The 72089-nt window shown below is 41.3% G+C and overlaps 2 protein-coding genes across 2 annotated transcripts; one reads left to right on the top strand and one right to left on the bottom strand.

Annotated features, from left to right (window-relative positions):
* Window positions 1-19502: 19502 nt before the first annotated feature.
* On the bottom strand, window positions 19503-22552 carry RPL7 (ribosomal protein L7). Its single transcript, XM_069465525.1, has 7 exons — window positions 22480-22552; window positions 21610-21718; window positions 21154-21320; window positions 20674-20811; window positions 20445-20554; window positions 19924-20133; window positions 19503-19583 (listed from the first exon to the last, which is right to left on the bottom strand). Exons 1-6 carry the CDS (start codon window positions 22524-22526, stop codon window positions 19925-19927), a joined length of 780 nt encoding a protein of 259 aa, XP_069321626.1. The 5' UTR covers window positions 22527-22552; the 3' UTR covers window positions 19503-19583; window position 19924.
* A 1316-nt stretch (window positions 22553-23868) lies between these two features.
* On the top strand, window positions 23869-51065 carry RDH10 (retinol dehydrogenase 10). The gene is made up of 6 exons (XM_069465524.1): window positions 23869-24475; window positions 26071-26306; window positions 45697-45795; window positions 47020-47165; window positions 48770-48901; window positions 49009-51065. The coding sequence occupies exons 1-6, from the start codon at window positions 24187-24189 to the stop codon at window positions 49130-49132; spliced, it is 1026 nt and encodes a 341-aa protein (XP_069321625.1). The 5' UTR covers window positions 23869-24186; the 3' UTR covers window positions 49133-51065.
* The last annotated feature ends 21024 nt before the right edge of the window (window positions 51066-72089 follow it).

Genomic DNA, 72089 nt, shown 5'->3' with positions numbered 1-72089 from the left:
TTTCCTAGCTCTGTCCACTGAAGAGGAGGGGCCCAGAATCAATGACCAAATCAGTAGCATTAAAAACCCCTAATAACCAGATTGTGATCTCATTCTTGACTAAACACACACACACACCCCAAAACGAGGGCCCCTTGAAGAAATAGCTGATGCCAGGTCTGTGGCAGGAAATACAAAGATGAACTTGGAATAGCTTGTCATTCTAGAAACCTAGGAATCTACCAAAGACAACTATAACTGTGGCAGTCATCAACTTGAAGAAGCTCCGACTGACCAAAGATGGGACTATAAACATTAATAAGAATATTAACTGTAATGTATTGAAATATATTAAGAATGTATATGGCTGGGCATGGTGGCTCACACCTGTAATCCTAGCACTCTGGGAGGCCAAGGCGGGAGGATTGCTTAAGCTCAGGAGTTTGAGATCAGCCTGAGAAAGAGCAAGACCTCGTCTCTACTAAAAGTAGGAAAAAAATTAGCCTGGCAATTAAAAATAGAAAAAAATTAGCCAGGCATGGTGGTGCGTGCCTGTAGTCCCAGCTACCTGGGAGGCTGAGGCAAGAGGTTCACTTCAGCCCAGGAACTGAAGGTTGCTGTGAGCTAGGCTGACGCCACGGCACTCTAGCCCAGGCAACAGAGAAAAACTCCGTCTCAAAAAAAAAAAAAGAATGTACAATACATAAAAATATAATGATACGGTAATCCTCCCTCATCTGAGGGGAATATGTTCCAAGATCCCCAGTGGATGCCTGAAACTGTGACTAGTACTAAACCCTATCTATATGCCCTATGTTTTTTTCTATATATATGTACCTATAATAAACTTTAATTTATAAATTAGGCACAGGAAGAAATTAATAACAATAACTAATAATAAAATAGAACAATTTCAACAATATACTGTAATAAAAGTTATGTGAATACAGTCTTTCTCTCTCTCAAAATACCTTACATTATGTAATATTTTCTGACCTTGGTTGACAACAGGTAACTGAAATGACAAGTAATTGAAACCACAAAAGTGAAACCAAGAATAGGGGGTACTACTGAACAGTACTTAAAAAAAAAAAAAAAAAAAAAAAAAAAACCTCACTGATCATCTCTGGAAGATACTAAAGAATCGACTTAATTTGAAACCCAATCCATTAAGGAAATAATCAAGCATTTATCCAAATAAATGATGATAGGAAGTTTCTCTTTTTAGAGTATTTCAGCTAATAAATTAAGGAACAATAGTATTAAAATATCACCATTTTGCAAACTTTAAATAATGGACGGAGCTTGGCAATTGTGCTGATCAATTTTTTGTGTCAACCTGGTTAGGCTATAGTACACAGTTATTCAATTAAACACAAATCTAGATGTTACTGGGAAGGTACTTTGCAGATATGGCTATTATCTATGATCAGCTAACTGTACATAAAGGAGATTATCCTCAATAATCTGGGTGGGGCTTGTCTAATTAGTTGAAAAGCATTAAAAACAAAGCTGATGTTTCCCAGAAGTCTCCTTGGCTGCAGTATCAACTTCACATCAATGATGTGTTTCCTGACGGAACACCACCACCTATGACGACGTATTCTTGCCAAACAAAGTCAACCCTGATTCTGATCAAGCCTTTTTTTTTTTTTTTTAAGAGATGGGGGTCTTGCTATGTTGCCCAGGCTGTTGTCAAGCACCTGGTCCTAAGTGATCGTCCTGCCTCGGCCTCCTAAAGTAAGCCACCATGCCTGGCCCTGCTCAAGCCTTTCGATCTAACTCCTGATTTAGAGGAAATACAGAGAACAAAGCAATATATTAAATGGCACCATGGAGATGCAATCCGCAAAGTCAGACTGGGGAACTTTGATCTGGGACAAATAACCAGCTTCTTTCCACAAATATGTTACAATTAATCAATCAATGAGTCAGGCGGGGAGGGGTAATCTATGGATTAAAAGAGATTTAAGAAATATAGCAAACAATTGCAATGTATGAATTTTGGATAAATTATTTTTAAAACGATGCTTTATGAGACAATTGGGGAAATTTAAGCACTGACTAGATATTTAATAACATTAAGGAATTATGATTAATGTTTCCGAGATGTCATAGTGGTTTGTGTTTTTAAAAGAACTCTTATCTTTAGAGATACATACTGAACTAATCATGGATAGAATGACATAACGTTTGGGATTGGCTGCAATATAATGGGTGTGCGAGGGAGAGGGTAGTGGTAAGAGTCTAGATGAAACGAAATCAGCTGTGAGTTGCTAATTGTTGCATCTGAGTGGTACAGTGGGCTTTAGCATACAGCTATTTCTACTTTGGAATACATTGGGCATTTTCCACAATTAAAAAACAAAGCAAAACTGAGCTCCAGCCTGCAGGAAGAAGGAAGGGAAGAGAGAGACATTCTCTTTCCCTTTAAGGTCACTTCCCAGAAGTCACACACAGTTCTTACATCCTACTGGTTAGAACTTAGCCACGTGGCCACACCAAGCTTCAAAAGAAGATGGAAAATGTAGTCTTTATTCTGGGCATCATATACGCATAAACATCGGGAGTCCTTTTAGTAAGAAAGAAGGGGGAACAGGTACTATGAGAAAACTTGAGTGATCCCTGCCACACTGGCAAGGGCAAAATATCTATTTAAAAATCAGTTGGAACATGTCGTTCCCTCTCTCCATGTCAATATAATGTAGGAAATACCTAATAATGGTCCTGTGGAATTTGAGCAAAAGGGATCATGAGTATGACAGATTTTGGGCTGTTATGCCACAATTCTCCCCAAAAACTGGCAATAAGTTTTGCTGTCCTAAAATGTAAGGCAAGATAAAAACCTCTCCATTAACTATAGACCAAATACCACTGTAATAAACCACATTGAAACAATAGTCTCTGTTATAATACAGAATTTTTCCAAGCTCAAGACAAGAGAAAAATTTGAACAATCATTACAGTCTGATCCGCACGGAGGATAAGCAGTGGCAGACACACAGCGTTCCCTTCCATTAATGTGGGCCACTAACCCTTACGTGGACCCTGGACTGTCACTGGATAAATTCATCCACCCAGAAAACCTTCAACACACTTATTATATGCAGGTAGATTTAAACAGTCATCTATTCAGCGCTCCTGCAGACTGTGCACTCAAGTATTGCTGTCTACCTCCTCCAACGATGCAACATCAACAACCCGACTCCTTAGGGGTTTACGTGACATGATCACTTGATACAATACCTGGAACAGAGGAAATGTCAAACACCTTTAGCTTTTACTGTTGCTATTTTAAAATCAGCACTACTCAGCACTTGAAGCATATTGCTTTAAAAGCAGAATTCTTTAAAATCTTTAATTTCTTAACGATACGGAACAGAATCATTCAATAAAATGAAAAACAACTTTTTTTTTAAATCTTCATTTTTAAAAACAACCCCAGACATTGAAATAAAAATTCACTCTATGAAAGATCCCCGGAATTAGAATTTTCCATATTCCCTCCTCCCCAAACCAAAATAAGTGAGTAAGTGGATAAGTGAAAGTCATTGAGAATTTAGTACAGTAGTAACTGGTTTTTCAAAGTCAAGTCTATATATCTGTATAAAAAGAATACCTTACTGCTGTCTGCACTGAGATTCTTACTTGAAAATTAAGGGAATGGGTTCAACAGAGATCACTAATTTATAGACCTGTAAGGGGTCTAATCCCTTAATTTTTGAATTAAACAAACTGAGGTTTGGGGAGGTTAAATGGTTTGCTTCAAATGTAATACAACGTAAACAAAAAAAAAACCTATTATTTTTATAAGATTCTCTTTTTTAGGGGGAGGAGAGATGGCCAAAGGAAAACAATAAAAGAAGAAATATTAAAATGAAGGTGTAACAAATTTAACAAAATAAGAACCATGCAAAACATTAGGAAAAGCAATTAAAAAAAAAACCATATGCAATGTGCTTATCTGGTCACAAGTATTTCCCACTTCCCCAAATCTGCAAGCAGTTAATTTGCCCATTTGTGTTCAAATATTTAACTCCCAGGAAAAGTTACATTCAAGCATTCCCTAAATAAACTCACAGCCTGTGAATTAAGAAGTGAAGAAATGAATGAATATAGACGCAATGACGAGTGATACATACACCTCCACCCATGTCACCTGAAAGTCCTTTGCCAATTCCCCATTCCTGGCACCATTCCTGGATGAAGCCACCATTTATTTTTATGTTACCCTGTCTTCCCTCAGACTCCCTATGTGGGAAACTCTCTGCCTTACAGAATTATTTGTGGCATTTAAAGGTAATTTAAGGAAAGCACCTGATATTGTTAGGATATGGTTTGTTTGTCCCCACCAAATCTCATGTTGAAATTTGATCCCTAATGTGCTGGAGGTGGGCCTAGTGGGAGGTGTTTGGGTCATGGGGGTGGATCCTTCATGAATGGCGTGGTGCTGTGGTAGGTTCTAGGGAGAATGGATTCGCTCCTGGGTTGTTATAAAGCCAGGACACCCTCAGGTTTGGTCCCTCTTCCTTTGTGCCCACTTCCCCTTTGACCTTCTCTGCCACATTTTGACACAACACAAAAGCCTTCACCAGAAACTGAGCAGATGCTGGCACCCTGCTTCTTGTACAACCTGCAGAACCATGAGCCAAATAAACCTTTTTTTTTTTTTTTTTAACAAATTACCCAGCCACAGGCATTCCTTTATAGTAACACTAAATGGACTAAGATAAACACTTAACTAAATGTCTAGTACACTGCTTTAATTCTCAAAGAAGAATCTTCAGTTCAGATCACAATAAGGTATCCTTCTTATGCACAGAAACAAATGATAGCTGCTGCTATTGTCATAATCATCCTGATTGTTATTATAGGCCAAGAGTCAACCAACGGCTGCAGAAGGGGAGGTGCAGCCTGACTCTATGCCTCTTCCTCTCCATTTTCCCTGCCTTGCAGGGTGAATGTGCAAACCCAGATCTCTGTCTTTTTCCTCTCTCTCTGCCCCTGGCAATTCGATTAATTCCCAATGAGAGAAGTATATTTTTCTTACAGGTTCAGAACACTTTCTAAGCTCCTTTTTTCTTTCCCCTCTATCCCACCTTTGACTAGTTAACTCAAGAAAATTGTCCGTCTCCATTTCCATTTGCGAAAGGACCTTAATCAGGGCTTAATTATGCTTATTATTATTTGCATGATACGATTAAAATGTTTAACATAGTGAGTGCTCACTACACCCAGCACTGTGTTAACTACTTCATGTACATTATGTCAACCCACTTAATTCTTATAAAGTGTTAACACTGAGCCTACCTTGGAGGATGGCACTGCTATTATTATCATCATCTCTACTTTACATCAAAGAACCTGGAGTTTGGACAATAAAATCCCATAGCTACAAATTGTTTGAGATGGAAATCTAACACAGGCCATCTTCCTGACTGCAAAGACCATGCTCTTAAACTTTCTCCTATATTGCCAAGGAAAAGGCAAGTAACATCAGACAAATTAGGAACCTCAAAAGTTTTCAGAATTTCCTTCAAAACTTCCACTTCTAAAAAAGTTTGTTGCTATGGGGAATACGACAATGGCTAACAGCTAAGTAACATAGGAACTAAAAGGGCTGTCTGGCTGCGCTGACGTTCCAGTTGAGATTAGATGGTCTAAACTGTAGTAAAATCAATGAATAATTATATGTTAAAAATACTCAATAGTTTCACAGTAGGAGTGGGAATTTATTCTGTATGTGGACTTTTTTTTTTTTTTCTTTAAGAGACAAGGTTTCACTCTGTCGTCCAGGCTAGAGCACAGTGGCCCAATTATAGCTCACTGCAGCCTCCAACTCCTGGGCTCAAGTGATCCTCCTGCCTCAGCCTCCTGAGTGTAGGAGACTACAGGCATACACCACCACATCTGGCTAATTTGCCTTATTTTTTGTAGACATTGGGCCTTATAAACTGGTCTCGAACTCCTGGCCTGAAACAATCCAACTGCCTCGGCCTCCCAAAGTGCTGGGATTACAGGCGTGAGCCACCGCACCCAGCTCTATTTCATCTTTTGGAGGTTATCTTTTCTTTTGTTATGTTTTAAAAATACAGAGGTACAGAGAATAATGTTAATACCTGTTTCCTGACCAGGCAGGATTAAAAAAGTTTAAGAATTTGCATATTAGCTTCACATTTTTTTTAATGAAAAGAAAGCAAATATTTTTCCATCCCCCTGTCATTCTCCTCCTTTCCCAGAGGCAATCACTCTTACATAGCGTGAATCCTTGAAAGTCTGCTTTTCTACTTTAACTACATTGGCTACAGGTATCCACTGAAAATATACTGAATTGTTCTGATCTTTTATTAGTTTCACATAAACAAGTTATACACACTTTCTGCAACTTCTTTTCATTCAAGGTTTAGTCACGTATATGTACATACATATCTAGTTTGTTCATTTTAACTGTTGTCTATATCATAATAAATTATATGAATATGTAATTATCCATTTTTCTATAGGTGATCGTGTGATTTATTTCCAATTTTCCAACATTACAAATAATGTGACAGTTAACATCTTTGTGGCCGGGCGTGGTGGCTCATGCCTGTAATCCTAGCACTTTGGGAGGCCAAGGCTGGAGGATCACTTGAGCTCAGGAGTTTGAGACCAGCCTGGGCAAGAGTGAGACTCCGTCTGTATTAAGAAAATAAAAAAAAAATTAAATAAAAATAAAAATAAAAAATCTTTGCAAATGACTGCTAGTATGCATGTGTATTTCTCCAAGGTAATATACCTAAAATTGGATTCCCTGGGTCTTACGGATGTGCAAATTTTTAACTTTACATGCTATTACTAGATTATTCTCCATGTGCTAATCTCAGTTTATACTAAGTGGTTATATCAACCAGTATTCCCATAATTTTTTTGTTTACCCACATTCTTACATACACTTGTAATGATTAAGACATTTTAATTTTTGCTAATCTTTGAATGTAAAATGGTGCCTCATTGTTATATTAATTTTTATTTGTCTGAAAACCAGTGCTTATTTGCCACTTAGGTTTCCTCCACCGTGAACTGACTATTTCCATGGTTTGCCCATTTTTGTGCAGGGCTTTGTCTTATTCTTATTGCTGTTTAGTAGTTCTTTACCTAGTCTGAGTACTATTAATAATTCTTTATATGTTGTGTATGTTGCAAATACCTTCTCCACTATTAGTTTATTTTTAACCTATTTATGATGTCTTTTATTTTATCAGAAACTTTTAATTTAGATATGGTGAAATTTGTCAATTTTTCTATGAATGACATATTGAAGAAATCCTTTTCCTACTCTAAGACATAACTACCCCTGAGCTAATATCATAGTGCCTTAATTTCTAAAAATTATATATGTATATGTGCATATAAGCTTTTTTGTTGAGGTTTTTTTTTTTTTTACTTCCTTGTTAGAAGCTTCCTAAGAAAGGGTACATAGTAGATAAAAAAATTATGAGAACATGTATGGCTGAAAATTGTCTACATCTCACCCCCATACTTAATGATAACTTGGGTGGGAATAGAATTTCAGATTAGAAATAATTTTTCCAAAAATTTTGAAAGGAGCATTCTATGGTCTACATGTTTCCAGTGTTATTGTTGAAAGAAGTTCAATACCATTCTGATTCCAACTCCCAAATTTTGTTGATATTGTCTCTTCTATTATTCTCTTATTCCTTATGAAGTTATGCCATTTAAATTTTTAAAATACCTTTTCTATCATTTCAATAGGATTTTAGGAGGGGGTGAGTTAATGAATATCTTCTATGACTATCTTTAACCAGAAATCATTTTAGCTATCCATAACTCCCCCTACTTTACTCTGTATGCTGAGAGTCTCAACCCAAGCACTAGTGGCATTTTAGGTGGGATAATTCTTTGTTGTGCCACACTGTCCCAGGATTTACAAGACATTATCACAAACCTTCTGTTCTTTTTCATACTGTTGTGTTCTTGCCTTATGGTTTTCATTCCTTCATCTTCTTGAATATTATAAATTTAATTTTTTTTCCATGCCATCGTATTAGTTTTGGGGTACAAATCTCCCATTTGCAGCATCTGCCAAGTCTCCTTCCTTGTGGTTAATTTCCTTACATAATTTATAATCTTTGTGAGCTCATCTACAGAGAGATTGCTATCTAACAAGAGTCAAGGGTTCCTTGAACTATGGAAACTTTGCTATATGGAGAGGTTTCTGCCTGGCCCTTGATTTCAGAGGTACCAGACTAGTTAATATGTCAGCTTCTTAGAGTGTGGTCCCTGACTATGTAGTAATGTAAATTCACACTTGACTTGAGCTGCTACAGACCATGAAGCTCTAGCCTGTAGCAGCTGACTCTTTTCTTACCATAGCCCAGGTAGATAGCAAGCTTCCTTGCAGCTGCCTCAGGCCAGCGGGGGTGGAGGTATTTTTATAGTTATCATCTTACGATCAACGTACTTATGGAAGATTGTATCTTTCAAAGATGGTATTTTTCACTAATGCGTATCCAATCCACATGCTCTTCCTCCAATGTGACATTGACACTCCTCCATCAAGAGGTGAGGTTCGTGTTCCTTTTCCCGAAACTAACTTCCTCAGCCAAAAAAATCCATCAGAAGTCACACTTTGTGCTTTCCAAAACTAGGTCAGAAAAAGTCATACTTGGCTCGACTCTCTCAGGACTCTCACCTTTGAAGCCCAGTTGCCATTTTGTGAGGAAGCCGGGTGATATGAAGAGGCCATATGTAAAGATGCCTGCTGATATCCAAAGCTAAGGTCTCAGTCAACAGCCAGCATCAACCACCAGACATGGGAGTAAATAAACCTTCAGGAGATTCCAGTCCTGAGCCTTCAAATCTTCTAGCTGAGGCTTCAGACATTGTGAGGCAGAGCCAAGCTGTCCTTGCTGTGCACTGTCTGAATTCCTGACCCAGAGAATCCATGAGCACAATAAATGGTTGTTTTGCACCACTAAGTTTTGGAGAAATTTGCTATGAAGTCATAGTAACTGGAACAGTACTCTTTTGTGACTCCCAGCTTTCGGCAGATGGCTAAACGGTGGCTTTCTGTGTGAACATTCCTTCATTTCAGGCACCTGGGGATTTCCTTCCCTTAGTTCCTAGCTCAGCCACTTATCCATAAATTATATTTGACTCAGCATTTGAAATATATTGAAGCAGAATGGGGATCCTTTCATCAGCTCAGTCTGCCACATTGCCCAGTAGTTCCCAGAATAACTTTTCAAACAAGGACATAAAGAAATGAAAAATTTATTTTATATATAAATATCTTAAAATCTTATATATATATATAAGAAATATATTATTTCTTAGATATAAGTATCTAAGAAAAATAATAGTGAGTGCATTTATTAAAGAACAGGTAACTCATTACAGAAAACATACAAATGGTCAATAAAAAGTTCACCCTCACTAGTACACTCAAGTAAAAACAAGATAGTATGATGAGCTACTCCTTTCACCAATCAAAATGGCAGAGATGTTTTCTGGAATGTTAATAATAGAATAAGATGGCTTTCAAGCAAATAGGCACTCTCGTGGTCTCAGTGGGAGTATATATTGCCGTACTATTTCCAGAGGGCAATCTAGCAATCTATGTCCTTATGATTTTATATTCTTTCAACCCAGCAATTCTACTTCCAGGAATTTATCCTAAAGGAATAACTATTGATATATACAAATATTTACCATCAAGGATATCAAATCCTGTATCTTTAATAATGGAAAAGAGGCTAAAAATAACCCAAACATCAAACAGCAGGAGACAGTAAGATCACCTTTATTTTTAGGTTTGTGGGAACCAAAATAATTATCAAGTGAACATAAAGAAAGACCAGTTATAGATTCATTGAGAAAGATATTTATTTATTCACAATGCCAAGCATTGTGTTAGGAACTGATATACAAAAATGATTGACATAAAAACATAGTCTATTGGGGGAATAAAGTAACAAACAATTACAGTTCATTATGACACAGCCATGCTCAAATTCTGCAGGACAACAGAGCCTTTGCTGACCTTACCTAGACGGGGGAGGTAGGATGTTTTGTTTTTGTTCTTTAAGCAAGTGATGTTCAAGCTAAGTCCCAGAGATTTTGATGAGTAGAAATTAACTGTGGCAGAGAATGTTGAATGTCTTCTGACATTCTTGTTCCTCCTCCAGAGAATACGGTTGTTCCTGGAAGTGGCTGCCTCCCTGGGATTGGAATGTGAGCAAATGTAATGTGCAACACTGTCTGCAAAAAGGTTAAGAAGCAGTTGGGTGGGCTTTCTCCATACTTTCTCTTCATCCTTCTGCTGACTAGATTTACACAAGAGTGAAATGCTAATCAACGGTAGAGCCTGGGTCCTTCTATGTTCCTGTTTCCCACGTGAAAAAAGCCACGTGGGGAACAGGAACACCTGCCTTGGAATTTTTATGTGAGCAAGAAAATAAACTTCTATATGTTAACTCACGAAAATGTTGGGATCTGTTTGTCACTACAGCTAGCAGTATGCTAATATGTGCAACTTTTTATTCCCAAGTAATATATCAGCTCACTTCCTCAAATATATTCACTAAGCATGTACTATATACAAATCAATGTGCCATGTGCATGAAAATACAAAGATAAACTAAATAGAGATTCAGCCTTCACAGAATTTCCAGTCCAGAAAACAGTAGCCACTCGTACAACTATAAAACAGTGTGTGTAAATCAAAGCCTTAGGAAATATATTAATATAAATAATTAGAGGAGTTAAAAAGAGGGAGATATTACTTTCACTTGGGGGCTCAAAAAGGACTTGGAAGAAATTAGAAAATGGCATTTAAACAGTATTTAGGCAAGAAGAAACATGGGCAGAGGCATTTCAGGACAAGACACAGATGGGAAAGACTTCATGGAGAAGGAATATAAGTATTCTAGCTTTCTTGGAGAGGGGGGGTTCAGACAGGCATCATGAGAAATAATGAAATGATAAATTGGAATGAGATTACAGACAAATTTGAATGCTGGGCAAAGTGGTTTATACTCTCTTCTTTGAGTAGTGGTGGACCACTGAAGGTTTTTGAACAGAGGTGTGGCATATGTTTACAGCAGTACTTTATGAAGACGAATATGGCAGAGACTAGAGCCAAGGTGAGAGGTTAAGAGGCTATCAAAACAGAGTACTTAAATTAGAGGAGTAGCAGTGAGAATGCAGGACTGACAATTGATCAAATTTGGGAGGTTCGACAAAGAAAAAGGAGTCCAAGATGACTGAGTCTGTGAACTGGGGTGACTAAGAATTAGGGAACCCCGCAAGTTAAATTCAAGGAGAACATGCTAGTCTGGGGGTGCAAGGCAACAAGGGGTTCAGTTTTAGATAAAATGAGTATAGGCCATCCATTGGGGATACATAACCTGGATCTAAGCAGTAGGAATGGAGGGCTATAGGTTTGGCTTAAGAGAAGAAAATGGTTAAGAGTTTTCTATTTACAGGTGAAAATTAAGGCCAGAGACTGCAATAAAGTTGGCAAAGGAGATTTGAGGGAGAGAAGCCAGAGATTTCCTTAAAATATGGGCCAGGCAGGAAGCTGAAGAAAAGGCAGAGAAGGAATGATCCAGGAGGCAGAGGGTCCAGAGGAACCAGCATCATGGGAAGCAATGAACCATATCCAATTCTACAGGAGTTACTGGAGAAAGGAAGTAACATTACTGTAACACAAAACACATGATCTCAGTTAATCCTCAAACCCAATGAAAAACGGTTCCCAGTCAATGACAGAACAGGGATTCAGACCCCGCAAAGAACACAAGCACTGGAGTAAAACGAACTTGGATTCTAATCTTGACTCTGCCCTTCAGTAGCTGCATAACCACTGGGTAAGGAAGAAAATAATAGTGCCTCTGACTCTCATAAGGTTTGTGAGGATTAAATTTTAAAATGCATGCTCAGCATAGTGCCTGACATGTTATAAACACTCAATAAGCAGAAGCTATTGTTTGAATTATTTTTAAATAATAATAACCATTTCTTTCTCACCACAGCCTGATAATGAAAAAGTAAATCAGTGCAAGACTTTCTGAAGGTAAAAGTCTATCAAAATTTTTAAATGTACATACATCTGACCTAGCAACTCTTCTTCAAGGAATTTATTCTATAGAACTATTCCCATGTGTAAGAATGTCCATTGTTGCATTGTTCATAATATTATGACCAAGCTCAATGAGGAATGTTTATATAAATTGATATATCTGTACTATGAAATACTCAGTTCAGACATAAGTAAACTAGTATGAAAGGTATTCTCTATAACTTAAATGAAAAAGGGAATTTCTCAAAAGAATCCATATATGATTCCACTTATGACCAAAAAAAGGAAAAAAGAATGGAAGGATGAACACCAAATTAACTTTAACAAGGGCTACAAAGTAAGGAAAGAAGAAGGTAGAAAGAGGGCATTCACCTCTAACTCTATATATTTCTGTACTGTTTCAATGAGAAGCATTAATGCATTATAGTGTAATCGGAAAAACGTAAGGAAAACTTAAAAAGGAAATGTTGGAAGTATTTTGGAAGAAACACCATTGTGGCGGGAGATTTTAACTCGCTATTAACCATGTACATAAAAAGTCAGTAAAGACGAAGAGCAGAGATTCTTGTGTTTCAGGGAGTATATTGCTTGCAAATGTTTGCATTTGTCTGGAGAAAGGCTTCGCAGCTAACCTGATGTCTATGAAAAGAGGGTTAGAACAATCTAATTAACAGGGTCTACCTTCCAAGTGCTGGTCCACATGGCTGGGAGCAAGTGTGGGAGAAAGGAGTTACAGTGGTGGGCAAAGGACAAAAGCAAAGGCCTGCCTCCCTCCTCTTCAGTTTAAACCCTGGAGGGTTGTGGGGATGAACCTGTAAGGGTGAGTCCACTTAAGGGATAGATGTGTGTTTGCTTGTACCAGATGTAAGGGGGGTGGAAACAAAATACAGGTCCAGCCGGCAGGCCCTCTTCCCCCAGTTTCATCCCGGACCCCCGCACGGTAGCCTTGGTCAGGTCCTCAAGCCCAGGCCTCTCCGCCAGCTCCCCTAAGAAAGTGCCTCAGGAGAATCCTTTGGAGTGATTCATGTGCCTCTCTAGGCCTCAGTTTCCCCTTCTTGGGAGGGAGGAGGACTAGATGACCTCTGTCTGGACCGGATCTCCCTTTTAGCCCTGACCGGGAAAGGTGCCGCTCCCCTCTCCCCTCGACCCTCTTCCCCCACCGAGACCCGCCCGCCTCCCGCCTCCTTCTGGGCCGAGGCCAGTCCAGAGACCCGCCCGCCCGCCGCCCGCACTCACCGTTCCCGCAGCTCCGCCGAGGAGGGGAGGGGCTTCTTCGCATGCGAGGAGGGGTGGGGCTTCTTCGCATGCCTGGCCGGTGGCACCCAGGTCGGAGGCTCCGGCACCGTGGACAGCGGGGGCAGCGGGCGGCGCGGGAGCCAGCGGCTGCCGGGCGCGAAGCCCGGCCCCCGGCCCAGCCGGGCCTCGGTGCGGGACTGGCCGCGGCGGCAGGGTGGGACGGGCGGCCGCGCGCTCGCCCGGGCGCCGCTCTTGGGGCGAGCATGCTCCGCGGCCGGCAGCCCGGCGACGCTCGCGACCGCGGCTGGCTCGGCCCGACTAGGCCAGCGGCTCAGGCGGCTGCAGCCCCGCCCGCCCGCCCGACTGACGCGCGCCCGTTGCTAGGCGCCTGGAGCCTGGGGCTGCCGCGCTGCTGCGGTCGAGGTCGTGGGCCGCAGTTCCGCAGGGGAAGGGGCCCTGTGTTAGGGTTCCGGGCCAGGGTGGGGGGAGGGGTGACTGCTGGGGTGGGGTGGGAGAAACGTGCTAAATCCAGGCTGGGTGAACGTCAGTCACGACGCAAGGCGAGGGGGACTGAAGTGCTATGCAGTACAGGGCAGGTAGTGGGCAGTCAGAAAAGGCTGGTGTTATTCAGTTTCACATCAGCTTGTATCAAAGACTTTTCATATTCAAAGTAACCAGGCTTTCCAGAGTACTGATGAATCTGGACCTTTCAAATCTTAGCCCAGCAACATTGGACTAGCCCAATCTTAGGTAAGCGACAAGGTTCCATCCAGTCTGCCCCAATTCTACATTCCGACTCCTTTGTTTAGGTTCCTCTGTGAAAGGTTAAGTGTGTGTCTCCTCCCTAGCTTGGACACCTAGCACTCTGACTTGCACAGTAGAATCTGTGTCTGTCTGGACTCTTAAGTCAAATCATCTTCTGCATCTTAGCCTTCATTTCCTGACCTCCGCTAGAGCTGCAAGCTTATCCCTTGTAATATGGTTTCAGATCCACAAATACCCCTGAAACAGCTGTCAACGCACTTTTCTCAGTTTTCATTAAGTTTGATACTAATTACTAACCTCTCCTAGCTCCTCTTGTTAAAAAAAAACCAACTCAAATTAGACCTGGGATAGAATACTGGCCCCACCACTTTTATGATCTTGGGCAACGGAAAGTTCCCCCCTTATCTGAAAAATAGGTATAGTAGTTGACTTACCTAATAGAAGGATTAGGCTGCACACTAAAAATCACATGGAATACTAAGGAAGAAAAAAGTCTGGGGTTCATCCCCAAACCAATTAAAAATTCAGTTATGGGGTTGCTATCAAAGTGGAGAATCACCAGCCTAGGATTATGCAGATTAAGTGATACACTGGCACTCAGTAAGTGATCAAATGTTTATCATCATCGTATGGGCTCCTTGAGTCTTGCCATTATATCCTCTTGGCTATCACACCCCTATTTGACACCCCTTCCAAATTTTATGCCTTTTTTCTAACTATTCTCTCACCAGGTATCCAAATTCTTCTTCCTTTGTGAAACTTTCCAATCTTCACAGTATGAACTGCCTCCAGTATTCCCATAACATATTGTTCTATTATTATATCCTATTATTCCTACACAATGAAACTCAATTTTCTGAGTTCTCCACAGTAAATTGTGTATGCATACACACACAAACCCACATTCCAGACCCCACTCCTCCTCTCACCATTCCCATCACCAAATACCAGGACTACCACATGCCAGTAACTGGAGACTCAAGATTTTAAACAGCTACTGTTCTGAAGAGGTTACATTCACTCAATCAAAAAAGTGCCTAAAATGCACCAGGTATTGTTCTAAGTGCTAGAATAGAGATGGCTAAGCCTCAAACCTTACATTGGGAAGTGGCTGGGAAAAGCAACAAGAGTTCCAGATAGTAAGAAAAGCTATTGAAAAAACAAAAACAGGCCGGGCACGGTGGCTCATGCCTGTAATCCTAGCACTCTGGGAGGCCGAGGTGGGCGGATCGTTTGAGCTCAGGAGTTCGAGACCAGCCTGGGCAAGAGCGAGACCCCATCTCTACTAAAAATAGAAAGAAATTATATGGACAGCTAAAAATATATATAGAAAAAATTAGCCGGGCATGGTGGCGCATGCCTGTAGTCCCAGCTACTCGGGAGGCTGAGACAGGAGGATCGCTTGAGTTCAGGAGTTTGAGGTTGCTGTGAGCTAGGCTGACGCCACGGCACTCACTCTAGCCTGGGCAACAGAGTGAGACTCTGTCTCAAAAAAAAAAAATAAATAAAAAATAATAATAATAAAAAAAATAATAGAAAAAACAAAAACAAAACAGGGTTATATGAAAGATGTGTCAGGGTAAGCTGTTTTCCAGAATGAAAAAGGCAAGTACACAGACCTGGGGGCTGAATGTTCTAGACTCAAGATTACAGGTGCCAAGACCCTACATTACAAGCTTGTCATTTTTGAGGAACAATATAGCTGGAAAGCCAGAAGTGAGGTATCAAATAATGGCCCTCCCAGAGATTTCCATGCCCTAATTCTGGAACCTGTGAATGTGTTACCTTATGTGGCAACAAAAGGGACTTTGTAGATGTGCTTAAATTAAAGATTTTGAGATGGAGAGATTATCCTGGAGTATTTAAGTAGCCCAATGTAATCACAAAGGTTCTTATAAGAGGGAGGCAGGAAGATCAAGGAAAGATGATGGAAGCAGAGATCCATGAGCCAAGAATTGCAAGGGGCTCCTAGAAACTGGAAAAGGCAGAGATGTATTTTTGAGAGCCATCAGAAGGAACATAGGCCTATTGACACCTTGATTTGGCTGAGTGAAACAGATTTTAGACTTCTAATTTCCAGAACTGTTAGGACAATAAAGTTTTATGTCACTTAAATTTGTGGTAATTTGTTACAGCAGCAATAGGAACCTAATTCATTCACTTAACTATGTCAGGTACTGAGGGAGAGAGGAGGGATTAAAAAAGGCCTGGCTTTAACAAACATATGAAAAAATGCTCAACATCTCTGATCATCAGGAAAATGCAAATCAAAACCACAATGAGATACCACTTAACTCCAGTGAGAATGGTCTTTATCAAAAAGTCCTGTAACAATAAATGTTGGCGTGGATGTGGAGAGACAGGAACACTCATACACTGCTGGAGGGACTGCAAACTAGTGCAACCTCTGTGGAAAGCAATATGGAGATATCTTAAACAGATACAAGTAGACCTACCATTTGATCCAGCAATCCCATTATTGGGTATCTACCCAAAAGAACAAAAGACATTCTATAAAAAAGACATCTGCACTTGAATGTTTATAGCAGCACAATTCACAATTGCAAAGATGTGGAAACAACCCAAGTGCCCATCAATACACAAGTGGATTAATAAAATGTGGTATGTGTAAACCCTGGAGTATTACTCAGCTATAAGAAATAATGGGGATATAGAATCTCTTATGTTCTCCTGGATAGAGTTGGAACCCATTCTACTAAGTGAAGCATCCCAAGAATGGAAAAATAAGCACCATATGTACTCACCATCAAATTGGTTTCACTGATCATCACCTAAGAGCACATTCAGGAATAACATCAACTGGGTATACAGCAGATGTGGGTGGGAGAGGGGATGGGTGTATACATCAGTGCGATGCGCAGTCTAGGGGATGGACACGTTTGAAGCTCTGACTAGGGGGGGTGGAGGTGGAGGGGCAAGGGCAATATACGTAACCTAAACTTTTGTACCCCCATGATATGCTGAAATAATAATAAAATAAATAAATATATTATCAAAGGGGGGGGGAAGGCCTGGCCTTAAAGTTTACTTTAAGAAGGCACATGTGTGAGTGCATGTTTTGGCTGTTTTTGACACCCAATCGGTAAGGGAAAACAGTGGGAGCAGGAAGTTGTCCATCTTCCTGTGGAGGTGGGCCCCCAGACACCCTAGGAGGCTGCATCACACCCCATACCTCCCTGTAGCACTTATTTCACTGTGTCTCTCCCAATGACACAGAAAAGCAGAGGCTATTTTCTGTTCACCATCGCATGAGCACACTAAGCACCCAAGTTACATCACATAGTAGCATTTTGAGCACTTCAAGCCAGGAACTGCTCTAAGCATTTTACATTACCTGAACCATTTAATATTTAATCTTCATTAAAATCCCATGAAAGTAGGAATTATTTTCCCCATTTTGCTGAGGAGAAAACTGAGACAGAGATTGATTTATTGGCTGATACAAGTAGAAACTGGGTATGAACCCAAGCAGTTTGGCCTTAAAGCCAGCACTCTTAATCCAGCCCACCACCAATGAACCTTCAAAGAAAATACTAGGTAACAACGGCTAAAGGCCAGTGACTGAGTGCAAGGCAACTTTACAAAGACTAGGATAGCCAGGGGAAGATCTGCTAGAGAAAGCTGGAAGTTTGAAGGGTACAAAAAGATTAAGTATATGTGGGGCAAATGGTTGTAGTAGAACCTACTGGGTGCCCAGACTTAAAGGGTGCCCAGACCTAGTGGAGGATCCCTTGGAAGCAATGACATTTAGGAAGGTATTAACCTGCATTTAGAATAGGTTCTGGTAGGTCACAAAACATTTTCATACAACTATTAGTCCTCACAATCCTGTTATGAAGGCAGATTTATCATCCCAGTTTACTCCCTAACAGTGATGCTGTAAGTTTTGTCTATTTATCCCACCTCTCTGGAACTGCCTAGGTTCCTTAATTCCCCTGCAAGAGTTTCAGTGTTCTCTATGGCAATCCTGGATCTCTGCAAGTCCTCCCACATTTCCCCATTCACTGGTCCTCTGGCCTCAGACCCCACTTAGAAAATGACTTAACACATTCTCTGCCACGTTAGAGAAAAAGATCTGGAATCCTCTGTGCTTCCTGCCCAATTTTGTTGTGAACCTAAAACTGCTCCAAAAAAATAAAGTTCACTGATTAAAACAAAATGTTTTGCTAAATACCACCCTGTATAGAGTGCCACTTCTTATATTAAGTCTATCCCAATGAGGACCTTCTACCTTTGATTCACCTACCCACCCCTAGGTAGTAAGCAATATGCCATCTGCACAACTTTATTCTATAACTAGATAGTCTTAATTCTGACAGTGAAAAGGCCACTGATTGCACTCACTAACCTGGAAGCCAAAAAGGCTCCATCTTCTGAGCCACGCCCACCTTTTAGAACACTGCAAGTGCAAAGACAGGGGTGGGGAGGGTGGTGGGGTGTAACCTGTATCTACCTAACCTATAAAATAAAATAAGGAATTTCAAAATAAACTCTTTGGCTCCACCTAGAGATTAATGATTTTGGTTTTTTACATTGACCCAACAGCTCACTAAGGTAATAATTTTCTGACAAAACATGGATACACTCATAAACATACATTTTTATAAACTAAGTTATCTTCTTTTCTCTCTAGAATTCACTGACCCTAAAGAAATTCACTAATCCAAAGAAATAGTTTCCAAGACGAGGAACAAAGAATTTAAAGAAGTTACGTACAGGTGTCTAGCAATTAATGACTATGTTCCAACAGTGCCAAAAGAATTAACAAGGGATCTGTTTCACAATGCATCAGACCCTTGCACAACCAATGAGGATCACAAAAATTCTTATTTTTATGTATATATTTCATATTACAGTCTACACTTAAATTTTTCAGTTCACTAGTCAAGATGTCACCTAAAATAGAGGAATTTTTTTTTTTTACTAAATGCCAGAATTTCGAAGTTTTTGGTCATTCAGATGCTACAAAATAACTTAAATCCATTTGCACAAATTTTGTTTCCTCCTCCTTAATATCCATAATATGTAATGGAATTGTTCATAACTCACCTGAGTGTGGCAAAAGATGCAAATCAAAAACATGGTAGTTTAACAGGCAAGCCAAAGTCTGAGAAATGGAATTTCAGCAACTATATTTTTGGTAAACCAAACTTTTATTACTTTACCTATAAATCACATTCAAATGTGTACGAAACAAGCTTTCTTAAACCCAATTTGACTCACTGAGCACAATTCAAAGGTCAAAAATTAGTATCTCCTTTTTTGTAGAGAAAAACCTTTAAGAACCCAAGAAATGTTTTTCATGATACAAACTAGACCCTGATTTTGCTTGTGTAATGAGCTGCTGATGTGGCTTAATTTTATCACAAGATGTGCCACAATAAAAAAAAGGCAGAGAGAGGAAGGCTAACAAGTAAAAAATAAACAACACATTTCAATTTGAAAGCAGTCACTGTTTATTAACTGACCAGATTACAAAAATAATCATGGTAGATACCTGAAAGGAAAAAAAAAAATAAACCCATTAAAGAAACAACGCTAACAGCCCACAATTAACATAAGTCACCGTTACAAGGAAGTTAACATTGAGTTTACGTTTTTAAGGACACCCAATTTCCATTTATAAATAGACCAGAAATGTATGTGTGTATGTAGGTTTTTCCAGAATGTCCTCAAAAGCAGTAACGAAACCAACTATAATCATATAAGAGTCAATTTTCCCCCCACTGAAAACACTGATTAAAATTCAACCACCCCCATCCATATTTAATAAGTATTCAGGATTACCACTTTTACTTTGGTATTAAGACAGTTTCTCTCGGGATGCAGTCTCTCACCTTAGTTCATTCTTCTAATAAGCCTGTTGATCTGGTCTTCCCTGTTGCCAGCATCTCCACCTTCTACAAAATGGGTTGTCTTTTTCTTCATTCCACCCCGTGGAGATGATAACTTGAAGGGCCACAGGAAATTATTTGCTTCTTTGAAGCGTTTCCCAACAGTATAGATCTCATGAATCAGATCTTCCATGCAGATGATGCCATATTTACCTAAAAATTTTAAGGTTATTCAAGATCATTAAAGTTGCAACAAGTTTTAAAATGCCTTAAAATTTTAAGGCATCCAACAATTACAGGCTGTGAGATAAAAGCAATTCAAGAGTAAACAGAGAGGAACATATGTGATTTTACTTACAAAGGCTCAAGCCAATAAAATCACCTTACGTTTTCCTGAGACTAAATCAAGGATTACAGGGAATATATAAAGCTTCATAATAGTAAAAAATGTAGGACCACAAGGTGAAAGAAAATCACCACCTTGGTTTAATATCAAACTTCCCCCCAAAACAGGCAGAACCTACCAAGAGATCGAGCAATCAAAGCGTTATCTGTCAACGCAATTCGTTTCTTATTGATTTTGCCATAACCACGCTTGTAGATTAGTTCATTTACTGACTTCAGGTTTGGGTACCTGAAAGATGAACAGAAATGATCAAAGAATAAATAAGATTATTATTGTTAAAAGAGCTAAGATTCACTGTGCTATGCAGCCAATTTGCCAACATAAATCAAAGGAAAAAACAGGCTTACCCCCATGCAATATATGGCTCTACAATCCTCAGCATGTTAATTGAAGCCTTGTTGAGCTTAACAAAGGTTCCATTGAAGATCTGACGAAGGCGAAGAAGCTGCAACACCTTTCGGACCTTTGGGCTCACACCATTGATACTGTAGTGGAAAGGGACCACAAAATTCATTTGGGTTTTACCAAAATTTTTATTAATGAAGGACAGCAAACTAATTGTTCTCATTTTGGACAACCCACAAGTCCTACCTAAACAGATAGGAATCCTCTCACGTTACATTACAAAGACTCAAAACCACTGGTAGACACTGAACTGTGTTCAACTAAGAATGGATAGGAGCTTTAGTCTCAGGGCTTTCAATTAAACCATTAAAATGATCACCACCACCCACAAACATTGTTATTACAGTGTTTCAGAATCAGGACTCCCAGAAAGAACGTGACATTTTGCTGGGGTTAACTTTTCTTTTAAAAACGGAACTTACCCTCGGATCCTGATAACGAACGCCAATTTGGGTTCTGCAGGTACATAAAAGTTGCCCGCTTTTCTGGCCATCCTAGCCATTCGAATCTCAGTTCTGTACATCTGCCTGTATTCCTTGTGATAATGCTTAGCTTTTTCATAGATAAGCTTCCTCCTTGCCTTTCGAAGCTGAAAACCAATTACAAGATTTTTAGCTACTAAGCACAATTAGCAATACTAGTCATTCAAAAAAATAAAACAAAACCTTCCTTTGAAACCTTTTTCTTGCCAGAGCACACAATAACATTCCAAAAGGTAGACAGTCCCTCTACTTGAGAATGCCATCTTAGGGAGCTAAGCAACTAGCTTGGTACAGTAGCGAGTGAAGTTATGGCTAGCCAAGAACATTCACCTCATTCTCAATCTCAATCACAACGCGTCTTCTGACATGGTAAATGCCTCAAAACAGTTTACTCACCATCTTTTGGGCAAACTTCTTTCTCAGGCGTTTGATCTTCAGCTCTGCGAAATTCCTTCGCTTTTTCTTAAGGGTTTCTGGCACAGCAGGAACCTTCTTTTTCTTCTCTCTAGCATTAGCAATCAGAGAACATCAACAGCTCCAAAAACTCACACCGCTGTATTAGTCCCAACAAAGTACTGAGCACTTTCGTGTCTAACAGAACGACGCCTGTCACTGGGTCTAACCACCTAGCTATCTTTTAGTTGCCATGCAATAACTTTAACTTTTAACACGGACTATTTTACTTAAAAGCCACCATAAATAGGACAAAACAATAAACTCACACCAATGCCATCATCAGTCCCGGCCTTCGACGACTAATAAAAATCCACAGCAAATAAAACCTACTAGACTAAAAGACTGCTGCTAGGCACCGATCCTCAGATTTTAAGGGAAAAAGAGGCTAGGATTCTCTTTTAAAAAGCCACCGCCACCCTGGATCAAGTCTCAAGCTCCACATGCTTAAATGAAAGCAAAGGCCAGACGGCAGGGACGCCTGGGCCTATTCACAGCCAAGCGCGAACTCAAATCAAGACATTCTGAGCCTCCCTCGAAAGACCCTCCACGGAAGACTGGACCTTCACCGAGCCGGCCGGTTCCGCACATACTCCGGCCTCACGTCTCATTCCCTGACTCTCCAAAACCTCTGCCCGAAGGCCGCCTGCCTCTCGAACTAGCTTGGGGTCCTCACTGGTGTCACGGAGCGTCATAAACACATAAGCAAGCGGGCAATGGTGCAAGCTACAGTCAGATGGGGAGAGAGAGAGACAAAACGTCTCCGGTTCCGACGATGGAGAAGGATTCTCGAGAAGACGAGAAACAACTTACTCGACACCCTCCATGGTTCCAGCCGGAAAAAGAGGAAGTTGGCGCATGCGCACTGTCCACTTAAAGACTTCGAGCGTGAAGCCCCACGACTCATAGGTGTCCTAGGATAAGCCAGAAAAGAATCGAGAACTGAAAACGCGCCCAGCAAACGCAAAATTAAGACTTGCCTAGTTTATCCTCTTCCAATAGCTTTCGGGTAAACTTCGTATAAGAAAAACATATGCATTTAATTAGACGTTTTAATCAATTCAAGAGCAAAGAGCGCTGACACCTTGACTACTCGGGGTCCTAATCCCCAGGCTGCGGTAACAGGATTAGGCTCGAGTTCCTCCCTATAATGCACTCAGGCGACACGCCTCATGGGTACGAACTACAAATCCCGGCATGCACCACTTCACCGCCCGCCCGGCGGGAGGGCAACGACTGACAGGGACTGTAGGCAGCCAGTGCGATGGTAGTTCCAGCCAGGAAAATGGGAGCCTTTTGGGCCACGTTCCAAACGGATAGCTGCAACTCGAAGTCACTTTTAGCCGCCTTCCCGGCTCTCTGCCAACCGTAGTCGCAGACTCCGGCACCCCTTTTGCCGCCCTGCCGAGGTCCTCCTCATTCCCCCAGCCTCCAGGGCTGTCTTCCGCAGCGCCTGATCGCAGGCAGCGCCGTCCGGAGTGCCTTGGCTTAACGAAAGTGGCGAGACAGGGACTAGCGAGGACCGGATGGCCGGAGGGGTACGGCCGGGGCTCTGTCGACCGCCGGGATCGGCAGGCGAAGGCGGGGACACCCCATGGCAGGAGGCGTGAGCCGCGAAGGGAGGTGCGACGAGGGCTGGAGGCTGTGGCCACGGCCATGTGAGAGGGGCTGCCCCGCGCGGCTCCGAGGACTGCTGGCGGGCGGGGGGCTGGGCCGGGGGCGGGGTGCGCCCGGGGGCGGGGAGGGCCGAGCGGAGGGAGGGCCGATGCCGATGCCGCCGCCGACTCTTCCCGGTCGCGGGTTATATAGCGCGGAGCGTGGAGCCCGCTCAGAGCCGGCCGGGAGCGCTCCGACTTGCAAGCGGCGCTGCACTGCAGAGCCGGGTACTCGAGTGACAGCCGCGGGGAGTGCAGGGCAGGGAGACACGAGACCGCGGAGGCAGCTGCAAGCCATTGGGCAGCGCTCGCCTGCGCTGAGCAAGTCGCCCCTTCCCGGCACTCCGCTGCCCCGCACCCCACTCTCCCACCCTTTCGCAACTTGGGTCAAGTTGTCAACTCCCGCGGCGGCCGGCCGGCCAGTGCAGTCTTCGCCGCGCACCCCTCCCCCGGGGTGAGAGGGAGCCGTCGCGCCGGCTCCGGGGACGCTCGGGCAGCGGCAGCTTGGCCATGAGGGCAGCGCGCGTTGCCTAACTCGCGGCTGTCACCGCCACTGCAGCGGGACCCGCCGGCCGGGCGCTGCGGGACGGGCGGGCGGCCGCCGGCAGGAGGCGCCGAGCCCGGCGGCTGCCGCTGCAGGCACAGCCCGGGGCCACCGCGCCGAGCCCGGGCGGGAGTGGCCCCGCGCAGGCAGGGAGCGGCGCCGCGCACTCCAGCCCGGCGGGCACCTCGGGGGCGGGCGCGGGGCGCTGCCTTCTCGTCCCGGCCGCTCTGACAAGCGCCCGGGGGGCCGGGGACAGGGCTGCCTGGCGCGGGGTGGGTGCAGACGCGGGCACTGGGCTCGCGAGAGGTCCCGGGCGTCGCGATGAACATCGTGGTGGAGTTCTTCGTGGTCACTTTCAAAGTGCTCTGGGCGTTCGTGCTGGCTGCGGCGCGCTGGCTGGTGCGGCCCAAGGAGAAGAGCGTGGCGGGCCAGGTGTGCCTCATCACGGGGGCCGGCAGCGGCCTGGGCCGTCTCTTCGCGCTCGAGTTCGCCCGGCGCCGGGCGCTGCTCGTGCTCTGGGACATCAACACGCAGAGCAACGAGGAGACGGCGGGCATGGTGCGCCACATCTACCGCGACCTGGAGGCGGCCGACGCCGCCGCGCTACAAGGTAACTCGGACCCGCGCCCGAGCATTGTTGGGTCAAGCCTGTCCCCACCCCGCGCCCCACCCCGGAAGGCCCCCAAACCCCACTGCCATGGTCAGCCCCGCTCTCGAGGAAAAGAACACCCCACCCGTCTTCTAGAAGGCAAGTGGAATTTGCTCTCTGATAAAGGAGCATGATCACCTCTCTGTGTGGAAGGGCAAAGTGTGCCAAAGCCAGTCCTAACGGAGGTCCTGTCTCTGGGGATGACTGTGGGGGTTCCTAAGCCCTCCAAGAGTAGGGAAGACAGAGAGAACTTGTTACCACAGGTTTGGATCCCAAAGAAATGTCTCACTCCCGACTTGCAAGCGGTGCGATGAGAAACTGAAGTGTCTTTGGGAAGTTGTTCTCAGACTCGACTGAAGCATGTGTCTGTGTTACCGTGGTCCGAACCGCTTAGGCTAGGGCAGTACTGATGATTTCAGGATAACTTTAGCCGGGGTAAATAATTACATTGTTTCGCCAGCTTTAGTTACATTCTCTGAGCTTGATGGAGACATGCCCGGCCTCTTAAGAGAAAGCACTTGAAGGATTTAAGCTTTATTGTAAACTTTTTCCATGTTTTTGGTCACCCCAGGAAATCTGTATTTCTGTATACTTATTAACTAACCTGAATCTGAGGCCAAAAAAAAAAAAAAAAAAACAATGCAGAGTCCATAACCAATAATAAGTATTGGCCCAGGAAATTTGATAATGGCTCTTGCTTTTTGACAAATTTTTCATTTCCAGTGAAAACACTGAACTATGGAGAATATTGACTTGGGTACCATTTCTCCCCTACACTGATCATTTGTCACCAAACTTACTGGCACCTGCCTTTTGGATTTAAGGTTGAAAATGTTCAATTTTCGGTGGTAGTATGGAGGGGTAGCAAATAACAGATTTTTGTGCTCTCTGCCCAAACCTAAAAGATAAGGGTATTCATTTTCCAGGGAAGAGATTTTGGTTTTTAAATCATTTGAGTCCATATGTGGTAAGATTGGATATTTACCTGTAAACTTGATTTGTGAGGGTACTTCTTAGGGGATTCAGCCACCCCTGTTAGAACAAGTGACCTTGTTCATGAGAAACTTTAGATTCATTTCTTGGCTTTGGATGAATTCAGATTATTAATTATAGTTTTGATTTGTGAGCCTTGAAGTGAGTTTCCATTTTGAGGGTGCTCTACTAAAGATTAAGAGCTGTTTCAGGCCACTGTTTCCCAAAAAAAAAGAGGACTGTGTAGTGTGTGTGTTATTCTCTGGGCTGAGATCAGTTCTTTGCAGGTGTCTTTAGCTCTAGCAAGCTGATCCCATGTGGTCTACTTGCGTTGGACTTGTCACAATTACATGACTTTCCCCTAAGCAAAGTTATCCAGTAAATTGCTGTAATTCCCAAAGACTTTTAGGGGAGGAAGGCAGCTGTAAGTTCAGTCATTGGCAAGCCTTACAGTGTTAGAAATTTGAAACTCACTGTAGTATTTTGGTTTTGTGTGATCTTTGTCCTATTGATTGCCATGTGACTCACTTTGTGCACTCCCTTCTCTGTTCCGTTTTTCTCCTCATCTGGACTTCTGAGGACAGCTGGAAATGGTGAGGAAGAAATTCTGCCCCACTGTAACTTGCAGGTTTTTACCTACACCTGTGATGTGGGGAAGAGGGAGAATGTCTACCTGACCGCTGAAAGGGTCCGCAAGGAGGTTGGCGAGGTCTCGGTCCTGGTCAATAATGCTGGCGTGGTCTCTGGGCATCACCTTCTGGAATGTCCTGATGAGCTCATTGAGAGAACCATGATGGTCAATTGCCATGCACACTTCTGGGTAAATATAAACATCCTTGTTTTTATTGCTGGGCCCTCCTCAATGAGAAGGTTGGGAAGGGGAGAGATTTCAGTGCCAGCCTGAAAGCCACCTGCACTCTTTCACCACAAGGTCTCCTAATTAGCTATTCCCCCATGGTGAATTACAGTGTATGCTGGTTACTATTAAATAGTTGTTTTCTTTTGTACTCCCCCCCACTTCCCCCAATTCAGAATTTCTTGAGGGGGGTAGAGGATTGAACATTTTGAACTAGTTTGAAAGATTGCCATAAAAATAACAAGAGGGAGCATAAAACCCTGGGTTTGTTTATTTTACTTTCTGTTGAGTTTATAAAACATTGGTTGTTCTTATGAATTCCTAAAGTCAGGGTTTAGGCTTCCAAATTACCACTCAGCCACATTTTGGAAAGTGCTAAAGATTCTGAGATCAGCATTTGTGGTCCACTGGGAGTGGTCAGGCCACCCTGGCAGTCACTTAACATCCTCTGACCATCCCCAGGGTCCATGGCATTGTCCAGTTGAGGACACCTCAGGACTTTCTCAGGTTAGAAGGTGCTTCTCAAATGAGAACAGAAGTCACCGTGACAGGACCACAGAGAGGGAAAGGAATGCTGGGAGACCTGACGAGCTGGGGGTTTAAGAACGCCAGCTTCTGCCTATCAGCGTGACTGTCGCATCTGGGTAGTGGGGGCGCTTCTGCTGCTTTAGGGGCACAGAAACCCTAGTTTTTCAGCTGAACTTATCTTCAATAAAGGTAGGTGTGAAGCTGTCTGCTATAACTCTGTACACTGTTGACACACTCTATGCTTTTCTTGCTTATATTTACTTTTGTAGGCAGGTAGGATCCAATGAGAAAGGGGTAAGGAGATAGGATTTTACTTTTTTTTTTCCATAGGCGGATTAGCCTTCTGACAGAACACAACAAAGAACTGTTTCTCCTAAATAGGTCACATTAAACCTCATTAATTTTTTAGCAAATGCTTAAAAACTTAATCTGGCTTTAGAAGTACTTACTCAAATGTTGCTCCTTGAACATCAAACCTTTGATCTTGGAGGAAGGTAATTTTAATGTTTTATTTTAAACATGAGCCTTATTTCATTCATTTCCAAACCTCTAGAAATGAACATTCAAATGACCTGAGCCAATTCATATCTGTGTTTTAAATGAGTGAGGAGATCACTAAATACAGTTCAGGGGAATTTAAGCGTGCCTTTGTATGTGCATGCACGTAGGTGTGTGTTGTATGCATTGGGGGTGGGGAATGGAATTAAAGTCTTTGCTGTTACTGGGTCCACAAAAACAGGCAGCAAGTGTCAAAGAGGCAGGTTAAATGAGTAAAGGCCAGTCCAACTGAACAAAGTTGGCAGTGGAATTTATCAAAAATTTTGTGTGTGTGTAATTCTGAGTCAAATAAACAACCACCATTTGAAATAAAAGACATAGATAAATTGCAGGTGGAATGTAGTTTTCATATTTAAAAAATAATAAGGATGAAGCTGCCATAGAAACTCCAGTTTATTTCAGTTGACTTGTCAGCCTGAAACAGATACAGAGCTATCAGGAGGTTAGTTATGAACCACAGACGCTGGGATTGTCTTTTTCCCCCAATAACCTTTGACTGAGTTAATGCAAGACTTTCTAACTGTAAAGTTTTACCTACACCAAGTACTCTGAAGTTTAGCTGTCTTGCCTGCTTTCTCTGTATGATTATTTTGCTGAATTGTAAAATTTCAAATGTAACCGAAGTTCTTAAAGAAACCTCGTACAATCTGCAGTTAAATATTTATAACAGGAAAACAGCTCCAGAAAGACATCTGATAAAATGAGTGCTAGAATGTGGTAAGCCCAGAAAATCCATAGCCTTAGCTTTGAAAAACACATAAATTGATATACTGTACTTCTAACAATAGGCTACTTTCTAACATAAGAAGAAAAATCTAATGAAATCCCTAACAGAAAATTATTCTGGAACTGAATCTGTGTACCAAGGAGGAACATACCACCTTCCTTGAGTCCTCACTGTACTTTGAGATGTTGCTTAACCACACAATTTAGGGAGTTCTTGGAAGCCTTGACAGAATGATGTCACTTCATATTAAAATATGGGAGGCTCCTGAATTCTCCAGCTGTTTTTCCCCTAAGCATCTAAACCTAAGAATTTATTTTCAATATTGAGTCACAAAATTCATTTTAGAGTTGGAATTTCTGACTTTTTGCTGAGATTTACAAACCTTTTGAGAAGTTCAGATTTAGCAACAAAAATTTAAAGGACAATTTACTGTAATTTTTACAGGGATTTTTAAATTTTTAATTTTTTTTTTTTTTGCAGGGGTTAAATAGTGTTCTAAGAGCCACCTGAATTCAGCTTCCCTTCTAGTAGTCCTCTTAGGTGAAAATGTTGGTAGTAACTTTTCAAAGATATGTTGACATTGGCATGTGCTGTTTCCCTTCCAGAAAAAATAATGAGTATGTCTTTTTACTGTATCTGGGTGGGGAAAAGAAGTTGTCCCATATATTTTAAAAAGTAGATCAGCTGAGCAAAGACTTGTTCAGTCATTTGAACAGATCGTCTTGAGCCAGATGTCTAAGTAGCAGTTAATGTCTGTTTTCATAAAATAACAAATAGTATGTTGACCCTGACTCAGAGTTAAAGTCACATACAGTGAAATAGAAAACCATGTGGACTTCCAGTGAAAAGCTGTGGGTACTCTCACTTCCAAACCATTCCTAATACAATTCCCCCTACCTGGAACACCCTCCTCCTCTATTCCATGTGCCTTTTAAAGCCTAGCTCAAGTTCTCAATATAACTTCCCTCCCACTCCTTCCCTCCCACTCCAGCCCTTCTGGCCTTTTTGGGTATTAGCGCTGCAACGATCCACAGAGACATTCTTGTCCAACCCTTTGTTTTCCAATGAACCTGTGGTTAAATGACTTGTCTAAGGTTTTTCTTTTCTTTCCATTAATTTCTCCAAGCATTTGTTGTCATTCCCATCCTTTGGTGCATAGTATATGCTCTGTGGTATAACTTTTCATGCAGTGTGCCTTGCCTCCCAAAGTGGATGGCAAGCTGTCTGAAGGCAGTTTGTTATACACATCTGTTTGTTTTCCTGTGCCTGAAACAGAACTTTATTCTTAAGTCACTCAATATTTGATAATGATAGACTTCTGCTTAAATATTTAGAAGATTATCTATTCAGGGAACAGTCATATGGGTCTGTGTTCTGAAGTTTTAAAAGGTAAGCATTATGTTGGACTAACTCAAGCCATGTAAGATTGTTATCTTAAAATGGGGCTGGCTCACATTTGTTATTGTTTGTATCTTCTGCTTTCCTATATAATTTTTCCATTCTTCCTGCCCCATCTGTGTTCTCATTTTTACCCTGCTCTTTGAGGGGAGGCTAGCCACTTTGAGAAGGCTGGTATACCAATTTGAATCAAGCTCCAATTGAGTGCGGAGCAGCAATTCATGCTTCCCAGTGACCAGTCTTCAAGGAGAGGACCCCTACAGCAATTCTTTCCTTCTTAGCCAGGTATAATTTTTATATACTTTGGAAGCCTTTACAGTGCCTGGCATAATTCTATACAGCCTTCAAGTCTGCTATGACTTCTTCCAGTGCTGTTCTATCACCAGCAGCTCTCCCAGAAACCTTTTCTTGGTCACTAGTCAAGAAGTAATAGATTTAGGGTAGGTTCTAGTCAGCATAATCTGCTGTGAAGTACTCCCAGTTAGGACAAGACCATGCAGAATGAATGCAATATCATGCACTGCAACTCTAGTGTAGGAATTGTTCATGTAAGCTCTCTCTGTATCTTAGTGAGATGCAAAAACTTGAAAATACCTCTCTCTGTTCTGCTTTGAAATATGGAAAGTTGGCCTTCATGTAAACCCATGTTTCCTCCAAAATATTAATATTGTTTCACGTGTTATTTTTTAAAGATTCTACTCCCTCAGTAGAATCTTGTCATTTCTAAAAATCAAAGTTTATCTGTAGTTTTTTTTTTTTTTGACCAAAGAGCTACATTTCGTTTTTTATATGTGAGCAGCAAATTGATCCCTGATTAACCAAAAGGGGGATGCAAAAGCATTTAACTCCAGGCCTTTTATGTTCCAAAGAAATTTTGCATGGTAAAGGACTAAATCTGTCAAGTAGCTAGTCGGTAATTTACTTCTATTGATATGGTAGTCAGACAAGATAATTGGTAGTTAATTAATAGACCACTTAACTTAAAAGGTTTCACAGTTTTAAAATACTAATTACTGAATTAGGCATTTATCTATATCCAAATGTCTAAAGTCTATTTAGTTAAAATCCATCCAGGAAAAGTGAAAGCCCACCAGCTAGATCTGAGTAATGTAGCACTTAAAGACATTAGTGCTACGGTTGTACCTAATATCTCATGAATGGTCCCTAATCATTAATGTTTAAGTTCTTATGTGATTTACTGGTTTTTAATCTCACATACTGTATTCCTCTGTTCTCTGGTTTCAGAAACCTAGTTTTGTTCAAGGTCTCTTGGATTTAGAATTTTTAAAAAATCATTTCTACAGTATTCATATAAAATCATTTGGCCAATATTTCCTCCTCCATACCATAATATTAAGAATTGTGCAAGTAAGTATTTTATAGAGAATATTGCTTCCCTGCCTCATGATAGCTACTAAAAACTTGGAATTCATGGCCTAAAAGTCTGCACTAGAACTGGTTTCTGTTGTTAAACGTCGTATGTATAAAAATATTTGAGCTTTAGAAATACATTTTGTATGTTGAATGAGTTGTACATTGACATGGGATAAGCATACTTTATCTTATTAATTCTTGTGGTCACAGTTGAAAATGGAGTAAAACATCTCTTTTGATAGCAACTACTTAGATGCCTGGGACTGTATACATATATATACACAAAATGGGATCACATGTTCTCTGAACTTTGGGTTTCTATATTTGATATATTACATGTTGGGCCCAAATCTATTAGAAAACAAAATCTATGACATTATATGGTGTCATTGTACATAACTAGTGTAAGCAGGGAACCAAATGCTACATAATATAAAAAAACTTCCCAGCATCTTTGATTTATGTTCTAATCTGTGTCTGTCTCAGTTGTTTAGAAAATACTGCTATGTAACCGATGTCATAATTTCTAAGCTAAATGAAAAAGTAACACCAAGCAGCTTCGTCTTTCTAAAAATGAGACCCTTTGACCATCTCCTTGACACTCAAGTGCTTTAGCTTCCATGATAAGCCCATTTTCTCCTGCTTCTCTTTCTGCCTTCGCAGTCTTCTTAACCTCCCCACCTGTGAATTGTAGTGAATCTTTAGTATTGCGTGCTTGGACCTCTTTTTACTGTGCACCTTTATCTAGCTGGATAATCTATTTACTGCAGTGGCTTCAACTGTGATTTCGAGGATAGTTCCCAAGTTCACACAACTGTCTTGGCTGTTTCACACATTCCCTAAAATCTACATGTCTCAAATCTGAACTCACTCCTTTTTGCCCCCTTTTGCATCCCCTGGTGCGGCCAGTCACCAGGCTTGGAAACACCAGCATTATTTTCACCTCTCCATCTTGCACACATTCAGGGGTCGCCAAATCCTGACTGTTCTCTTGCCACCGTGTGCTCCGACTGATGCCCTCCTTTCCAATCCCATTTCTTGTGTGTGCCTCCGTCACCTCATGCCTGTACTCTTGAAAGAGCCTCTGAAATTCTTTGTTCCATTCTTTGCCCTCCAACTTAGGGTTATCTAAGCAGACTTGAATTTGTTATATGACTGCTTAAAACCCTTGCATGACCATATTGCTCACAGCGTGAAGTCCAGGCTCATTAGCATGGCATCCTGGGCCTTCCAAAGCTGATTTCCACCTGCCTTCCCAGCTCAGCACCTATTACGTCCCGTGGTATACTCCACACTCCAGCCGGGCAGACGCCTCACTGTGCCCTCAGAGAGCCCTGCACACTCATGCCTCAAACAAGAGCCTCTGTCTGACTGTCCTGCCATTTGAATTCTGTTTTACTGGGAGACAATAGAAGTTGAATAGTTTAGACAAAATGTATCACTACTCCTGAGAAAGAAAAACACAAATTCAAAATATATTCACGTTGACTTAGTAATATTATATATTAAGGTGGCAGTCTCTGTAGAATAGTCATCAAATTCTTGGCTCAGGGAATGGCCTTTTTTTGGTTTGATCATGGAGCGAGTTGTGTTATTTATCTTGATTCCTTGAACCAAAGTCGATGTTTGGTCTTTTTCTCCCTCGTTATTTCTACCTCCGGAGCTTTAGCCATTATCTGCCCAAATAGAAATTAATCTATAGGACATGTCAAAGTGGATGCGTTCTAATGGTAACACTGATTGAATAGCTTTCTCAAAGAGACTGGCTGCAGAGTGCCAGCAGAGTCCTCAGCCCTTCATTGCAGGGCTGGGTCTCTGGGTCCCAGAGAGGAGCTACAAGCCCTATGGTTAAATGCATAACTGTTCACATTCTGTCAATTTATTCTCTTCCCTTAAATTTGTTTTTACTCTGATCATTTTTCAGATCTTCAAGATCTTTGGCAAATTCCAGTGAATTGATTTTAGTATTAATAACTTGAATGTATCTAAGCCATGGCAATCTGAGAAAATTCCTTTCAAGGAATTTAATAACCTCACTTGAGAGTTAGAAGAATTTTAAGTAGGAAACCCCTTTATATTTAAGGTTTTTCTTGAGTTAAGGAATATTAATAGCAAATTCATCTAAAATTTCTGCTTTAGTTCTTTCAGAAACTAAAATTAAGCCTGTTTCAATTTTGATAAATAGCCCATTTGCCTCAGTCTAATTCAGATATCTGTCTATATGGGTAAAAGTATAGATGACGTGCTTTATTTACTTGCCCGATAATAAGTAGAAAGGACGTGACTATGGTGCAGTTACAGCCACCGGACCTGGAAGTCTCTTCCAGCCTGTAAATCCTAAATACCTGGTATGTTTTTGAACCCCAAACTGTACTATGCTGAAGTTCCACTAGGGGGTGTACTGGCAGGGTGGATTTATATCTTATTTCCTACACATACAACCAGTATTTTCCTAAGAGAAAGGGCCTTTTGTAACTAATCTTTGAAGTATGACAAATCTAATAGTCCTTAAGAAATAGGGAATTGTTCCCTGCCTCAGCTGAATGGGTTAAGTCCAATGTTTTGAGCCTGTAACTCCAGGGATCAGATTAAAATGTGTTAATCTTTCTTATCTCAGAAGTTAGTATAGCAGTTAGCTATAAGAACTAACTCCTTCTAGATTATATCAACTGACCTAGAAGCCCCTTTCAGGCTGAGACCCCATCTGAGCATAATTGGAAGATAACTCAGAAGAGTTCTTTCCAGGTAGGTAAAGCATACTTTAATGGGGCAGCCTCAGAAACTTCCCTGTATCATGACTTAACGCTGTTAAGATGCCATTGTTCAGAATATAGGTTGGCAGAGCATGGCCTCAGGATATAATCATGTTTACCTTGACATACTTGGCTGGCCAATTTCTGTCACCTGGATCCCTGGGTTTATACAGGCTCATGCCATCTCCATGCTGGAGGGATGCAAGGGGCATCTTTTCATCAGAAGGAACGCTAACATGAGCTTTTCTAGCATGGCGTATTCTTGAATTTTTTCTTCTTTTTTAATTTATTTGTCAATTCTCTTACAACTCAAGTTCACACCTGTCAGGGACCATTTTCTTAAATGCTCTGAAATTAAACTTAAGTGAACCACAGGGGAAAAAAAATGAATATCCTCTCATAATGATCATAAAACTTTCAACACTGCAGCAAATGCTGCTAGAATATTTAACAAGTAAGGGTAATTACTGCTGCAACCTTGAGTGCTGTCAAATTAGCCCCTTACAGTGACAAGCCACTTACAATGAATTCACATTTGGAAACAAAATATTACTTGGTCTGTGAAACTTTCAAAGATCACACAAAAATGTGTGAAAAGTAGCAACGGTGTTAACATTGTGTTTTTTGGTTTGGGGAAACCGCAAGTGTTTGTCTCTTATTTGCTGCTTGCATAAAATGTGAATTTCTTGCCTTTCCTCCAAATAGCTTAGTACTGGAATTTTTGAATATTAACATGGTTCAGCTTCTTAGTGTTATTCTAAACAATGGGGCTCGAAATAACACTTCCCAAATCAGTGTAACTAGGAAAATATTTGTAGTGTAACTTATGTAAACACATGGGTATTTTGAGGACAAGTGAAACTTAAAAAATCAAAGCCCGGAATTTTCCCACCTGCATATTGTAATTAACATACTGCCCCCTACTGATTTCTTAAGGATTTTTAAACAGAGTAGTTCTACAATCTCTTGGGAAAGAGAAACCATGTAAGGTGTAATTATTTTTAAATAATTCTGTACCAACTTGTAGTATTTTTATGTGTGCTGGACCCTTCAAACGTTGTAATTTTTATATTTATAATAGTCATTTTCTGCTCTCAGTAAAACAGGTCTGAAGAAAAGGATTAGGAAAGAGGTGTTATTGCAAAGTGTTTTGTTGTTGTTTTCCAGCATCAGCTAGAACTCTGGATGAAAGGGATGAGGCACCTGAGGCAACTGCTTCGCAATATGTTTTTGAGACTTCTTTTTGTGGCCAGATACTGAGTTTTAACCGGAAGTATGGTCTGGCACCGCGTGGAGGGAAGGGAGGACAGGGAGCCATACATAGTAAGAATCAGCAATTGCAGGAACTTGAGGCAACAACCTAACCAAAAATAGATAGCACTTATAACCAAAATAGCCTATAAATGTATGCTTAATGAGCCTTGTGTACATTTACTTAACTTTTATATAGCACTTAAATTTACAAAGCCTTTTCATAAACACTGTACTCTCATTTGAGCCTCATAGTGACTGTGAATTAAGTAGAATCATTATCTCCATGTTTATGGATGAGGAAACAAACCAAGAGAGGTTGTGGGACTTCCCTAAGGTCTCCACCAGGGAAGGAAGGCCCTAGGATGGAGACCCTCAGTCTGGGACTCCAGGTTAGAGCCTGTACAAATACTTATTTGGGCTACATGTTCAAAGCTCCTGCTACAGTAGATTTTCCTGTGAGTCACTTGGGTTTTTGCCCTGTGGTATAATGTAAGAATGAATCTTCAAGTGTTGGGGGTTTTTTTTATTAGCATAGTTAGTTTAGTAATAACTGATTAACCCTTGTTTAATATCCCCAGAAAGTTTGCTCTATAAATTAGACAATCATGTAAAATTCTAGCCTGAAGAACCAATACTACACTAGAATTTTTTTTACCAAAGCCCAACTCATGTGTGTCTATGCCTTTTCTGTAATTTTCCGTGGTCTATATTTGAGGTAGTTATTTCCTTGGAAACAGTGTAGTACATCCTTGGTCACCAAGCCTCCTCTCTTCTCTTCCTTGTTGCATGTCAGCATTGAAAATCTAGACACAGAAAAGTAGTGATTGAAAAGGGCTCTTCTATAAGGACTGACCAAAGTTCTATAAATACTTAGTACCAAAATTTCAGTAACAGTATGGTTTTACTTTATTTTGTTTTATTAGCTTATCTCCTGGAAAATGTAAAACCTTTATTCTGTTATATAATAATCTTATGGGATCAGAATTCCAGATAGCTCCACAAGCTTTGCCTTTGAAACATTAATCATGGATTTTCAAAATTGTGCAGCTTTGGCTGGCTGATAACGTGTCCAAACTTATGGCCCAAACATCTGATTTCTAAAGGGGTAATTTTTTCCCAAGTGGAGTTTCCTCACAGGCTTACCAAAGCATAAAAGCCTCTATGGTTCACTAGTCCAAGGTGAGGTTGGAAAGTGAAAGAAGTAAATTGCTGAGGGGCTAACAGGGTCTACATTCCCTGTCTTGAAAGCTAAGCCTTCAAAGCCTCTCTGGATGAGGGGAAAGGATTTTGAAGTCTTTTAGGTCTCTTTCTGAGAGCTTGTTCTAATGGGGCTTGAGGGCTTGCTAGTGCTAAAAATGGATCCAAGGCAAATAGACATACAGTCAGTCCACAACTCCCACAGTCATCCACTCAAAGCACTGGGGGCTCCTGGTGCTGATTCGAGGTAGTCTTTACTGGATCAATGTTGGGCATTGGGGGGCACTGGGAACGGGGGGGGGGGGGGGTGGGTAGAAATTGGTCTGCCTGTTTTACTGAATTTCTAGGAGAAATTGGTCTGAAGCCACTTGAGGTTTGGAGTAGACAGATTCCCCAGGCTGGCTCTAGAACCACGTTCTTGTCCTATGGCCTGGAGCACCAGCACGAGCAGCACCTGGGTGCCTGTTAGAAAGGCTGCTCCCAGGCTGTTTCCAGAACTACTGAGTCAGACTGTGCATTTGATTCAGATCCCAGGCAATTCTTATGCACATCCAAGGTGGAGATGGAACTGCTCTTCAATGCTTGTTTTTCTTCCCACTTTCTCAATGGTCCACCCTCCCCACCCTCCTTTTTTTTTTCTCCTGAGCTAACCAGCCTTTTAGGAATCTAGGGAAATGTCAGACCATGCACTCTGGGGCCCACCCTGGTCTGGGTTTTTTTTTTGTTTTTTGTTTTCATTTGGATTCAGGTCCAGTGTCTAAAAAGATGAGTCCAGGTGCTCTTTACCTCACTCTTCCTCTTGGTTGCTATGCCCAGGATGGAGTTTCCACAGCCATAAGCATCGTGACAGGAAGTCGGGGCCAGGTGGTGAAGAACTGTGTTCTTCCTGCCCAGGATCAGAATGGCTGTCTGGAATTAATTTGCAGGAGAGCAAGGACCTTGCCTGTCTCGTGCGTCCCTCCTAACTTCTAACCTGGTGCCTGGCATGGTGTCAGCAGTCGGTATTGTTAGATAACGGAAGGAATGGTGTCTCACGCATACTTGCGGTACTTAATGGGAAGTTTTCTTTTTTTAGTTCTCACAATTTAGTAATAACATTTGGGGTGGTTTAGCCAGAGTTGTGATTGATAAATGATTAGTGCTATCCTCTATTACACTTTAATATTGTTCTTCCACGAGGTAACTAGAATATACCATACTGGCTGTTGGATAATATTGTCCTCAGGAGTTTGACACCAGCCTGGGTGACATAGCCAGACCCCATTTCTGCAAAAAATTTGAAAATTAGACATGGTGGGATGTGTCTGTAGTCCTAGCTACTTGGGAGGCTAAGATGGGAGAATCACTTGAGCCCACAATCTCAAGGCTGCAGTGAGCTATGATTGTGCCTCTGTACTCCAGCCTGGGTGACAGAATGAGACCCTGTCTCTAATTTAAAAAAAAAAAATTATTGTCCTTCAAAGATATTTCTTAATTTAGTAGTGGAGTGGTGGTTTGAGGTGTAGAAACTAAAAATGGTGAAGTTTTGAGCCCATTTTTTTTTTTTTTTTTTTTTCCAGCCCCAAACAAATTTCAAACCAAGGAAAATGTCATTACAGTGTGAGAATTAGAGCTTAGGAGAAAATCATCACTGGAGTATATGGAACTTGCTTTGCTAATGTACACGTTCCTTCTAGAGAGTGGTTCTCTTGAGGGCCGTTTTGCCCCAGGAGCCATTGGCAACACCTGAACACATTTTGCTTGTTAGACTGGTGGAGCTGCCACTGGCATGTAGTGGAGAGAGGCCAGAGATGCTGCTTAAATATCCTGCACTGCATAGTCAGTCCCCACAACATAAAATTACCCCCCAAACGGTAACGGTGCTGAGATTGAGAAACTGTTCTGGAACACTGAAGTTCTCAAACTTGGCTATGACTGGAATCACCTGGGGAACCTTGCCTGTTGTTGCCCGATTCTCTCCCTTGGAGATTCTGGTATAATTGGTCTGGGATGTGCCCTGGACAGCAGGAGGAAAAGCTCCCTGAGTGATTCTACCCTGTAGCAAAGTTTGAGAGTACTGATTTATAGAAAAGTTGGCTTCTATAACCCTTACATTTCTTTAAGAGGTTCCCAAAAATTTATTTTTGTTTTTTTAACAATGTCTACCTCAACACTTGTATATATTGAATGAATTCTAAGTTGTTATAGTGCATGCTTAAGAATAAAGTTGTCAGATGTGACCTTTTGATTATGTTTGTCCTTCGTTTATGTAAAGATTTTAATATTTTTAAAAGACTCGACAGTAAACAAACTAGAAAGCAGGGAGGAATTTGAACTATTTACCCTTATGCATTACAAGGGTTGATGATCCTGGGGACAGTGGGAGCTGTGCTGGTGACCAGGGCATAGGGGTCCTGCCGCTTCAGACAGCCAGCAGTGGCTGCACTCGCATGTATGTGTTTACGCCTCATGGAGGTGGTTACTGGTCACTAGAGCAGAACCGAAGCCTCTGCCCTTTGGAATATCTGTCTTTATTAGAGTTTCTGAGATGCAATTTGAGTTTGGGGCAAAGCAAAGGGATTAATGACAGGCTGTTGTTTGGCAGGCGATTTGGCTGCAATTTTGTGGGTTATTTTCATTATTCCATAAAGTTATTAAATAGGGGGAGGGGCCTGAGCCTGAGGGAAGTCATAGAACAGTCCTTTGATCATTCAGGGCCCAGTCAGAGGAAAGATCAGGGAAAACAGCGCTTCAGAAACAGCATTCATCATTTAGCACATTGAGTTTCCATGGACCCAAGTAAAACACAGAGGAACGATTACTGTTTCACACGGATAATTTGTAATTTTTTTAATAGATAAGAGGCATGAATTCAAGTTATATTATGTTAAAAGGCACAGACATGATTACATATAAATGTTTAATGAGTAGATATTTTTACTGATCACCAGATGCTGGCAACTGCGCTAATGGAGTTGATAGCTTATTGAGTCATTTACGAGTCTTAGGCAAGTGTTCCAACTTGTATTTTGAATGTGTGGTAGGAATGGAAGAAAGAATTATTGAATATAAATCGTAACATATTTGAGCTAAAAAAAAATCCTTGGCAATTTCCTCTTTTTGTTTCACAAATGAGTTCAATCAAGATTCAGAGAGGTCAAGTAACAAAAGGAAGGTTAAGTAATTGGCAGTCAGGACCATGTGGGTTTCTGAATTCCAAAGACCAGTGTACTTCCCAGACAAATTGAGTTTTAAGTCACCTTGTTTCTGGTATTTCTAAATAGCGAGCCCTAAAATGCAAGGGAATGTTGATATCTGAGTTGCTGCCTCGGGATAGATTCAGCCCATTCTTTAACAGTGGGAAGACAAGTTAATGAAGCATTTATTTTTGCTGAATAACTAATGGTGTCATCATTTAGGTGTTCATTTGAAAAGCCTAGCTCTTTTATTAGCTTCTTGGTTGCAGGGCAACTGTAGGAAAAGTCTTGTGCATGTGTGTTAAGTATTAACTACTGATGCTGTTCAAATGTTAAACTAATCCCTGTAGCCTCACAATAATAAATGTTTTTAAAAGGATGGCAGATTTAACATTGGCACAAATTTGACTATTACATATTCTCTAGTCTCTTGTCTATATCTAAAAGAGAATGTTTTGTCTCAATCTGATAGAAATTAAGATAAACATTTTGTTAAGTCTGCAAGAGTGGTTCCAGGTTTAAGTATCTTGGGGCTCGGTTGCACAATTGGTCAGGAGACCTTTCTGTCTCTGCAAACATACCCAAAGAGGATAAGTAAAAAAAAAAAAAAAAAAGAAAGAAAGAAAGAAAGGGCTATTATGCAACTACATGAATGCCAGAATTTCTGCTGTCAACTGCAACTAGAATATTTAAAGTCAATATATTGATAGCAAATATAGATTTAGGCTTTACTTCCTGATTAAAAATAATTTTGTAATGAAGATTGGTTTTTTAAATAATACTTTCTATGGTCAAAGTAAAATTTCTAAAGTTTGGCCAGTGTATTTATTAAGCAGATACCTTTAAATCTACAGAAATAAGAGTACTTATTTAGCCATGTGTTCTTTACCCAGGTTAGCTAGTCACCATTTTAAATCTTTGAACACATTAATGATTTATCCTATTAACCTCTTTAACACAGTTCTCTATATGTCCAGCACCTTCAAAAGTTTGTACTGTTGAATCATAGTTTTCCGGGAGCAGTGACTGAGTTCTCAGAGAAGAGTGCCACCAGATGTCATTTCAGCCTTGTAAATAAGCAGGAGAATGTTCCTTTGTGATTTTGATAAAGATAAGTTGCTGGCAGCAGCACAGGCAGAGCACTGGAGGAAAGCTGTTCACCCATGGGAAGCATTTCCAGTCACGTTCTTTGTTCAGTGGAGTCTCGACTGTGTTCTCTTCATTTTTCAAATTGTATATAATGCTATTACCTGGAGATTCTGAAAACCCTTAAATGTTAGAAAACTGTACTCTATATATAGGTGCTGGTGGTGTTAATCTTTTCTCCACCGTAATATAATTTATGGTCCCCTTTGAAAATGAATACTACCCTGTTTCTTAGATGTTCAAATAAGAGATAAACACTTCAAAACAATTCTTTTAAAAGATGGCTTTTCTTGAATTGATCGCAGGAGAGTCACCTAAATGCACAAAGATACAGTACGAGGCCTTCTCCTACTGTGAGAGATTAACTTTGCTTTTCCCTTAGTGTCCATGAACCTAGAATTGCTTACAAATATGGAAAACACATTCTGAGTGTTTTACCTGCACCTTTAAAATGTCATCAATCTAGAAATTTCGAAAGTCAGACTTTGCCGGATACCACATTTCTTCACATTCTCTTTTGTTTAACTTTAGGCTAATTTGTCCTGACACTGCAGCTGCAGGCTCTGCACCACACAGTCTGTCATTAAGAGCACCAAGAATGATCTGGAGGGTCGGAACTGTTGGAAGTTAATTTGGCGTAAACCTAACTTTCAAAGATCTCTTGAGCTATGACATTTCGTGTCTATGTGCAGTCACTTACACATCTGTTTTAAGAAGTTCTTGCTTATATTATAAATGTGACCTTTACAGTTATCTTTCAAAGTGCCCAGTGCTTTGAAGAAGAACCCTGAGGAGCTTTGGAGATATTAGACTTGTTAAGCATGTTTCATAGGAATGTCAGTGTCCATTGAAGGTCCGCCCTTTTTTTTCTTTTTAATCACATAGCTATCAGCTGGTAACACTTTATGGTATTGGAACCTTGTGATAAAATTAATCATGGTAATCAAAGTTCTAGCTCCACACTTAGCAGCCAGAGTCAGCTACTAAGAGTTTCTCTTTTGCAGACAAGAAAATCCCAAAGGTCCTTCCAACTTTAAATTCTGTAAACCCTCCCAGTCCAAATATTGGTGACTGACTTTGAGGCCCCCTAGATCAAGGTCAACCATATTTTCCTGATGAATAACTAGATATTCTCTGTTTTTTAGACATCGGAATAAAAGGACCTAGCTATAGCGTACAATTCTCCGACTTAGGTTTAGCATCTAGAAAGCCTTACCAACCACCATGGGCACCAGCTAACTCTGGAGACTGATCAAATGTACTGCCTTTAGAGATCCCTTTACTAGTTGGTAACTCCTAATCTAGAAAAATCCATCCTTTTAGTTGATCTCATACAGGAGTCCTGTTGGCCAGTGAATTATCTGTCCCTTTCAGATCCAGCCGTGGCAACACACACGCAAATTTATACCTAAGCCATTTTGGGTGTGCGTTTCAGATTTGCCCTTTATATTCTCCTAATGACTCTTTGAGACAAAGTTAAAGATTATGAACCTTAGCTTGAACTGACTGGTGTCATGGCAACTAGCACTTCACCTTTTGCTGGTCCCCACCTCATACATGCTACAATATTTGTGCACATTAATAATTCATTGCAAAGTGCCAGATCTCTTTGTGCTGTCAGGCTGTGTCAAGGACGGAATATGCTGTGCTATCTCAGATGTCATCTACCAGACTGTTGAGGGCAAGAGTAATTAGAAAGGAAAACTAGTCAGGTTACTTGGGAAAATTCCTGAAAATACAGTGCTTTCTAGTCACCCATCTATAGCATTTTTCTTGCAAAGTAAGGAATAGAATTAGTGTTGATCAAAGTTTATTTAATAATTCGCCCCAGACAAAAGGCAGGAGTTTGGTTGTGGAAATAACGCACAAGCAGTAATTGCTCGCCTCTGTTCAAGCAGCAAAGGAAATGATTAACAGCCTTGGTGCTCAGTCTCATGTACTGTGCTCCAGCAGGAACCTGAGCACAGGCTTAAAAGAAACCTGAGCAGTCCTGATGTGGGTGCTCTCCCGGGCTTGCCTCTGCCCGGCAGCGTAGGGTAGGAGCTGAGTACGTTTGTGACGCAAGCTTTGGAAAACAGCAGTGTGAATTCCAAGGCTGACTGTGGCCTTGGATAGCTTACCTCACCTGCAGTCTCCTCAACAGCTTGTGTGTTGTGATGTTAGTAGTTGTTGTTGTAATTGTAGTACTACCTACAATTGGGGAGCCTTTTTAAATAAAGAATGTAGGTCTTTGCCTTGAGATGTAGAAAACGCAAAGGTATATTGGACTTCATTTATACAGAAGGCCAAATTTGTCCCTGATTAAGCAAAGAAATCACACCTTTTAAGTTTTAAACTGAACGTTGACCCACCGTGCTTTAAAAAAAAAAAAATAGCGAGCTTCATATTTAAACAAACAAGTATCACACTTTACCAGCTAATTAAAGTTGAAACATATTTTTCGGAAAAATATGTTTATAACCCACAATTGGAAAAGACTTTAGTCACATAGCCATATTTGGATTCTTTGGTTTCTCTTTTTCTTTTTTGTTTTCTTCTTTCCCTTAAATACAAAACCAGTAGCTTGATTCCTCTCCAAATAACTTTGGAGTTGCAGGGAGGTCCCACCTGGGAGAAACAGGCCCAAATTTCATTTTTTAGAACATACAGCCATAGTAACCTGCATTTGTGAAGGACAAACTACAACTGTTTTGGATTTAATGCACTGATTTAACCCAATTAAATTCTGGTGAGTATAAATTCTTCTTAGAGACCAGAATGAGACTAGCTCTTCATTGCATGGCTGTAACACAGTATCTGCATGTAAGAGATGTTCAAGAATTACTTGTTGAATGGATAAGTTAATACCAAGACTAATTTCAGGGGAGAGGGGAGGGAAGATTAATCAGTTTCAGAACCTCACAACAAATTAAACTTAAAAAACAATTGGAAACTTGTTAATCTTCTATCGCCTACCTTTATGTGGCGCTAGGGATCTGGATTAGTCATTTAGCACCTGCAGGCAAGACCATAGCGCGTGAATCCGGGACAGTCATTGGAGCCAGCCCTCTCTGCTGTCTGAGTTCCTAGTCAGAGCCAGCCACCGGCTAAGTTAGGGTGGACACTGGCCACGTGAGCAGACATGGTCGTGGAGCCCAGTCTGTCAGGCACCAAGTAGCAGATTCTTACTGGTATTTTATATTGCATGTAACTTCTTAGGATTTGATATTACTAAGTCCTTATGTTTAGCTATATGCAGAAATTTTAAAACAGATAAATGAACTCTTCATAGTAAATTTATCCCTTTCTTCCAAGAGTAGACAAACTTTTAATACCTAGAAATGATCTCTGGTTAATATATAAGCTTCTTTATGATGTTGCTTTATTTCAATTCTGTAATATAATGGCCATAAATTACAGAGCCTAAAGTTGAACCCATAATGACGTGAAGTACCAGTTCTTGACTTTTTTGGGTATTGGGCAGACCAAAATAATAATTATTATCATAATTACCCTAACGATTCCTGTTTACTACTACAAAGAAATACAATCAAGCTGAAACGTGTATCTCTTACCTCGGCAGTGTGCTGGGGCAATGCAGTCATGAGAAGTGAGTTCACTTGCTCACTTCTGCAATGCCTGTCACTGGGTAGTGATTCTCCCTTGATGTTTGGAAGACTGACCTGGGTCTTCCAGCTTAGTCTGGGACAGCCACACAAATAAGTTAAGGTGAATGATAGGTACTGACTATATGTCTTAGAGAAATATAGACAAAGTCAGGCTGGCCTAGAATAATATTAGATAAAGGCCCAACATCTTAAGTACCTTCAATAAAGAATTATTGGGAGACTGCGGTGACAAATTAATATGAAGCACTTTGAAAAGCATAAAAGACTATATAAATACGTGGTTAATCTTACAGTTTGTTTTCTATAGGAAGGGCTTGGGGGTAGTTGTTAGGGAAGTATTTGTGGGTAAAAATGCATGGGTGAGAATACGCATGACACAGGTACCAACGAGGAGACTCAGACACATGGGATGTGAGTTGGGGGCAGAGATGCTGCATGATGACCCAGGAGACAGACTGGGGAAGACCTTGGGATATCTCACAAAGATCCCTCTGACAAGTGTATGCATCATGGATTGGAGCAGGGAAGAACTTCAGAATTAATGGAATCACTGTTTTTGACCTTGTACGTGTAAAAGTTATAACAACTTAGATATTCATGCAAAAGCTCAGTAATACCTTAGCCAGGAAATCCTGTGAGAAGGGAATGTACCTCTTCCTTAAGTCTGCTGTGTAGTGTTGCTTTTTTTTTTTTTTAACTTCATAAATCATGGGAAACTGCTGGCAGTAGGATGTAACTCAACAGTAGACAGATTGCTCTTTGCTGCTTTCTTTTAAGAAGCAGATTATAAAACTGTTGGGAGCCTGGAAGAGTAGTTAATAGATCATCTGAAGCAATTTGAAGTAATTTTTTTTATACAGGCTTGCATTTGGGAGGCAAGAGAGCTAGAGGGGAAAGAGTTTAGTGAGTAAGAAATCAGTACTGCCCTGAAACATGTGCGACACACGCTGCTACACGGAGTGGCCATCACCTGCGTCCATGGGAGAGCCACTGCAGCGAACCCCACGGTGGACAGAGTTCGCATTATGACACAGTCTTCATTAAAATGATTGTGTGCTTTCACCTTGTTTTTTACATCCTAAAATACTTTGCCTCTTGCTAGTACACTTTGTGAATAAACCTTTGGATGCTGGAGCATGCTGCTGGAATATTCTGTCATGGGTCTGTTACTATATAGACATAGTTATAAGGCAAACATCAATATTAATCCAAGGCACCTTTCCGTAGGTAGGCTGGAGGCCTCTCACCGTGAGATAGCTGTGCTGAAGTGTCATGAGCATTAAAGGACTCTGGCTTAGGACTAGTTTAGATTAGCAGATAACTGTCACTTGAAAGGTGATTAAGAGCCTTCTCCTAATGGCTTTCTTTTCATCTCTGGACATTGTCCCCAAAAGCTCTTGTGTTACAGTCTTTTTGGTTATGGCTGTTATAATAGGCCTGCATGCCAATGATACAATGCTAAGTCAACCAGACCCTTAAAGGATCTTCTCGTTTTGATAAGTGTAAAATATTTATATATGCATTGGGAAATGTAATAACATTATGTGGGTAAAAATTTGTTTTGTGATCTTGGGTTGGGTTTTAGATGAAACTCCTGATGTCGGTTCTAAAGCTTGAATCTTACTTTTCTTTCAGACCACTAAGGCTTTTCTTCCTACGATGCTGGAGATTAATCATGGTCATATTGTGACAGTTGCAAGTTCCTTGGGATTGTTCAGTACTGCTGGAGTTGAGGTTTGTCTGATATAAAGCATTTCCTAGATTTAATCCAGTTATCTAGTGTTGAATACACCTGAAACCTAAGGAGAGTACCTGCTGAGCGTGTATTCGTGAAAGCGCTCTGCCTGTACTTTGTGTATAGGATGTTCCATAGTAGCCCAGGGCCAGCTGTTGAGATGGAATTCTCCCTCTCCTGCTATAAAATCACTTAGACTAGTTCGACAAAGCAGCAGTAGCAAGAGAAGTAGGTGGGCCAGTCCTCAGAATGACATATTCATTAGCAGCTTTGCTTGATGGTGATGGGAGGCACAGGGTAAAGAACGGAACCATGGAGGGCCATGGCGGTGCTGCAGGGGACAGATAAATGAAGCTGAAGGTTCACCTTCTGTTTTGGTCAACTTGCCAAAACTGAGCTATCTCGGATTAGCTCATGATATGTAGTGGTTATGGCCGATGTCAGGTGTTCTGCATTGTAAGTTTGCAGAACTGGGTTTCATCAAACCCTGCCCTTCGCTATATGCAAATTAGAAACCATGTGTGTATATATCATTCTGTGCTGTTTGTCCTACGGGTGTCTGTAAAACATCACTCCATGCAAACATGCAAAAGGACACAGACTAGGTAGCTTCTATTATACATTCAAGGGATTTATATTTACCTTCCTAAATTTAAAGTTGGGTCGTGGGCAAGAACTTTCTCTCTATATTGTGTACCTTTAGGTTAAGTTCTAGTTTAAGTTTATAAGGTATGGTTATCATTTTTATTTTACCTTTGCCCTAAAAAGAAAGTCAGATCATAACAATTTACAACCCAAGCTAGACTTGCCTTTGTTCTTCATGCATTAATTTAAACAAACTGGTTTTTCAGTCTCCTTTACTGAACAAGAGACCATTTGTAAATTTTCCAGACACTTCAAAGTGAACCTCTCTCCATTTTTAACTTCAGCTTGTTAGCTTTCATAGAATCCTTTGTGGTAACTTCCCCCAAAGTAATATGATATTTAGTTGATGTGGCAAAAAGTGTTCATCTGTTTCTGCAGTTGCTTTGAAAATATTATTTCTGCACTGAACCACATCAGATACCTGTCTTTTAAAATGGTTTCCTTTTCTTTGCTTAGTCACCTGTAACCTTTTGTATCAAACGTCTAACCAAAGTAATAGGACCAGGGAAGCTTCAATTTGGTCAGGGATTTGGGCGTATACTTAGTATTTCTGTTCTCTCCCCCACCTCCCACCTTAGGATTACTGCGCCAGTAAATTTGGAGTTGTGGGTTTTCATGAATCCCTGAGCCATGAGCTAAAGGCTGCTGAAAAAGATGGAATTAAAACAACCTTGGTTTGCCCTTACCTTGTAGACACTGGCATGTTCAGAGGCTGCCGAATCAGGTCAGTGAGAACCTATCTTATTACTGATAAAAAGAGTGATACTGGGAGAATGTGTGGAATTGGATCCTCAAACATAGTCGGCCTTGCATTTTAACTGTCATTTGACAGTTAATCTGTGGTTTTCACTGGTCAAGGTCTGTAAAATTGGTATACAAGATTGGCAAGTGAGGGACTGGTGCCACACCAATATTAATTTGCAGAAATGGATCTAGACACATCAGATAGGAAATGGCTTCTCTACAAGGAGAAAACATAAATACCCATTATTTTCTTAGAAGCTACATCTTTAAGGGGTATTTCATTTCTTTAGTCTTAGTGTTGGTAAAGAAAGGCTCCAGAAGAAAATTCCTTCATGTGACTTTGGTTGAATGTGAAGCAATGTCACTGTCACAGAAGAGTAACGTGCCCCTCTTCTAAAAAGACTGCTGACTATTACACTGCAGATTTGGAAACTTCCTTTTTGCAACAAGTGTATATAGCTAGATTGATTCTGACAGAATGAGAAGAACCATTTAGATTTACTAAAAAATAAAATACCCACCCACGTAGAAAGGAGGCACATGGTATGAATGTCAAGTTCTATCTGACTTGAGCTCAGCAGAATAAACAAAACCATGAATCATTAAGAGGATACTTGTGAAGACATGCTTGCTTTGAGATGTTTGCTTGGGTGAATTTGAAAGGCAAAGGAAGATAACCAAACCAGTTCCCTGTTAGTTGGGGACCATTCTTCACACATACTGAACTGAACAAGCAGCAGTGAGTAGGTGGAAGGTGATTTGAGTCATTTCAATCTCAGGCTGACTCCCAGTCTGACCTGGGAAGTGGACTCTAGCTCTGCCTCTTATCCTACCCGCGTGCATGTGTGTGTGTGTGTGTGTGTGTGTGTGTGATGTGTGTGTGTGTGTGTGCTGGTTTGTTTTGGTGTTTTCCGTCTTATGTACTTAGGAACCAGTTGCTAAGGAGCTGTTTCCTATGTAGCATAGCAGCAAGTACAGGTGTCCAAAGCTGCGGTGGGACAATGAAGACTATGTTACTATGTTATTTCAACGTGTAACTTAATGAAGTAAGCTGAAAATGGGATGTCTATGTGCCCTTCATTTCAGAGCCCCCTTGAGAATATACCTTAGCTTTTCCTATTCAGGCATCCTGGAAAGTGTATAGCTGACTTTCATTTCACTCAGAAAGGTTATGCCAGTGTTTACACACCCTCATTTTAACTATAACTAATACTAAAAGCTTGGCATCTTGTTAGGTTTAGTCTTTGCTATGCCAAACACCCTCTCCTTTTTCTATTGAGAGCAAAAATTGGAAAAATAATTTGAAATAACATTTTAAGACATCTTAAAAACATGACTTTCTCACTTTACAGAAAAGCAGACCGATTTTGCTTTTTGTTTTTCCTAGCTTGTCTTCCACACTATGCCAATAAAATGTGTTCATAGTAGGAAAATTTGAAAAATACAGAAAAGCACCATGGAGAAAACAGAATGTACCCAAAATCCTATCACACAGATAACATCACTGTAAATGTTTTGATATGTATCTCCAATCTTCCCTATTGTTTAAATTCTTAATTTCATTTTTGAATGTATAACTTTAAGGAAAGAAATTGAGCCTTTTCTACCACCCCTGAAGCCCGATTACTGTGTGAAGCAGGCCATGAAGGCCATCCTCACTGACCAGCCCATGATCTGCACCCCCCGCCTCATGTACATCGTGACCTTCATGAAGAGGTAACTTGGCGGGGTTCCCTCGTTGCTTGAGTCTTTCTGTGCCTGTCCAAGGTCTAAGTTAACACGAGTCTCCGAGTTTGCTAACAGCTGTGACTCTCCTTTTCCAGCATCCTCCCTTTCGAAGCAGTTGTGTGCATGTATCGATTCCTAGGAGCGGACAAGTGTATGTATCCCTTTATTGCTCAAAGAAAACAAGCCACAAACAATAATGAAGCAAAAAATGGAATCTAAGAATCTTTTTGTATGGAATATCCTTTCTACCAGAAGACGATCAAGATGTTTCAGTCCAATTCACATCAGCATTACTGACATTCTATGGATTCTAACCCTTGCTGATTTTTTTTAATCAACTTTTCAAAAAAAAAATAAAGTGTAAATTAACTGACTAGAGTACTTGGAAAATGTGATCAGTAAAAGTGAGCTTAGGTTGTTGCCAACAGGGTCCTTTCAGACAGAACCCTAAAACCAGTCAAATCTTTAGATAAGCACTGTGTGACATCTTCAGGCTACCATTATTTTTTTAATGAGCAGAAAGTCTAGAAATGATAACGACGATGTGTTTCATCTATGTGATTTTTTTCAGAATTCCCATAGAGCTTATTCATTCTTGTCATTAAATTAGCCAGTTGACATCCTTGCATCTTCAAGGACTGATAGTGCTGTATTTTCTAATGTTTTCTAAGTTTTAGTTTTGCAAAGCCTATGTGGTTTTTTCATGGTGTTGTATGTTCAGCTCTTTTAAAAAGGAATTTTGAAATCTCCATCAATTTGAAGCAAATGATGTCTGAGTGTTACAGTAAAGATGATCAGGTCTCTTTCTTAAAGTCATAATGACGAAAGTATTAGCTGAATTTTTAAATTTATCTCTGAAATACTTCATGAAGTGTCTGGAGACCTAGTTATCCAAAAAGGTATCGTACATTTTCTACCTATGAATTTTGCTGCATACAGAAAGTGCCCTTTCCTCAGGAAGTTGCTATGTTTCATTTCCTTGGATGGACTCTTATCTAGACTACATAGCAGCTCTGCAAAGAAGCAGTTTCTAAAAATGGGAACTTCTACATTAAAAAGTCCCCATTTTTGTGCCAACTATGATTAGTGAGGGGGAAAAATCTTATTCTATGGAATATGTATGGAAGGGTGTAAAGATTCTTTTGGAAGGTTTATTCACATTGTAGAACAGCAAATGACATTTTTACAGTATTTTTTTGTAAAGCAAACTATTTTGTGCCTTGAATTTGGTATATGTGTATTAGTGAAACATTGTAAAAGTGAACTTCTACCTCTGTATCTAAATGTATACCATCCACTTGTAAATTCCTATAAACTATTATGTGATTGCTTTTTTTTAGACTGTCTTGTTTAAATAGTGACCAATGTTTAAGGCTATTAAAATAAGCCAACTTTTACTAATTGGGAAGTTTTATAAAGGACTGATTAAATTTTAAAAATTAACTTACATGCAACTGACTGTGTGATTATTAGTTATCAGCAGTGTTGTGAGGGAAATCGTTGTGTTCTTTTTTTGTCATACCCACCTTAAAGAAAATTGAATGGGATTGTGTTGGGGTGCAGATATTAACAACCCAGGGTACCATTCAGTCAAATAGCCAATGTTACCATCTACCCAGGTTAGATACTGTATTAAAGGCTTGTTTACACTAAAAGTGGGAAAACAGAATCACACTATGTGTGTGTTTATTTCACTACACTGCAGATGAAATCTGCACTATATCCACATATAAGAAAGGTCTTGGCTGGCTGCTGGTGTTTCCAACACGGCACAAGTCTAATTAAGGAAGAGCTTCATTGTATGTTTGAATTTCTCTTTATGAAAGATAATCAAACCTCAAGGCCATTATAACAATGGAGGCACTGGCTGCCTCTTAATTTTCAATTATGGACCTAAATAAGTACTTTGAAGTGGTCTCATAGCAATGTGGGTTGGGGACAGATATTTTCAGAGGTTAGCCCGGTCTGCTTCCCAGCTAGCCTGGAGCACACTCAAACAATCCTAGATAAATCTGTTCTACTTTAACGACCCATTCATCAACCTTAAACCTAAGGAAAGTCTTCTTTACACTTAATTTTATTCTTGTGTGTTGTAACTTAAACCTATTTCTGTTTTTGTTTGTTATTGCCCTTATAAGATTGTCCATCTCCAAGTTCAATAAACCTAATTCATTTAACGTTTTTTGTAGAAGTCTTTCATTGCCATGTCCCAGCCCAGTTTAATTACTTCTGTGGCTCTCCCTTGGATGTCGTCCAAATTCTCTTTCTCATCTTCAGCTGTGGAATTTGGAAAGGGACACAGTTAGTACAAGTTTAGAATTATGGGATTCCTACACGTTGTATTTCTTCATCCCAGGACCATATTCTTAGTTAATGCTACATTGTTGATTGTGTGTGTGTGGTGGTGTTTTTTTCTAAACTCGAAGTCTCTTCTAGTCAAGTCTGCATACTTGTGTTAATCACTTACGTGATTGCCAAGGTTACTTTTCTGACTGGTCTTTTATCTACATCTGCCGCCTTCCCCACCTTAACATCAATGCTGACTTTGAATATGTTCTCTTTTCTGTCATCTGGCCCATTCATGCGGCTGTTCAGTGCCACTGGGCTCCAGGCTGTCCCCCTGGGGAGCACCACTTCTGCCCCCCAGCTAGTACTGGCCTCTCCCTCTCTCTAACCTTTCAACCAGTTTAATGATAATCATATTGAGTGGGACGCAGGAATCGAAAGTTTTGAAGCTAGCAAAGATAAATTCCAACTATTGTTTTCCCCTTGATCTACCAGGTCTGCTGCTCTGTCACAAAAGATTAGCTTAGCTTCACAGGGTTGAACTACAGAAAGCCAGGCGAGTGTGTGTGTGTGTGTGTGTGTGTGTGTGTTTTCTAAGTATCCTATTTCCTTGAAAGGTTATACCTTTCAAGTTTTTCCCAAGTTAAAAAAAAAAAAAAATCAAGTTAATGTCTTTTTCAAAGTTTCCTTTTCCAACTGGCAGAAATAATTCTAAATTGATGTTGACCTGAATCTTGGAAATTTGCTTTTGCCTCCAACAAAATATAAAATTAGTGGGGTTGGGGTTCTTTCCATGCCAAGTGTATTGCCTGTGTCTGATTAAAAAGAGGAGTAGGGAAAAGTGAGGCTGTAATGGCTCAGAAGTGGCTGGACACGGGGCCAGGGCGCCTGCGGTCCGCATTCACACACAGGCAGCTCAGCAGGTACACCTGGCAGGCATCTGCTAGGCCGAAGGGACTCAAGTAGCTTGCAGGTGACTCAGAAGTACAAATACATGCACATTTATGTGCACGTGCCACAGAAGAAGCCTTAGGGGGTGGTGAGGTCTCGGTAAGAGCTGAGGGAGAGGTGGCTGTCGAGGTTGGGAATGGGAGTTAGGGCATTCCAGAGAACAGATTGTCAGCAAAGACCTAGAGGTCAAACAGGGAAGATTATACTCACTGTGGCTGAAACAGAACACAGGCAGAGAATGGCATGCGTTCCCTACGGAGGGCCCCTCTTGAGAATGGCCTTCATTCCCGGCTAAGGAATGGGTTCTTCATTTGGTAGAGAAGAGGGAAGCCCTCAAAAGTTTTTTAGCAACAAAAGCAACATGAGCAGAGCTGTGAGTTAACAGGATCAACGAAGATGCTGAATTGCAAGATGCGGGAAGCAGGGAGACCAGGTAGGACGGAAGCTCGTGCAGCTGTCCACTGGGAGGTGACGAGAAAGAGCCTGCAGGGGAGCGGGGGCAGTGAGATGGGGCAAGACAGCTCTTCCCCTGAGATGAGCCAAGTGGCTTCAAGCGAGAAGAGCAGAATCACAGTGAATTTGGTTTAGAAATGCTGCATTTGAGATGCCAGGTGACAGTAACTGGCAGGCAGGTGGACACCTAGCTCTGGTCCTCAGGAAAGAGGTCACTGCAGGATTCCGGAGTCACCTACACAGAAGATGTGAAGTGAACCACACTGGGAGGAGAAAGCACAAAATGAGGAGAAATCCAGGGGGCGCAGCTCAGGGACCGTGAGGGAGCAGCAGAAGGAGTCATAAAAGGTGATGGAGGAAGGGAACTTCCTCCTCCCAAGGAGAAACCAGACTAGAAACAATTATCTCCTCTGCCTGGACCTAATCCCCAGGCTGAGTCACACTTGAGAACACTCAGTCTGGCCCAAGAAAAAGAGTCTGTGCGGCCAGCCCGGGGGCAGAGGCCCAAAAGGTGAAGGGCAGTGTTAACAGATAGCACATGGAGTCTTTGACCATGCACTCGGGTTTCTAGTAACTGAATCCATTGTTCAAACTACAAGAGGAAAATTTCTTCCTAAGTGAAACCTGGAAACTGTTGTTCTTTGGCAATTTTGTTTGCTTGGCCTCAGAAGTATGACTTGCTTTAATGCACAGGCAATGTTTCATAAGAACCCTGGGGAAAAACAAAATGCACTTCAAGTATCACCAAATGGATACATGTTAGTTCAAATGAACCATTTCAATGTGCCAAACAGATGAGACATGACCAGTTTCTATCAGTCTGCTCCGAGTGGAGCTCTCATCTGGTCCTAGAAACGCTAAACTCACTGCAGGCCAAGAACCGCTCCAGGGGCAGGTCCCGGGGCAAGATGGACATCCCAGGGCACCCCTGGCTCTCCCAGTAAACGTCAAGGTGGAGCAGAGCAGTGCCCACAGCCTAGCTACTATTTTTTATGACTCTTTCTGGGGCTTACGGTTCCTACGTTATGTTACAATAGCTGTCTCAAAGCACGTGTTTCGTAACACATCTATCTTTTGGAGAAAAAAGCATTGAGAATGTGCAGCCACATAGTCCAAAGAATCCTGCTCACTGAGTAATTATTTCTCATTTAACTTGCTCCGTTGCTGCAGAGAACTCACACAATGTCTTCCAGGAGCTCCTAACGGGTTTTTGAGCTGTGACTGTTGAAACCTTTCTTCCCACCAGCAAAATGCAAGAGAATTAATTGATTAGCAAGAAAAACAAAGCATCTTCAGCCCAGATTCTAAGTTTGAGGTTTTCCTGTCAAGGTGATTGAAACCATGCTGCCTGGGAGAGAGGTATGTGCATTGCAGCCATGAAAAATGCCCCCTCGCCTTGCCCACGCCTCCTGGGTGGTCCCAGGGAGGAACCAGAGCCTGGCTCCTCCATCCCAGCCCTCTGCCTGCACGTGGCTGTCTCCCCGGCCAGCGCAGCTCATCTAGGGCCTGAGTGGCCCAGGGGGCCAATGAGCAGGTGGGGTCCTGCCCAGACACAGGTAAACTACAAGTGTGAACAGCACGGTATCCTGCAGCTGTAGAGCTTCGTAATGTTGTGGTTTTGGATCATGTCCCCCCCAAAAGGTATGTTGAAGTCCTAACGCCAGTACCTGTAACGTGTCCTTATTCGGAAATAGGGTCCTTGCAAATGTAATCAAGATGAGATCACATTGGATTAGTGTGGGCCCTAACTCCAGTCACTGGTGTTCTTATCAGAAGAGACACAGAAACACACAGGGAGAAGATGCCATGTAGTGACAGAGGCCAAGATTGGACCGAAGTAGCTACAAGCCGAGGAATTGTCTCAATGACCAGAAGCCAGGAGAGAGGCGTGGAACGTGCTCCCTGAGAGCCTCCAAGAAGGAAGCAACCTGCTGACACCTTGGTTTCGGACTTCTAGCTTCTAGAAGTGTGAGAGCAGAGATTTCTGTTACTTTAAACCAGGCAGATCGTGATACTTTGTTACAGCAGCTGCGGCAAAGGAGCACACTCAGCCTCAGCTCAAATCCAGCCTGCCCCTCCCTGGCCAAGACCGTGGGCCTTTGTCTTCGCCTACGTCAGTCTCAGTCTCCTCATGTGTTTACTGTGAATAACAACAGCACCTATGTCAAGAATATTGTGGATTAAGTGAGATAATTAAATGAGAAAAAAAGAATGTTGTGAGGAATATGAAAGAATACACATAAAGTACTTAGGACTGTGCCCACTACACCTTGGGAGTGTTCAATAGATTGTATTAGTTTGAATCTCGTGAAATTACTGTTACTCAACTGTCTTGACCTACCAAAAAAGGCAAGTTTTTTTTTTTTAACATTTTTAAATTTTTTCTTAGGACAGGGTGTCACTCTGTCACCCAGGCTTGAATGCAGTGGCACAATCACAGCACACTGTAGCCTCAGGCTCCTGGGCTCAGGCCATCCTCCCTGCCTCAGCCTCCTGAGTAATTAGGACTACAGGTGAGCACTACCATGCATGGCTAATTTCTGTTTTGTGGTTGTTTGGTAGAGACAAAGTCTCACTGTGTTGCCCAGGCTGGTTTCCAACTCCTGGACTCAAGCGATCCTCCCACTTCAGCCTCCCAAAGTGCTGGGATTACAGGTGTGCCCAGCCCCCCAAAAGGCAATTTCATCTGGTTCAGCCTAACAGTAATGATGGGGGTGTAATGACAGTGCCCATATCAGAGTCCATCTTCATAGAACTGTTTTGTGTTTCCAGCAACAATGCTCAGGTTTCTGACATCAACTGGGTATCTGGTAATTCAATCTAATTCCGACACTCCCTGGAGTAAGCACAGACCCCACAGGTTAGGTCTCAGTCCCACAAGACTGTCCCCACTTCAGATGCCGCCACAAATGGGGTCCCCAGGCTACCCACACATCTGCCTGGCTGGCTGTCTATAGAATCAGGAGTTCCCACGACCCCCGCTCAGGTTCGATAATGTGCTAGAATGACCCAGAACTGAGGAAAACACTGTACGGCACTGACAATTACAGTTTATTATAACAGGATACACATGAGCGGCCAGGCAGCACACTGCATAGAGCAAGGCATGTGGGAAGGTACAGAGCTTCCATGCCTCGGGGGCTCGGGGGACCACCCTCCCAGCACCTCCACCTGTTCACCAACCTGGAAGCCATCCAAACCTTGTTGTTCCAGAGTTTCTATTGAAGCTTTATTACATAGACATGATTGATCAAATCATTGGCCACTGGGGAATGAATTCAATATCTGTCCCCCCTTCTCTCTCCAGAGATGGGGGGGATGGGTGTTGAAAATTCCAGCCCCTCCCTTGAAACTCTCTCAGGGCCCAGACTGTGCCACCTCGTTAGCATAAACTCAGGCTCGTTATGAATAACAGAAGACACTCCCATCACTCTGGAAATTCCAAGGGCTTTAGGAGCTCTGTGCCAGGAATTAGGGACAAAGACCAAATATATTTTTCCTTATACCACAAGTACCTACTGTGTTGCAACTAGTTATTTGCATATCTGAGGACAAGTGTCTATTCATTGATCTCAGTAGTCCTAGTCCTCACACCTCATGTGGACCCAAGCACACAGTAGATGCTCAATAAATGCTGCCCTACATGATCCTGTATGCCCTTCCCATACCTGGTGGTCATCTCGTCTGTGAAGCAGGACTATGTTAACTTCCGCCTTACCCAAGAAAGGGACTTTCCTGTGTCTTCTGTGCACTAAAGCATTTATTATTTTCACTGCTCTGTTGCTCCTAAGTGAGCTCCGAGGACAAAGGCATTGACTATTTACATGTTCTTTGAGCCTTTGCCCTGATCCACCTCACCTGTATGCAAAAGGTTAGACAGCCAGGAAAGTGTGCAAGGCAGCCCCCCAGACACTGCTGCTACCAAAATTGAATAGCGAGACAGAGTCCTCCCCAGCCCTCAGAATATCTGGCCAGTCTTGGAAAGCTCAGAGTATAAAACTAAAGTTAGCCAGGTTCTGAAAAGGACAAACAATGAAGCAGATGCAAAGAAAGAGAACTTCCATCTGACCCCTATAAACATGATTTTCTGGCTTGAAGCGACAATGGAAAGCTTATCCTTTTGGGGCGGGAAATGAATAAATAGAAATCCCTATTGTACAGAAGCTGCCTTTTATTTTCTCTGACTTTGGCAATGGCTTGGCATTGTCAGATTTTCTGGGATTTACTGCAGGATGCTGAAGGGTCTTTGAAACACCCCTGGAAGTGGACCTGAGATGCTTTTCTCAGGATGACTCTGGAGCCCAATCCACTGCCCTCAGCATTCCTGTAGCCTGAGAGCCGGAAGACAGAGCCTGGCCGGGGAGTGAAGAAATGAATATGGCTGTCACGGAAGGAACTAGATGGAGCAAAAGCTGCGGCCCCGGGGGAGATCCCTTAACCACAGTTCCTCCAGCTGCTGCGACTTCCTGCTCCACCACTGCCTGGGGTCTGTCCCTAAAGACCTGCTCACAGCCAGCTGAAAGCCCAGGAAGCATTTCTCCTTACCTGCTGCAGATGCAACAGGGAACGCGAGCACATTCTGGAGAAGAGGGATCCGCCAGATTTCCCTCTCCGAGACTGAGCTTTTGGGAACATGTTTCATTCACACCTCCAGGTTTTAGCTCATGAGCCACAGAATAAGAATTTTGTGCAATTTGGGCAATTGTGGCTTATTCTCCATGAGGAAATGTCAGTATGGAATGATTTATCTTAAAAGGAAAGAAGTAGTATTTCATGTATGAGAAAAAGAAATTAAGTAACTTTGAAGCTCAGTTAAATATCAGCTGACAAGGAAAGGGTGAGGTCCTAGTGGACTAGAGAAAAATGCACAAAATTGCAGGATTCCTAGGCCAGTCTATTTTGCTCTCCCTGGCTATGGAGGCTTACAGGCTGAAGTAGATTTTTTTAAACCAGCCTTAGCGTTTCTAGTATTTTCTTAATGTACCAAGTCCCTAAAATCAGATTCATTTGCAATCAAACTATTTACACACTGGAAAATCTGAGAAGCCAGAAGATCAAAAAGAAGCAAAGAAGAAAATGGTCCATATTTCCAGCTAACCTGTTTAGGAAAACCTGTTTAGGAAACGCTCTACTCTTAGAAGAACAGCTATTTAGAAGACTTGTGCACTCTTGGAGGGAATGCAAGATGGTGCAGCCCCTATGGAAAACAGTGTGGCAGCTCCCCACAAAATTGCAAATAGAATTGCCATATGATCCAGCAATTCCACTTCTGTGTATATACCCCAAAGAACTGAAAGCTGAGTCTCGAAGAGATCATTTGTGCACCCATATTTATAGCAGCACTATTCACAATAGCAAAAGGTGGAAGCAACACATGAATCCATTGGTGGATGGATGGATGGCTAAGCATACATACAGCAGAATATTACTCGCCTTTAACAGGAAGAAAATTCTGACACATGCCACAGTACGGATGAAGCTTGAGGAGATGATACTAAGTGAATTAAGTCACAAAAAGACAAGTATTGTATGATTCTGCTTAAATGAAGTACTCAGAGTAGTCAACACCATAGAGACGGAAAGTAAAATGGTGGTTGCCAAGAACTGGTGGGAGGGAAGAGTGGGGAGTTATTGTTTAATGGGTATAGAGTTTCAGTTTTGCAAGATGAAAAAAGTTCCAGAGATGAGTTGCACAACAGTGTAAATATACTTTACTCAACTGTACACTTCAAAATGACCAAGATATGGTACATTTTATGTTATATGTATTTTACTACCATTTTTTAAAAAATGACTAGAATGACCTGGACTTTGGAGCCACTATTGAGAAGACAGGTTTCCATCTATAAGCAGTGGCAGCAGATGGTCTCCTAACCCAATGTCATCCTTGCCTATGACAAGAGAGGAAGAAATAACAGGACAAACAGTATGAGCTGATGCCACATGCTGGGCACTGAGGACACAAAGGAGACCAGGACAGGGAGGTCGCCTGTTCTCAGGGCACCAAAGGCCAAAATATTTAGATATAATAATTAATCTATGAACAGTACAAAGACTTTTGACACATGAGCCTTCCAAGTGACCTGGCAATGCCTGCCATGGCTTACTACAGCTTTTCAGCTCCCCCGACCACTCCCAGGCACGCCCAGACAGGATGTCAAGCGGGTACAAGAGGCCATACAGCACCATTTCCACAACTGTGTCCCTTGGAATGTTAGTCTCAGGAGATGCTACTAGAAACTCACTCCATGGCCAAAGATTTTTCCCAGTAACACCATTAATGCCCCTCAGTACTGAGAGGCACTCAGGTCTGAGCAGCCCTGGGAATGCAGGTTTTATGCTTCACAGTGTTCGATCCTCGCTGGACCTCTCCTTGAATCAGGGCTGAATTTTGCTTTCCTTCCTCCCCAGGAGTGCTTAGCACCCCATAGGCATTCAGGGCACATGAGCTATTGCACTTCACACCTGTAGTCTTGCCACAGCTAAGGACCGTGTTTACCTTGTTGGGAACTAGCTCTCTGACTGGCCTGGGGCAGAAAGCAAGGAAGCCAGACTGTTCCCAAAAGTCTTCTGTCCCTTCACCTCTGTAGTAGAAGACCTGAGGTTTGCTGAGAAACCATAAGGCTGAGGCGCTGCTGGCAGCTCAAAGGCAGCCAGCAGAGCTGGCCATGGCTCCAGAGAAGCTGAGCAAAGACCCCAGGGGCAAGGAGTGAAGCCACCAACCGTCCTGGGTCTGCAAACCAGCCCAGGTGTTCACGCAGAAAGTCCCCAGTAGGAAACAGGACACCTCTGGACTTCAAGGTCTTTAGGCCACCTTTTCTCAGCCACACTCATATAGCTGAGTAATAGCAACCCAACCACAAGTCAGCACAACCCACATGTTGCTGCATCTACAGGCAGTTTTTGCCAGGTTGTTACTGAGGTTCCAAGCACTTACAGTCATCAGGTGAAACTTCCCACTCGCCTCTCTCTCTCTCTCTCTCTCTCTCTCTCTCTCTCAGCTTTACCTATTCACGGGTGTGATTATGGCACACCACAGCCTTGAACTCCTGGGCTCAATCGATCCTCCTGCCTCAGCCTCCCGAGCAGCTGGGACTACGGCCGTGCCACCACACCCGGCTGCTTGTCAATTTTTAATTGTGTATCATCTCATTCATGCATTTTCCTCTACTCATGTGCCTTCCCCCACCTCCACTCTTGGCACCCTCCTGGATTCACTACCTCCCTGGGGACTCCTGGGCTCTGGCCAGGCGTTCCCACTGCCTTCCCACCTCCGACACTGGCTGCCACGTTCACTCAGCCCCCATTTCCCTCAGCCCGGCCCAGGCCGTACCCTCCCCTGGGCCCCAGAACTGGCCGGCTAGAGATACCATCTCCTTCCCCACACTGAGCTCTCAGAGTGCCGGGGCCCTTGCGAGGGGCACTTGCTCTTCACATGGCAGCTGAAGGCAGCTGCGAGACAGGGATCTTACCTTATTTATCTTTGTATTCCTCCTCCCAAGTGCCACAGCCCCATGCCTGGCACACAGTTGGTGCTCAGAAAAGAATACGCGCCACTCGACAACAAAAAGTCAAATAGCCCGGTTAGAAAGTGGGCAGAAGACTTGAGCAGACATTTTTCCAAACACGTATGAATGACCAATAAGCACCTGAAAAGATGCCCAACATCGTTAGTCACTAGAGAAATGCAAATCAAAACCACAATGAGATACCACTTCACACCCACTAGGATGGCTATGATAATAATTTTTAGACAGTAAAAACTTAAACACAAATGTTCGTAGCAGCATTATTCATGAAACAACCCAAAAGGTGGGAACAACCCAAATGCCCATCAATGGATGAATAGATAAGCAAAATATAGTATATCCATACCATGGGATATTATTTGGCCGTAAAAAGGAATGAAGTACTACTGTATATTCTACAGCATGGATGAACTTTATGTTTTGTGTTTTTTTGTCATTTTGCAGAGTCTCACTCTATCACCCAGGCACAACTATAGCTCACTGCAGCCTCCAACTCCTGGGTTCAAGGGATCCTGCCACCTCAGCCTCCTGAGTCAGTGGGAGTATAGGTGCAAGCCACCGCACCCAGTGTGCATGGATGAACCTTGAAATCATTATGCTACGTGAAAGAAGCCAGTCACAAAAGACCATGTATGATTCCATTTATATAAAATGTTCAGAATGGGCTAAATCTATAAAGACAGAAAGTAGATCAGTGGTTATGTAGGACCAGTGGTGGGGGACAGGGATGTGTTAGCTAAAGGGTATGGGATTTCTCTATAAGGAATTAAATTGTTCTGAAATTGACTGTGATGATGGTTGCACATATTTGTTAATATGTTAAAAACCATTAAATCATACGCTTTAAATGGGTAAATTGTATGGTATGAAATTTATATTTCAATAGAGCTTTTCTTTAAAAAAGAATGAATATATCTAATAAACTTTTAACATTCAAATTTTAGCATTCATGTCTAAGCATATTGACGCAATATTCCAAAAGCCTAAGACATGCCATCATTCCAAATTGCTGAGGTCCAATTTGAGTTCTAGAAGTGATCCCACTCACCCCGCACACCATGAAAATACTCCTGGGGCGAGAAGATACCGTGAAGAAAGAGAAGAGCCATGGAAGGAAATATGGACTTTTGTGGTTCTTAAAGGGCCCCTGCCCTTCCCCCGTATAGAGCCCTGGGGAGGTAGCAACAGCCAAGACAGTTTTGGGGAAATTTGAGCCTAGAAGAGACCCATGCCCCTTTCCAAGGGACACTGTTTGGGCTCTCTGCTGCCTTAGCATGGCCGGGAGGCAGTAAGTAAATAACGGCCGGGCCCCAAGTCAGTTTCCAGCGTGACTTGTGTTCCAAGTGTGGAGCTAAGCAAAGCCGTTAGAGAAACACAGACTCCACCTGGGTGTCATTAAATAGCTCAGAGATGAGGTCCCACTCGAGGGAAAGCATATATGGGGATGGGACATACCTAGGGGGATTTTGAACAGAATCAAGCAACAAATAAAGTGAAGCAATCTGGGGATAAGGAGTTAGGGACTCAGACCAGATGGGAGACTTAGGCGATGCATTAACTTGAACCCTAGAGATTCCGACCCCCGATACAAGCATGGAGTTCCTGCTGTGATAGTTCCACGTGTCTGTGAGTGTCACCAGGAAAATGGGTCTTGTGTCCATAGCAAAATCTGCTGTCTCACCTCAGTCTGCCGAGATGGAAACTGCAACTTGCTTAGTTCAACTTCGTGGTTTCCTCCATGAGTAAGTGTTGTTGACATTGGGAAGGGTTCAAATTAAATATTAATACTTTTCTATTAGATTTAGCAACAGTCTGTGTATATTGGGCATTTTGAGGGTTTATAATGTTTAAGAGAAGGTGGCATTAAAAAATATTATATATTAGCCTCATGATTCCAATTTAAAAAGTGTAATTGAGTAATGGTTTAGATTTGTGATTTTACTGGGGTTTGTAAACAATATTGGAATGTTTATGAGAACTTGAGATGTACTATATTTTAAAGTTTATTATACTTATTAGAATTGTTTAAGTGTTTGGAAATGTTCTGGTTGTTAGGTATTTGAAGTGTTTATAAATAAATTCAAATTTACTAAATTTATAAATCCAATTTAAAATATATAAGGGGATTTAATTAACTAAAAGGTAAAAAGCCCCTTTAAAAGTGACTGTTAAAATTTACTGGCTTTATAAATAAAATAGTGAGAGTTGATGTTAAAAGCTTAAAGAAAATAAGGAGTTTTCTTAATGCATTGCTTAAATAAATTAAATATAACTTAAAAAAAAAAACACAATTAGTGTCTCTTCTACACACAAAGCACCCCTCAAAGGACATTTAAAAATCAAGTTACACTGGCCACAGCACCTTACAGGAGTGGCAGAGGGGCTGCTGGGGGCCATGTGGATGAGAAGGGAGGACATCGGGGGCACCAGGACATGCTGCTGTCCAGAGTCAAATGTCCCTGTCCCTGCTCCCTTCTGTGCACAAGCTCAGATGCTCCATGGAGTTTCTTTCTTTCTTCTTCTTCTTTGCTTTTTAACCTTTTTATTATGAATATTTTCAAATATACAAAAATTTGAAAACATATAGTACAACAAATACCTGTTTATCCACCACCTAGATTCAACAGTTATAAACTTTTTGTCATCTTCATTTACCTCTAACCAGATCTATCTGTCTATCTCTAGAACTATTTCAAAGTAATTTACAGATATCATGATGTTTTATCTGAAAGTGCTTCAGTATAAATCTCCTAAAAGGATACTCTCTTCTCCTGTTGTAATACCTTATCGTCTGACAATATTAAAGATTCCCTAATGTCATCTAAATCCCAGTCCATATTCAAATGTGTCCAAAGGATGATTTTTTTTCCTCTTTTGAGTCTGGTTTATTTAATTCACATTATTTTTTGAGATACATTTATGTCATGTGGTACATTCTGTTTTATTGCTGTGTAGTATTTCATTATTTTGTACACATGTTTATATATCCATTCAACTGGTTATCTATATTATTGTTGTTTCTAGTTTTTGTCTATCCAAATGATGTTTTTAAAACAATAGTCCAAGCAAGAATCACAAATTGCATGTCTCTTCGTATTATTTTAATCAAGAATAGCACTTCACTGTTATAATTATTATTATATAATCCACAGGCAGAGTAGAGGCTAGTCTTCCCTGCAGAGAAGAACCGGCCGCTCACCTTTATAATTATTTTTATGAAACTAATGTGTTTGCAGTGGCTAGGCTAGTTCTCTTGAATTTATCTCCTAAATTCTGAATTTATCTCCTTTTTCTTTATGGCATTGTTTTAACTTTTATCTGTTTTTTTTTTTTTTTTTTGTAAACTCGAAGTTAGGCCAAAAGGCTTGTTCAGGTTCAAGTTAAATATTTTTGGCAAGAATACTTCATAAGTGACATCGTGTACTGAATATTCAATCGTATCAGGAGACACCTAATGTCAGGTTGTCTCACTATAACTTGGTTAAGGTAGCAATGTCTGGGAAGTGCCTGGAACACAGCAAACACAAACTAAATGTTATCTATTAGCCATTTTACAGATGAGGAAACTGAGACTCCCACACTTTCGGCTAACTTTCTTCAGATAACCTGGCTTTCAGCTGACAGAGCTTGGATTCAAACCCAGGCCCTGTGACTTTGAAGCCAGCCTTCTTTCCCTTCATGACCCAAAATTTGGCTTCTTAGAGCTAAGAGGTATCTTACAAGTCATCCATTCACTCATTAGTTCATCTAGCAAATATTTAATGGAAGCCTTCTATGAGACAGTCCGCCCTCATTCTAGGCACTGAAGATACTGCAGTGACGGACCAGGTCCTCAGGGAAATACATTGTAGTGGAGTGAGGTGCACAGTAAACACAAGAAATGAGTAAAATTACAGAGGACGTTACGCGACCTGGAGGGAATACAGCAGGGTCCGGGGCATGGGAGGGCTCTCACTGAAAAGGTAAGTTTAGAGCAGAGACTTGCAGGAGGCGACAGCGTGAGCCGTGGAGAGACCCGGGGGGAGAGTGTTCCCAGCAAAGGAAAGAGCCAATGCAAGGGCCCTGAGGCAGTAGCACAGCAGGCATATTTGAGGAGTAGCCCCACCTGCCCCCCCTCCCACCACCACCCTGAGTGATGGTGTCAATTTGCCCCAACTCAGCCTGCAGCCTTTTATGGGTAATTCGTGATAGACAACATGAGGACAGCGGCAACTAACAGGCTGAAAAGTCCACTAGTCTAAATCAGTAAGAAGTTAGAGGTGAGGCCTCACAGAGGAGCTTGGATTTGAAGCTGTGGGAAACTTGAGTTTGCAGTCACGGCAGACCCACACCCCTGATTTACCAAACTGGAGACTGGTAGATTCCGCTGAGCATGTGGGAAGAAGCTCTGGAACTCCTCGGGGTAGAGTGTGGAGCCCGTGTTTCTTTGGGGCCTACCTGGGAAGTGCGCAGGAATCCTCCTTCCTTGGGGCCTGGGTTCTCAGGCTGGATTTCCACATGTGTCTGTTGAGTGGAGAGCATGAACTGGACCTCTTGGGTCAGTCACTGGAAGAGTCTGCTTACAGACTGCCCGAGACCAGTCACAGCTGCTGTGACACCACGCTGATCACAGAATGCATTCACTGACCTCACTACGCAAATAAGGGCACGGCTACAAGCGTAGGCTCGGGATTCGGACCGGAGCGCTTGCTTCACGGCCTGCCGAGAGTTCCTGAAGCTGGCTGGAAGGGACCCTAAGTGGTTAACCTGCTCCGCCATGAGCATGAAGGACACCCATCCTCTCCCTCGCACCAGAACTGGTGCGCAGGCTCCCCCATCCTCCTCCTCACACTCCATTCAGAACCCGGCTTCCTCTCCCCGGCAAGAATGTGCTCCACCATCTCGAACAGCTTTTGCTCATTGTAGCCAGAAAAAAGTCTCTGGGATGGTTAAAGTAGAAGTTCAAAGTGACTTTCTTCTCTTCCGCAAAAGTAAGCACTGTCCTGCCTAAGATTTAAGGCCTGAAGCGCAGGCATGAGAGAACTGCAGATGCGGCAGAGGAAGCCATCCCTGGGAAAGGTTCGAGGCGGATTTCTCAAGAAGGACTTTCTGGAGTGTTCGGGTTAGGTTGGCCAAGCCACATGCCAAGGCAACTGAGGCAGGATTCAGAGTCGGTGCAGGGATACCCAAGCTGGAAAGAGAAGCAGATTTTCCTCTCTGTCCGGACCTGTCCAGGCAGCGGTGGTCTGGGAGGCTAAACTGGCCTTTCAAACTCTACTTCCATTCTGTGTTCCTGGCCCCATCTCTGATGATCAGAGATGCACAGTTTCCAAAGGGTTTTATCAAAGTCTTGCTTGGACACAAAATGAGCTATTAAATGAGACCACACTCGTTTTGCTTTGAAGACTGGCACAGACAAATAGCAGATAAGAGAGTTCTTATGTAGTTCAAACGGAAGACGGTTCATAAAGCACTCGGAGGAGGCTTTCGAGCAGAAGAACAAACATGAACTTGATAGCCGTGTCCACCTGAGGCTGAAATACAGAATGCCGAGGATAATGATAGCCGACCCTTACTGAGTGCTGGCTTTTAGATATGAACTCATCTAATCTTCACAACAACCCTATGAGTCAGTTACTATTATTAAACTCAGTTACAGACATGAAACCGAGGCAGGGACATTGACTCGTGTAGCCCAAGGTCACATCGTAAGATAAGGCAGTGCCAGGATTAGGATGCTGGTCATCTGGTTTCAGAGTCGGCACTCTTAGCTACTCCTCTATCTCTTGTGGTCTCACACTGAGCCAGACACCACTGTCCCTGTTTGGCAGAGAAGGGTGGCCTCCAATTCCTGTGCCCACATGGAGGGAAAACAGGACCCGGGAAGCCAATCCCACACCCAGGTGAAAGGAAAACTAAGGGGAGATGTTGAATTCTCCAAATGCATTTCCCTGTACAGTACAACCTCAGACAAGGCCATCACACCAAGTCCTGCCGCAGGTTGAACAACATACAGTGTGTGAAAAGATGCTCAACATCATTAGTCATCAAGGAAATGCAAATCAAAACCACCATGAAATACCTCTTCACACCCACTAGGATGACTATAATCCAAAAAACAGAAAATAACAAGCGTTGGTCAGGATGTGGAGAAATTGGAACCATCAGACATTGCTGGTGGAAGTCACACGGTGCAGCCACATGGAAAAACATTCTGGCAGCACCTCCAAGGGTTAAATATAGAGTTACCATACAGCCCAGCAATTCCACTCATAGATATATACCTAAAAGAGTTAAAAACAAGCATTCAAGCAAAAACTTGCACACAAATGTTCACAGTGGCACTATTCATGGGAATCCAAAGGTAGAAATAATCCAAATGTTCTATTAATGGCTGAATGGATAAACAAGACATGGTATACACATACCATGGAATATTTAGTCCTAAAAGTAAATGAAGTACTGACACATTCTACAAATGTAGGTGAACATTATACTAAGTGAAAGAAGCCAGATACAAATGGTCATTTATTATATTATTCCATTTATTTATTTAAAACTTTTTAGAAGTTTTTTAATTATTACAGGCACATAACAGTTGTATATCTTTATAGGGTACATGTGATGTTTTGACACAGGCATACAATGTGTATTAATCAAATCAGGGTAATTGGGGTATCCAACACCTCAGGCATTTATCATGTCTTTGTGTTACGAACATTCCAATTCCATTCTTTTAGTTATTTTAAAGTATACCCTAACTTATTGTTGATTATAGTTACTTTGTTGTGCTATCAAATATTGTTCATTCTATCTATCTAACTATATTTTTGAACTCATCAACCATCCTCGCTTTATCCCCTTAAAATCTACCCACTATCCTTCCCAGCCTCTGGTAACCATCATTCTAGTCTCTGTCTAGAATGATGAGACAAATGAGATCAATTGTTTTTAATATTTAGCTCTCACATATGAGTAAGAACATGTGAGATTTGTCTTTCTGTATCTGGCTTATTTCACTTAATGTAATGGTCTCCAGTTCCATCCATGTTGTTGTGAGTGGCAGGATTTCATTCTTTTTGTGGCTATATAATATTTCATTGTGTGTATGTACCGCAATTTCTTTACCCATTCATCTGTTGATGGACACTTGGGTTGATTCCAAATCTTGGCTATTGTAAATAATGCTGCAATAAACATGGGAGTGCAGATATCTTTCTGATATACCAAATTCCCCACCTTAGTCTATATTGATATACCCAGCAGTGGGATTGGTGGGTCATACGGGAGTTGTATTTTCAGGTTTTTTGAGGAATCTCCATACTGTGCTCCACAGTGGTTGCACTAATTTACATTTCCACCAACAGTTTACAAGGGTTCTCCCTTTCCACACTGTCACCAGCATTCATTGTTGCCTGTCTTTTTTATAAAAAGCCATTTTAACTGGGGTGAGATGATAGCTCATTATAGTTTTGATTTGTATTTCTCTGACTGATATTGAGCATTTTTTTCATATACCTGTTGGCCATTTGTATGTCTTCTTTTGAAAAATGTCTATTCAGATCCTTTGCCCATCTTTAATTGGACTGTTTGATTTCTTCCTATTGAGTTGTAAGAGCTCCTTATACATTCTAATTATTAGTTCCTTGTGAGATGAGTAGTTTGCAAATATTTTCTCCCTTTCTGTGGATTGTCTCTTCCCTTTGTTGATTGTTTCTTTTGCTGTGAAGAAGTTTTTTTAGCTTGATGTGATCCCATTTGTCCAATTTTCCTTTAGTTGTCTGCGCTTTGGGGGTATTATTCAAGAAGTCCTTGTCCAGACCAATGTCCTGAAGAGTTTCCCCAAAGTTTTCTTTTAGTAGTTTCATAGTTTCAGGTCTTAGATTTAAGTCTTTAATCCATTTTGATTTGAGTTTTGTATATAGGAAGGGATAAGGGTCTAGTTGCCTTCTTCTGCATATGGATATCCAGTTTTCCCAGTCTCTTATTGAAGAGACTGTCCTTTCCTCACTGTTTGTTCTTAACATCTTTTTTGAAGATAAGTTCACTGTAGATGTGTGGATTTATTTCTGAGTTCTCTATTCTGTTCCATTGGTCTATGTGTCTATTTTTATGCCAGTACCATGGTGTTTTGGTTACTACATGTGTGTAATATCATTTGAAGTCAAATAATGTGATTCCTCCAGTTTTGTTCTTTTTGTTCAGGATGGCTTTGGCTATTCTGTGTCTTTTGTAGTTCCATATAAATTTTAGGATTATTTTTTTCTATTTCTGAGACTAATGCCATTGGTATTTTGATGATTGCTTTGAATCTGTAGATTGCTTTGGGTAGTATGGACATTTTAACAATATTAATTCTTCTAATCCATGAGCATGGAATATGTTTCCATTTTTTTGTGTGTGTGTCCTCTTCAATTTCTTTCATCAATGTTTTATAGTTTTCATTTTAGAGATTTTTCACTTCTTTGGTTAAGTTTATTCCCAGGTATTTTATTTTATTTGTAGCTATTATAAATGGATTACATTCTTGGTTTCTTATTCAGATTGTTTACTATTGGCATATAGAAATGCTACTGATTTTTTGTTTATTGATTTTGTATCCTGCAACTTTGTTGAATTTGTTAATCAGTTCTAATAGTTTTTTGTGGAGTCTTTAGGTTTCTCTAGGTATTAATATTAGATCATATCATCTGCAAAAAAGGATAATTTGACTTCTTCCTTTCTAAGTTGGATGTCTTTTATTTCTTTCTTTTATCTGACTGCTTTAGCTAGAACTTCCAGCACTGTGTTAAATAACGGTGGTGAAAGTGGGTATCCTTGTCTTGTTCCAGATCTTAAAGGAAAGGCTTTCAGTTTTTCCCCAATCAGCATGATACTAGCTGGGGGTCTGTCATACATGGCTTTTATCATGTTGAGGTAAGTTCCTTCTATATGCAGTTTTTTGAGAGTTTTTATTATGAAGGGATGTTGAATTTTATTAAATGCTTTTTCAGCATCAATTGAAATGATCATATGGTTTTTGTCCTTCATTGTGTTGATATGATGTATCACATTGATTGATTTACGTATGTTGAACCATCCTTGCAACCCTAGGATGAATCCCACTTGATCATGATGAATAATCTTTTTAATGTGTTGTTGAATTTGGATTGCTAGTATTTTGTTGAGGATTTTTGCATCTATGTTCATCAGAGATATTGACCTATAGTTTTCTTTTGTTGTTGTATCTTTGTCTGATTTTGGTATCAGGGTGATACAGGCCTTGTAGAATGAGTTTGGGAGTATTCCATCCTCCTCAATTTTTTTTGGAATATTTTAAGTAGGATTGTTATTGATTCTTCTTTGAATGCTTGGTAGAATTCAACAGGGAACACTTCAGGTCTTGGGCTTTTCTTTGATGAGAAACATTTTATTACTGCCTCTATCTTGTTACTTGTTATGGGTTTATTCAGGTTTTGGATTTCTTCCTGGTTCAATCTAGGTAGGTTGTATGTGCCTAGGAATTTATCCATTTCTTCTAGGTTTTCCAATTTATTGGCATATAATTGCTCATAGTAGTCTCTAATGATCCTTCAGATTTCTGCAGTATCAGTTGTAATGTCTCCTTTTTCATCTCTGATTTTATTTGGGTCTTCTCTTTTTTTCTTAGTCTGGTTAAAGGTGTGTCAATTTTGTTTATCTTTTCAAAAAACTAACTTTATTTTATTGATCTTTTGTATTTTTTTGTTTCAATTTTATTTATTTTCACTCTGATCTTTATTATTTCTTTTCTTCTACTAATTTTGGGTTTGTTTTGGTCTTGTTTTGCTAGTTCTTTGAGATGCATCATTAAGTTGTTTATTTGAAGCTTTTCTACTTTTTTGATGTAGGCACTTATTGCTATAAACATTCCTCTTATTACTGCTTTAACTGTATCCCATAGGTTTTGATATGTGTGTTTTCATTTTTATTTGTTTTGAGAAAATTTTTTTAACTTTCTTCCTAATCTTTTCATTGACCCACTGGTCATTTAGAAGTATATTGTTTGTTTGTTTGTTTGAGACAGAGTCTTGCTCTGTTGCCAGGGCTAGAGTGAGTGCCGTGGCGTCAGCCTAGCTCACAGCAACCTCAAACTCCTGGGCTTAAGCAATCCTACTGCCTCAGTCTCCCCAGTAGCTGGGACTACAGGCATGCGCCACCATGCCCGGCTAATTTTTTTCCTATATATATTTTTAGTTGGCCAGATCATTTCTTTCTGTTTTTAGTAGAGACGGGGTCTCGCTCTTGCTCAGGCTGGTCTCAAACTCCTGACCTCGAGCGATCCACCCGCCTCGGCCTCCCAGAGTGCTAGGATTACAGGCGTGAGCCACCGCGCCCGGCCTAGAAGTATATTGTTTGATTTCCATGCATTTGTATATTTTCCAATGTTCCTCTTGTTATTGATTTCTACTAGTTTTATACCATTGTGGTCAGAAAAAATATTTGGTATGATTTCATTTTTTAAAAAATTTGTGTGGTGGCTCACACCAGTAATTCTAGCACTCTGGGAGGCTGAGGCGGAAGGATTGCTTGAGCTCAGAAGTTCAAGACCAGCCTGAGCAAGAGTGAGACCCTGTCTCTACTAAAAATAGAAAAATTAGCCAGATGTGTTGGTGTGCACCTGTAGTCCCAGCTACTTGGGAGGCTGAGGCAGGAGGATCGCTTGAGCCAGGAGTTTGAGGTTGTTGTGAGCTAGGCTGATGCCATGGCACTCTATTCAGAACAATGTAGTAAGACTATGTCTCAAAAAAAAAAAAATTAAAATTAAAAAAAATAAGATAAATTTCTATGACTTGTTTTGTGGCCTGACATATGGTCTATCCTTGAGAATGATCCATGAGCTGAGGAGAATGTATATTCTGTAGCTGTTGGCTTAAACGTTCTGTAAATATCTAGTAGGTCCATTTGTTCTATAGTGTAGACTAAGTCTAAAGTTTCTTTGTTCATTTTCTCTCTGGATGATCTGTCCAATGCTGAAAGTGGAGTGTTGAGGTCTCCAACAATCATTGTATTGGGGTCTATCTCTCTCTTTAGCTCTGATAATATTTGCTTTATATATCCGGGTGCTCCAATGTTGGGTATATGTATATTTAGAATTGTGATATCCTCTTGCTGAATTGACCCCTTTATCATTATATTAATGTAACAAACTTCTTTGTCTCTTTTTACAGTTTTTGTCTTGAAATCTATTTTATCTGATAGAAGTATAGCTACTCCTGCTCTTTTTTGGTTTCCATTTGCATGGACTATCTTTTTCCATGCCCTTATTGTCAGGGCACGTGTGTTCTTATAGGTGAAGTGGGTTTCTTGCAGACAATGTATGGTTGGCCCTTGTTTTTTAATCAATTCAGCCAATCTATGTGTTTTGATTGGATGGTTTAGTCCATTCACATTCAATGTTATTATTGATAGGCAAAAACTTTCTACTGCCATGTTATTATTTGATTTCTTTTTGTTTTGTGGTCCTCTCTTTCTTTCTTCCTTCCTATTTTCCTTCATGGAAAGTGATTTTCTCTGGTAGTGTGTTTTAATTTCTTGCTTTTTATTTTTTGTGTATCTGTTGTAAGTCTTTTGATTTGAGGTTGCCATGAGGCTTGCAAAAAAAAAAAAAAAACATTTCATAACCAATTATTTTAAACACATGACAACTTTGCTTACAAACAAACACAGTAAAAAAGCAAAGAGAAATCTGCCAGAAATTCTAGCTTTTAACTCCAACCTCCCACCCCCGCTTTTTAACTTTCTGTTGTTTCCATCCATACCTTTTTATACTATCTATCTTTCAAAAGTTGTCGTGGCTATTTTTGATAGGTTTATGTTTTAGTCTTCCTACTCAAAATATAAGTGATTTATGCACCACAATTGCTGCTATATAGTATTTTGTATCTGTGTACTTACTGTTACCAGTTAGCTGTATGCCTTCAGATGATTTCTTATCATTAATTAATACCCTTTTCTTT

This window comes from Eulemur rufifrons, chromosome 3 (assembly GCF_041146395.1).
Source record: "Eulemur rufifrons isolate Redbay chromosome 3, OSU_ERuf_1, whole genome shotgun sequence".
NCBI classification, from domain to species: domain Eukaryota; kingdom Metazoa; phylum Chordata; class Mammalia; order Primates; family Lemuridae; genus Eulemur; species Eulemur rufifrons.
Note: the sequence above shows the minus strand (reverse complement) of the source record. Positions and strands in the feature narration are given on the sequence as shown.

Bases quoted from the DNA above. Each gene is read 5' to 3' on its own strand.
- RPL7 (XM_069465525.1), bottom strand. From the start codon at position 22,526: ATGCGCCAACTTCCTCTTTTTCCGGCTGGAACCATGGAGGGTGTCGA. The intron at 20,812-21,153 runs GTAAGTTCCGTT...TTTCCACTACAG, and splicing joins TTCGTTATCAGGATCCGAGG to TATCAATGGTGTGAGCCCAA. The intron at 20,555-20,673 runs GTAAGCCTGTTT...TTCATCTTTCAG, and splicing joins GAGCCATATATTGCATGGGG to GTACCCAAACCTGAAGTCAG.
- RDH10 (XM_069465524.1), top strand. From the start codon at position 24,187: ATGAACATCGTGGTGGAGTTCTTCGTGGTCACTTTCAAAGTGCTCTGG. The intron at 26,307-45,696 runs GTAAATATAAAC...CTTTTCTTTCAG, and splicing joins ATTGCCATGCACACTTCTGG to ACCACTAAGGCTTTTCTTCC. The intron at 45,796-47,019 runs GTTTGTCTGATA...CTCCCACCTTAG, and splicing joins TCAGTACTGCTGGAGTTGAG to GATTACTGCGCCAGTAAATT.